The following is a 72,089-nucleotide window of genomic DNA, read 5'->3' on the forward strand; positions in this document are numbered from 1 at the left end:
GTAATTTTATCTGTGAATGTGCTATGTGTACACATACACAGTAGTGATGGCAAGCTTGATTTCTGGGCTGCTCTGCAAAAACATTTTTGGTCAAGTCACACACTCCAAGGCTGAGTGTAAAATAGATTGTCTGAAATATTAAAAGTGCATTGATATCAAGTCAGATCCTGGCCTCTTTCCCCACACTGATCCTTAGGTAATCAGATTATGCTCTGTAAACAAAGGCTTGGCTTGACAACTTCACTTTCTCATTCAGTGTGGTCTGGTAGTAATCAAAGATGCCTCAGTATTAACTTTAGAAAGTGTACATTCTCAGTGAAAGAAGTTTTGTGTTTCAAGAATGTCACCTTTATGTTTTCAGATGTTTACATTTTTGCTTACAGATGTCGTCACGAGCAAATACATCAGTCAATGTGTGATTTAATGGTGTGGTTATTTCAACCTCTGCAAAGTGTCTTGTCAGCCATCTAAAACCATATGTTTAGCAGTCATGCCCCCATAGCATTTTAATTAAATTAATCTTTTCCTTAGGACATCTTTGTTAAAGTGAATTATGATGTATACAAATGAGAGATCTTGTGTTACATTACATAAGAACTACAGAGAAAGCCAGTGTGAAAAATTAATGCTTTAAAAAAATCCTTTTGAGTGACTTTGATCTTATCACATTCTTATTTTTATCAAGCCCAAGAATAAAGAAATGAGTAATCTTAAACACATCCAGAAAAGATACAACTCTCTTTTTCCCTCCCAACTAGAGGCTGGATATTACAGTATCCATGATGTATTTGCAAATACACCTTCTCTTAGAGACTCCACAATAGGCAGTCAGCCAGTGTCCCTGATACAAATACCAGTTCAGTAATCAAATGTTATCTTTTACAAAGGAACCTAATAAAAGATATTTCAATAATTAGTAAGAATTCTACAGGAAGAAGATGACTGATGTCTCTGGCTCTTTCATGCAGTGGGCAGGAAAGAAAGACCATGGCGTTGAGTTCTGAACAGTTACAGAGGAGAAATCACTTTTTTCTAGTTTAATGTGAAGATTTTTATTGTCATTTTTTATAACTTCCAATGTTCACTAACTTAAGATTTATAACATTTCTGATTATTTTCAGTTTATCCTTTGTGCATAAGTAAATGTAGGACTCTTCTGTGAGTATTGTTTATTTGATTAGGGAAAGAAACTATTATTTAAGGAAGTTATCTAACAGAGATGGATTTATACTTTTTTAGACTCATCACTAATTTATTGGTTCAATAACTTATGCATAAAATTCTATCTACTAAATATAAGTTCTGGTATATTATTACTTTCTTTTCCAAAGTTCAAAACAATTTTTTAAAGATTTACTTAGGGGCGCCTGGGTGGCTCTGTTGCTAAGCGTCTGCCTTCAGCTCAGGTTGTGATCCCGGGGTCCTGGGATCAAGCCCCGCATCGCATTGGGCTCCCTGCTCCGCGGGAGGCCGGCTTCTCCCTCTCGCACTCCCCCTTCTTGTGTTAGCTCTCTCGCTGTGTCTCTCTCTGTCAAATAAATAAATTAAATCTTCAAAAAAATATTTATTTATCTCATAGAGAGAGTGCATGCATGCGAGCGGGGTAGGGGCAGAGGGGTAGGGGCAGAGGGAGAGGGAGAGAAGCAGACTGCTGCGCAGGGGGCCTGACGTGGGGCTCAATCTCGTGACCCTGAGATCATGACCTGAGCTGAAATCAAGAGTTGGATGCTTAACCGAGCCACCCAGGCACTCCAAAAGTTCAATACAATTTTGATTTGAAGCAAAACCATTTTGATTTGAAGAAAGTAATGATTACAGTAATAGCAATGCTATATTAGTACTTTTTTTTCTAGGCTGTGTATTGGGAACTCAGCAAACTCATATCAATTCATCTTCAAAACAACCTTATAAGGCTTATGTATTTGCCTCTCCTTAACATAGAGGCCCCGGGAACCAGAATGTTCAGCAACCTTGGCTCAGTATGGTCAAACCCTAGTTTAACTGACCCCGGAGGTGATAGGTTTTTTCCCACTGTATCCTTTTCTGCTTTACCCCAAAACACACCATGTCTCTTCTTTGGAATGTTTATCACAGCCTCTGTCCCCCTACATACAGCAGTAGTTATAGGCAGAGACTATCACTCCCTTGGAAAGCATTTTTTCACTATATCTGATTACATTTTGTTACACTGGTTTAAAAAAAGTGCAGTAAAATAATGTAACATTTACCATCTTAACCATTTTTAGGGCTCAATAGTGTTAAGTATATACACATTGTTGTGCAACCCATCTCCAGAACTTTTTCACTTTGCAGTGAACCTATACATCCACTAAACACCACCCCATCACCCTCTCTCCCACCCCCGAGGAAGACTACAATTCTGTTTTGTTTTGCGAGTTTGATTATCCCAGATGCCTCACTGAAGAGGAATCATACAGTATTTGTTGTTTTATGACTGACTTATTTTACTTAGTATAATGTCCTCAAGGTTATCCAGGTTGTAGCATATGTTAGAATTTTCTTCCTTTTAATATTCCATTTTACATATATCCCACATTTTGTTTATCTATCCATCCATCAAGAGATATTTGAGTTGCCTCATCTTTTGGCTACTGTAAATAATGCCACTACAAACGTGAATGTACAAACATCTGAGACCCTGCTCTCCAATTCTTTTGGATATATATTCAGAAGGAGAATTGCTGGATCATAAAGTACTTCTATTTTTAATTTTCTGGGGAACTGTCATACTGTTTTCCACAGCAGCTGCACCATTTTACATTTGCACCAACAATGCACAAAGGGTCCAATTTCTTCACATCCTTTCCAACACTTGTTTCGTTTTCGATAGTAGTCATTTTACTGGGTACGCAGTGATTACTCACTTTTGATTTGCATTTCCCGAATGACTAGTGATGCTAAGTATCTTTTCGTGTGTTTGTTGACCATTTGTAGATCTTCTCTGAGAAATGTCTACTTTAAGCCCTTTGTCCAATTTTATTCTTTGTTATTGTTGTTGAGTTGCTGCTCTTTATATATTGTAATATTAACTGCTTCTGAGATATATACTTAGCACATATTTTCTCCTATTCCATAGGTTGCCTTTTCACATTGTTGACTATGTCCTTTGATGTACAGAAGATTTTAATTTTTATATAGTCCAATTTATCTATATTTGACTTTATTGCCTATGTTTTTGATGTTATGTGCAAGAATCCATTGCCAAATGAAATGTCATGAAGCTTTCCCCTATGTTTTCTTTCTTTTTTTTTTTTTTGTAGAATTTTGTGGTTTAGCTATTATGTTTAGGCCTTTGATCTATTTTGAGTTAATTTTGTCTATGATGTAACATAAGCGTCCAACTTCATGCTACACTAATTTTTTAAAAAAGTATGTGCTTAAATGAACTGTAGTGAGGCTATTTGACCTTGGGCATTACTGTTGAGTTATAAAATCGTTAAGTCATCTGACATAAAGGATACCACCTCATTCCGAATCTATGTAGTAAATGCCTCCCTAAAACCTCACAGACCTAAGATGATATAGGTAATATTTGTTTATTTAAAAGGAAAGGTGCTTTTTTTCTGAAACAAATACATGATTACAGCTAAGAAGTTAAAATTTAAAATTTCAAGGGAAAACTTATCTTTTGAAAACTTATGTCCAGTTTTATGGAAATAACTGTGGTTAGAAACACACATAATTTCAATTACACACACACACATATGTATATGTATAATGTCATGAAACAGTGTCATGAAAATTCTGTACTGTTTTCTATGTGTGTATCATGGGGAACATAAGAAAAACCTTCATTTCTGAAAGAACTTCATATTTAGGGAAAATAAGGTAGCTGCTATATGCTGCATAGAAATAATTATACATACAAATTTGTAGATGTTTGACATAGCCTTTACCCTTGTGTGAACATGTATGTAGTTGCCCATTGATATTGATGTTGAACATGTAAGGGAAGCAAGCCAAGCTTGTCAAGGAATGCCAGATAGTCTGCAAAAAAATTGGTGCAGACAAAACATCAGTCTGGTTGGATCTCCCTAGAGAGTGTTTTTCCCATCTGTTTAAAAAATGATGATCCTTTTTATTTTTATATTTTGTAGTTTTGGTGGTGGCATTAAAAAATTAGGAAAGTTTAATAATGAACATTATCATTTACTAGTGACATTTGTCTTCTAAAAAACCTGTCTACATATAAATACACACACGAACATATATAAGCACACATATACACAATGTAATATATGTAATTAATATTTTAATAATATAAGTGTATACTATATACTGTATATGTAATATATATTACATACATATGTATGTTTTTAATATGCATGTTTTTATGAATATATTTATATATTCAAGCCAGTCTCTTCTTGACAGAAAACACTAATATTTTCAGTCCAGAGAACCTAAATGAAGATACCATGAGTTTTTCACATCTTCATATTTTTGCATTGTTTTAGAGTTTAGGACAGTTATTTCCATTGCTTACAATCACAGTGTTTGATGTTTCAGTGCTCTCCTCTAACATGTTTCAAAAAGCCCTTTCTACATTCTCACCATCTGGATCTCATCCCCATGCATGCAAGATATTCACCCACATGGCCTTCCAGCTGTACAAAATTGTTAACGGATCCTAAGGATGATTTACTTAAAATTCCAAGCATTTCGATATATTGGCAAGAGGGACTAATTTAAAAGTAGAATTATATTTCTTTAGAAATGCCCTATACAAGTTAGCTGTCATTGTTAGTGGTTTTATTAGCTATTTTCAAGGATTTATATAACTAAATTTTGACAAGTCATTTCTTAAAAGGGCCTCTAAGATGACTTCTGGATCAAAACTGTGTCCACTTGGGTGGGTGGCCAAGTGGGACTGTGTGGGTATGGCATAAATATTGGATTGAAATTTGCGCTGGCATGATTCTCCCGCAGAATTCATCTCTTCATCTAGAACTGCCCTTAATGAAAACAACTTCCCACCAGCACCCTATAAAGTTTCTTTGCACCAATCCATGGAAACTGACACTGAACCAGTGTGGATCCCTGCTGAGCATTTAGATAACGTTTCAGACATCAAAAGCCAACTGAGGTAATTGAATGAAGTTAAAGGAGACTCAGAACCAGATGATTGCAGTTGAGGATTGGAGGTCATCTGCTAAATTGTAATTACAATTATACTTAAGATTTTAATGACATGAAATTCACTTCATACATATTTTACCTAAGTTTTTCTTTTAGACACTATTGAAAATATATCGTTAAGACAATAGAATTCTAACTAACTTAGTTTTCTTTTGACCAATGGATTGACGTTGCAAATCAGTTAAATAGCAGCAAGAACCTACTTGACAGTTATTAAGTGACTGAGTGGTGAAAGTAATTCAGGTCTTCTATTTTTGCTTTCAAAACGGCCTCTATACGCAATGGTTCATGGATAGTTCGTAAGAACAAACTTGGAAGATTTAGCTGTGACACACACTCAGATATTAGCCGAACGGAAAAGCAACAGAGGATTCTCTTGGATGGTGAAACATGACTTCTCCATAACATTCTGATGTCTTAAAATCCTGATATGATTCAAATGTCTTAGCAGCTATAAAATACGGTCGGATATTGTTTGCTTGAAGTTCATTTTTATTTTTATTAACATTTCAAATTTAGTTCATAAGGCTTGTTACACAAATAGTGGCCCCTGCTTAGTTCTTTTGCTTATTTTGGTATTTACCTACACATCTCTAAATAGCATGTTTTTAACTATTTCTTTTTAATTTTTCGGTTTTAGATTTTATCGTCTTCTCAGTAGGGAAGAGTGGATTTATCCTTTTCTTTTACACGTGCTTTATCTTGTAACTGACGCCACCACACACAACATACTTCCCATCTTTCCAACCCCCTCTTTTCCATCTGCCTGCTGCCTATTATCCATCTACTGCCCCTTTACCCATCCCCTTCCCTTCCTCCCCTGACCTGTATTTTGGTTCTCTTTGTTTCCATGTCTCCCCTCTCTGTGTCTCTGTCTCTCTCTTTCTCTCTCTATGTATGTGTGTACTTTTGAGTAACATTTGTATTTTCTCAATGATTACTGCTTCTATTATTATAATTATGTAAACTCTATTCAGAGCCAAGATATATAATATTCCATGATTACATTTCTTTCCTTATATAACTTGTGTCTCTGGAATTAATAATTACCTTATTTAATTTATTTGTTTCATGTTAGATATACTCACCACTAATTCAAACCCCTGTCTCTCCCGTCTGAACAAGAAACTAGCACCTTTCTTTAGAAAGTGTGATTTCTCAGGCTTGGAACTTCTGGCAAAATACCTAGATAGTAGGAAAGTCTCATCTAACATATTGTTAACAGTTACTGAGTAGTTTATTTTCTGTCTCTCGCACTAGGCTGTAAGCTCCATGAGGGCAAGAACCATATCTTGGTTGTCCAGCTCTGTATGTCTAGCATGTGGTTTGGCCCCTGGCCCAGAGGACTCACTCAACGGCATGGATATTTACGGCATGGAATGTAATGGTTATATAATACTGTAACCCCTTGAAGCTAAATTACCTTAAAAGCCTCTATTTCAGAGAAAAATCTTTCATGTTTTATTTACATAGCTAAAAAGCCATTGGGGTGGCAGTCTTCATAATAACATCAATTTGTCCTAAAAATACATTTTAATTTCACCTTTTAAAAATACTTCCAACCTTCAAAGGGGAATTTTGCACTCTTCAAAAATCTCAGTTTGTGTAGATAGAAGACTTTGATCATATTGGTTTCAGGGCAAAAGATCTGACCAGTACCTAGATACCTCTGCTTTCTGTTATTCTAAATAGTTAAAAATGCATTTACTAGCTGGGTGGACTTGGACAAATTACTTATTCATTTTGTGCCTTAGTTTACTCACATATAAAATGGGGATAATAATGGTACTTATCCCAAAAGATTGTTGTGAAGATTAAAAGAGCTAAAAGTGCTTAGAAATGTACTTGAAAAAAAAATACTGCTAGATAACTACTTACCACAGAGACACATTGAGGTATGTGAAGTTTGGAGAACAATCATGTAACTATAGTAAACAAAATAACAAATTAAATTACATCTTGTGGGGAAAGCAATCCTATGTATCTCAGATAATGAAATGTAGTGATACTCCTTAAGAAGAAAGTTGTGGGTATGCCAGGACTTTTTGTTGCCTACTGGGCATCCATTTTCTTTTCAACTTCCTCCTTCCTGGCAGAACCCAGTTTCATTCAGGTATCTGTTCTCCACTGCACCATGTGCATCACGAGAAGGTGATCCTATCCCCAGCTCTAGGGAATGGACCCCGATTTGACAAAGCCAATCATGATAACCCCACTTCTTTTCTCTTGCCAGCTATTGGTTTAGAAATGGGCATGTGAACCAAGTCTGACCAATAGCACCTGAGAGGGAGGTCTTCTGGGGACCTTTAGGGAAAGTTTCTCACTCATAGGAAAGAGCCAGAAAAACAAGATGGTTTTTCCTTTTCCTCTTGATCTTGTATCTGAATGTAATGCCTAGAAGTGCCAAAGCCATCAGAGGCCATGAGGACTGACAGACACCACAGCCAGCCTTTAGGACGGCAGTGTCAAAGGATGGAAGGAACTTGGGTCCCCAACAGCCTGCCTGCACAGTGGAGAACATTTTGCTTAGAGCCTGCCCAACCTGTGGACTTCTTGTTATGTGAAATAATACATTTATTTCTTAACTCAGTTTGAGTCTGCTATAGGCTAAATGTGCGCCCCCCCTTTCAAATGCACATGTGGAAATTCTAATGCCCAATATGATGATATCAGGAGACGGGACCTATGGGAGGTGATTAGGTCATGAAGAAGGAACCTTTATAAATGGGATTTGTGTTCTTCCAAAAGAAGCTCTAGAGAGATTCCTTCACCCCTCCCACCATGTGAGGACACAGCCAGAAGTCATCAGTCTGCAACCCGGAAGAGGATCTTCACCAGAACCCGACCTTGCTGGCATATTGATCTTGAACTTCAGTCTCCAGAACTGTGAGAAATAAATTCCTGTTGTTTATAAGCCACCCAGTCTGTGGTATTTTGTTATTACAGTCCTAATGGACTAAGACACAGTCTGTGTTTTCTATTACATGCTGTTCCAAAGTATCCAAACTGATAAAATGTCCTTTTAAAATAGACATTAAGGAGTTAGTTATTATTTAGTTAAACATATACTGTTCTCCTTTAAGAAAACCATATCATGGTGAAAGAGTGATACAATAACATTTTCCCTTTTCTTCTATAAGGTGACAAAATCCAAAGATTATTTTTTAATGTCATTCTTCAACCAATTATTTTTATTGCCAAGTCCTATACAATCTAAAAACATTCCTGTGGCACTTTTCCAAAGCCATGTTGTACAGCAAAAGTTTCCATTTAGAGTATAAGTTTCTTCTCAAATGGGACACACTAAATTTAAGGAAGAATGGCTGTTCAAAGTGCAAGGCTACAAAAGTCTCAACACTATAATCGACCAAAATGAACGAAAAAATGCAAAAATAGCATTGCAAATGTTAGTACTTAAAAGTAGGAAAAAGCCCAAGTTCATTTCACAAGCTAAGAAATATTAGCCAGGAAAAACATAATTTAGGTCAGAATCAAAACACACCAGAATCAACACCCAGCTCCTGTTTTTGAAAGAGTAAAGCAGAGTGGCAGGAAGTAAGTTAAGGTAATTTTGGAAAGTCTTCTAACATCTTCTGATTCAGATTTAGATTTCCTCTAAGGGAGAACAGATGTGCTACTAGAATGTAAGCTTCTTCAGGGCAGGAATTTCTGTCTGTGTGGTCAATCACCCTATCTTAACACTTAAAATAATATTCAGTGAATGCACATTGAATTAATAAATATATATTTTGTAGTCTTGGTAGAATTGGGCCCTTGTGAAAGACTATGTTGCTTGAAAAAAGACAAGTGGGGATATTTTCTTATGCCATGACTTCTCTGTGGTGTGAGGATGCACTGTTTGGTGCTCTGGCAGCCATTTTGTGACCACAGAATGACAAGTGTCAGGAAAAAAGGCCAATATGCTGGGGATGGCAGAGTGAACAGACAAAAAAGTCTGGGTCCTTAATGATAGCTTTGGAAGCTATACCAAACCTGAGAACACTTTTCCTCCAACTCTCTTCTGTGAGATTAGAAACTGTTTTTACCATTTAAGTCATAGTTTCTCAGGTTTTCTACAACCATATCACCCTGTCCTGACAACTTTCACTTTGAATACGTTTCCGACAAGTGAGAAGCTATTTCATTATCATACCTCTCTCTCCTTCAAGGTAAGAAATTTATGAAAGATAAACATTCAGTTGAGCAGGGAAGAAAAAAGCAAAAGCCTAAAATAAGGCTGTGCCAATGAATAATGGGGATTATAAAATAAGGGGTCATAAACAGGTCAGAGGTGCACTCAACAGAACCTGGGGGCTAGATTTAGGAGGATTCAGGTGAAGGGGAAATAAAAAATGATTCTATTATTCCTTGTTTGTGGGAGGAGAGCTGCCCTCTTAGTTATAGTAAGATGAACATTAGGAATAGGAGAAGAATTAGGGGAAATGATGATCAAGTTATCTACCCTGAAGTTGGTGCTCATGGGATATCAACAATATCAGTGAGAAGATATCTAGCAAGTCATTGGAAAATTTGGTCCATATTCAAAAATAAGATTGGGTGTCTCAGTTGTAAATATGTGAATCAGACACATAGATGGGAGTGTTTGACAATTTCCATGGTGTAAATATTCCCACCATGGCCATTTTCAAGCTACCAGTGGTTTAACAACCAATTTGCAAAACTTCTGAAAATGTTACAATTGACAGTCAGTAAAACTGGCTCTAAAACAACTCAGGAGGGGCGCCTGGGTGGCTCAGGTGGTTAAGCGACTGCCTTCAGCTCAGGTCATGATCCTGGAGTCCCAGGATCGAGTCCCGCATCAGGCTCCTTGCTTGGCGGGGAGTCTGCTTCTCCCTCTGCCCCTCCCCGCTCTCATGTGCTCTCTCTCTCATATAAATAAATAAAATCTTTAAAAAAAATAAAAAAAAATAAAACAACTCAGGAGTAGAACAATCACTATTATTAGAATTGGAGGTGCACGTATAAACTCATTACATATATATATATATATATATATATACACACACACACATATATATGTATGTGTATATTCTCTCTTTGTATATATATTCCATATATATTCTAAATTTTGTGTATATATGATTCATACAATATAAATATATGGACATAATATAGGCTATATAGGGATAACATATAACAATATAGATACATAATATAGAGTATACATAAATATACATATACATAAATATAGTTGTAAATGTGTGTGTATGAATATTCATACATTTATCCCCAGTTTTTTCCACTGAGGGCCTGGGAACTGCAATACCCCAAAAGAATAAGTCTACCTAGTGCTTTATTATGGAGCCAGAAGTCCTTGGAGAAATGATTGATTCAGGGATTGGGCAACAAAAGTACAAGATAAGCCTGATACATTTTTTGGAGATGTAAAATAATGCAATTTTCAAAGAATGAAAGGGACATGTAAAAATGACACCAAAGCCAACTCAAAGAGGCTCCAAATTGCCAATTCTAGGATAATGTCAGTATCAAAAAATTTTTATAACATATTATTGTGACATATTACAACCCACTGAATAAAAAATGAGGCCATGAGTTGATTTTGATATAAGTAAATAAACAAATTAAAACTTTCATGAAGAATTAGAACCATAAGAGACTCTTAATCAGGAAACAAACTGAGGGTTGCTAGAGGGAGTGGGGTGGAGGATGGGGTAACTGTGTAATGGACATTAAGGAGGGCGTATGATATAATGAGCACTGGGTGTTATATAAGACTGATGAATCACTGACCTCTACCTCTGAAACCAATAATACATTATATGTTAATTAATCGAATTTAAATTTAAAAAGTTGATGTATTTTAACTTTATAAACAATGCTAACATTGTTCTTCCAAAAAATTAATTGATTAAAAAAAAGAATTAGATACTGCCACAGTCTCCAAGAACCTCATCACAAAATACTATTAATTAATTGCAAAAAAGAAAAGGACAACTTTATAGTGAATAATCCTTTATAGTGAAGTCATGATATTGATAAAATTATCAAAGTGAATATTTTTAGTAATGAGATAAATTGAAACCATGACTCACTTGATAGGATACAATAAAAACTATATACCATCACTTCTATATTTCTGCTTGAGAGAAATTAAATATAATCATAAGGAAATGCCAGAAAAATCCAGCTTACAAAATTAACTGGCCTAAAAGCTTTGAGTGTTAAGGTAATACAAGTTAAAGAAAGACTGAAGAATTGTTCCAGAGCAAAGGCAACTAAAGAAACATAACAACTTATTACAGTGTATGATCTGGCATGGACTCTTTTGCTATAAAGGATATAATCAAACATTTGGTGAAAGTTGAATGGGGATCTAATCTAATGAGGATTAGATAGCAGTAATGCATTATTTTGAATTTCTTGATTATTATGGTTGTACCATGGAACTTTAGAATGTTCCTGTTTGTAGGAAATACACACCAAAGCATTATAGGATGACGAGGCATTTTGTTGGCAATTTTTTTGCAAATAGTTCAGAAAAAAAAGTTCTTTGTACTATACTTAGAACTGTTTTTTATATACATTTGAAACTTTAAAAAATATACACCAGTATATCCTACCTTTCTAGTTATTATAACTCAACTGTAAGATACTAAATTAGTCTTACAAGTTAACTACTTCATTGTACATAATATTTTAACTCAATGAAACTATTTTTATACATGATTTAAAACTTTCTCCTAGTTAATTCACATTCCTCATTCCATTTATTCTTACACCAACCAGCAAAAGTAGCTTGGAAATTACTTGCGCTATTGTTTGGGTAGAGAAAATGAGGCAAAAATAGCTCAGTAACCATCATTCACTAATAGACAATGAATTGCTGAATATTTATGTCATGGAAGACACCACATAAAGTGCCAGCACATGTATCTCACAGCTGTCAGCAACAAAGCTGGACCAGAATTTCAGGTCATCTGATATCCACCCTGTGTTTTCTAATGACTTGTTATCCCAATGAAGTTCCATATCAGCCATCAACTTCATTCAGTTAATAGTGGCTCTTGGAGTACTGTGTTCACAAGGAAGAATCTACCTGGCTTCTCAGGGAAGAATGCCATTGCTTGATGACCCATATCCACTGGAGGTTGGGTGGCGAGCAGAATGCATACTAGTGGGTTTTGTTGTTTGCTGCTTTTTCACCACATTTTGGCTGCAAGATGTTGTCTTCTTAAACATTAAATCTAACCTCATGGGAAGCTAACATGGAACACAGGACCACATTCCTGGAGTCTTATAAAATAAATTCCAAAGAATATCCAAAGAAATCTTAGTTAAGAAGTCAGCAGGAAATGATAATTATGTTATCTATTTATTACATGTCTATTTTGTACTAACCATAGTACTAGGTATTGAGGAGGAAAACAAATATATAGCCCTTGCCTTTGAGATCAAAAGTTGGAATGGGTAGAGGACCAACATATAAAGAATCCATATAGAAACATGGAAACAGAGCAACTTCTTTTGCCAAAGATAACTGGATGAGGCATTGAGTTGCTCAAAACCTGGGTCTTAAACATGTTTTAAATTTAGGAGTTTGTCAGTTGAGGGAGGAGAGAGCCTTCCAAATGGAGGGAATGATATACTGAAGGCAAAGTCTTGTCTTCCCTTGGCATGTCAAGGGAATCTGGGTGTGGCAGAAGCCTTAGGAGTTTGTGTGTGTGTGTGTGTGTGTGTGTGTGTGTGTGTGTGTGTGTGTCTATTCATGTGCACTGTGACATGAGAGAAAAGAGGGGCAAAAGATAAAGCTGAAATAGGAGGCAGAGACCAGACTGTGAAGGGATTTTCTGCTTAGTTAGACAATTATAATTATAATTTTATTCTGAAGACACTGGGAAGCCAGCTGGATGTCGTTAGGTAGTGGGACAGGCCAAAACTCTGATGCCATGTTGGAGAATGAATAGATGGAAGAAATCAGAGGCAAGGAGATCCATCCAAAGGCATGATAAGACCAGAACTAAGACAGAGACTTTGAGGATGGTTTAAGGCCCAAATGGAAAGATGCTTCTTTGATCGAACATCAGAGTATTTGTTAATTGACATGATGCAAAGGTGAGAGGTGGGGAAGAGTGAAGTATAACCCAAAGACATTATTATGTAGAGGAAAGTCCTTTAAAAGAGATCACAACAGGAGAAGAAGTTCAGGAATGGACAACAAAGCAATACTTCTCAACTGCTGTGTTGGGTTCTTCACATTTAATTTTATAACAATCCCGTTTTACAGCTGGGAGAAGAGAAACTTGGAGAGATTAGGTTTCTTTTTTAACCCAAATCACACATTTGATCAATGTGAACATTTTGCATTGTTTTGAACATATTCAAGGTATAGTGGCTGTCTGACAACCGGGGGGAGCTGGAGAGCTCCAGCAGGATGTACAAAACATTGGTGTGGAGTTAGCAGGAGACTAAAGGTATAGAGGCGTAGGTATGGAGCTAGCAGTCTGAGGCTGTAGAAGTGGAAGATCACCCAGAGAGAGAAAAAAAGGAAAAACAGACCAAAAGAAGCCTCCACATTAAGGGACTCACAATAAAGGAGCCATTGAAAGAGACAGAGAAATAGTCCTCAGACACTAGAAAAACCAAACTGGAAGGTTTGTATTTCCAGAATCAGGGTTAATCAGAGTGTCAAGTCCTATGAAGATATCAAGTAAGATAAACACTGAATCAGGCTATAGGATTCAGAAATTAGAACTCTGATAAAAATGGATAATAATCTGAAAAAAACTCTTAAATCTATACCATGACTTAAAAATTAGGTTGGACTTGCTATTACATTGAGGCAGAGGGAGAGAACCCTGCATTCTTTTAGCAAAACAGGAGAAATGAAGCCAAAAGCAGCATGTGTATAAAATATCTACAAAGGAAAGGAAATGGCTCTGAATCTAAAACATTTGAAATTTATGTGAATTTGTAGCTAACACCACTATAGCATCACAGCACTGGGGAAAGAGCATCAGAAAGACAAGTCACGTTGGAGCCCTGCTTATTCAGGACTAGAAGTACCTCGCTTAACTTCTCCGGATCTCAGTTTCCATATGTGTAAAAGGATAATCTCTGAAATCCCTCCAGCAGTAAAAACTCTTTGATTCTATGGAAGAACTAAGACAATGTTCAGCAGCTGCCCTGAGGCCCACTTCACATTTCACAGGATGATTAAGAAACCCCCCACTAAAAAAATGCATTTCAGCTACTATTTGAAATCGATATATTTTTCATTTGCCATTTTAAAATCAGGTTTTTTAGACTTAACTAGAGATTTATTGCTGTTGAAGTGAAAATTTTAAAGGGAACCATTTACTTGCTTCTGCCAGTCGCATGCCATGAACTTTGGTTTTAACACTTCTCTCTTGTTATGTGATAGAGAAACTGGCTTAATACTTAATGCCCGGGGGAAAGACTTCCATCTCTCATAGACACCCCCACCCAATTTTTCAATTTCAATAATTTCATTGGCAAAAGAAAACATACCAGAAGTGGCCAAAATTAATATGTCAAGTAACTAATATGTCAAGTGTATCTCTAGTTACAATTGGACAAGCCAACAACTGACTAGAAAAAATTAGGGTGGGAAGAAAGAGGGAAATAGAAAATGAAAACAGAATGATTTTTAACTAATACTATGCCTGTAAGAGCAGGTAGTGAAACACCAAACCAAACCAAACAAAACCCCAATTATTAATTCGTTACAATATGAAGTGACAAGCTATGTTGAAATCACCCCTAAAATGAATTTAAAATGAATTTAAAATAAAATGCAAAGGCATCAAATTTGCTCATCACTTTTTAAGACAGACAGAAAGAAAGAAAGAAAGAAAGAAAGAAAGAAAGAAAGAAAGAAAGAAAGAAAGAAAGAAAGAAAGAAAGAAAGAAAAAGAAAGGAAGGAAGGAAGGAAGGAAGGAAGGAAGGAAGGAAGGAAGGAAGGAAGGAAGGAACGATCCCAGATGCTGTGAACCAAATTATTGGCAAAAACATAAGTCTCTTAGGGACATTTTGCACAAAATATTTCTTCAAAACAGGATGTGCACCATTTATCATAGAACCATTAATTCTATTCTCAATCTAAAAATCTTACATGGCTTTCACAACCAATCCAAAACAAAGGCCTATATAAGATCACAAAGGTAATGCACGTAATAACGTAAGGGCAGCACAAAGAAAATATACTTTAAAATAAGATTTTACATTTTTTTAAAAGTCCACTCAATATTTCAAACTGAATTTTCACTCATTTTCTGAAATACCGAGTACTAAAAAGGAGTGAAGGCTTTGCAGGGTGGTTAAACAGAACATGAAGTCAGTCCATGGGAAACAGTTGCAAACGTATGGACCAAATCCGTATGGTCAATTGGGCAATAAATGGTCTTCCATCTTATTTCCTCTTAAAGAGGAGAATTTAGGGAAGCGATTATAGGCTGAGGACCCAAATGGTGCCCTGTTTGTTGCTAATTCTCCTCCAAGTGGGAGGACTGCCTTGGCCCACCCCTTCAGAATAACGAGTGCCAACAAGTGTGCTGAAGGGGCAGAAGGTTTTGTTCTCTTTCAGAAACAGTTGCAGTGTTGAGTGTGATGGCAGTAAAAGGCCTCGGAGCTTTGTTTTGTTTTTCTGCAGTGGGCTCTACCTGCTGTAAGGAAGCTTTGGGCCTCTCAGAACATTTCCCTAAAATAATTTCCCATGGGAAACCACAGAGAGGGCACTGACTGGTATTAAAGCTCTTATTGTCCTGGATTTGGCTTGCAATGCTGATGAGGTTGAATCCACGAAGGGTGAGAAACTGAAATCGAAATAAATTTTTGCAAACAACTGCCGTGACTCTCAAAACTGAGACGTGATTTGCTTACTGTGTGGTGTCCTCTCCCTTTCCGCACCCCTGCGACCCAGCCCTTCTCCTTTCACTGACCTCAGCTGTTTTAAGGAGAAAGGAGGTTGGGGTCAGGGTGACATCTCCCTGTCCCCAAAAGGGATGAAAGGCCACAATCTATCGTGTGTGTTGGGGAATATTGGGCAGGAAAGGGATTCACACTGTTGCGGCTCTGGTGGATACCAACACCTGAATTACCATTTTACTGGGTCCCATGTGCTGATGGGATGCCCAAATTCAACTGATGGGATCGGGGCAGAGCTCATGGTTGGGGAAGGCAAGTTAGCATGAACTTGGGCGTGGAGGCTCTGTGTTAATGCATTGCTGTTCTGGGTTCCAGGGCTGAATGCAGAATTAGTATTGGTGTTTTACATGCTTATATGCAAATACTCCTAAGTACCAAAAGGGCTTCTCCTGATTGGGAAGAGCTGGGTATAGAGAATACTACTATGTCTGGGGCCCTCCATCTTCAGTGATCCCTTTGAGCTACAAGTCTCCATGACTGACTGTTGCCAACTGGAACCTCTGGCAAAGGGAGGTGACCTCCACTCAGTGATGCCCCTTGGGGTTTGGACTCATTTCCTCCTCAACATAGCTACCAGTTTTGCCTCTTTCGAGAAGCAGCTCTTAGTTTCCTGGGGCTCTTGTTGAAGCTGAGTGTCTGACTCCCGGGGCGGGGCGGGGGGGGCTGTGACTATAACCTGCTATTTCTATTTTGGGCTGGATCAACTTAGACTCAATGACTAACAGAGTGAAAAGGATCCAGTAATGGAAATGGTACGTTCAAGAACACAGCCGGCCTGGCGTCCACGGCATCTTGGCTCCACGTGAAAAAATTACAGCTGTCCCTATCCACCACCTGCAGCAAAGTCGCTGGCTCAGTGGGGCCCTCGGTTCCCAGAGTCTCCCTCAGTGCTGGGGCTTGCTTCCCTGATGGTCTGGCTAAGCTGAAATCGGATGGTGTCCACTGGGCAGCTGCAACTGTTCAGCCTCAGGGCCAACTGCTCAGACCTGAAAATGGCCATGGTCATTCCATTCAGTGGGCAGAACTCAAGCCTGTTCTTACAGCTTTAACGTGAAAAATACTACCCTTGGTAAACCTCATTATATTTTTACTGACTCTGGGTTTGTTTCCATGGCCTATTTGGACTGTCACTTGGAAAAGTATAGGCTGGAAGATTAATGACACCCCTCTTTGGCACTGCTCACTACGGAAACAAAGAGTGACTGCTGATCGAACCCTCTGGGTCACTCATGCAGATGGACCTATTTCCTGTTGAAACTGACTGGTCTCAAGCTCCTGGTTGAGTCTGCACAACCCAGACTGCCCTACCGTTGCTTACCTGAACCATCATCATACCAGACATGGTAACACATCAACCATTCCACTGGGTACAGAGTAAAAGATCCTGTTTGAAAATCAGAGGCTACCATTGCATGCCCATACTGGCTCCTAACGCAGTAATTACAACTGATCTTTGACCTCTTCTTGGGGCTGTGGTGCCTCATTGCTAGTAACACTTTTTCAGGTAATGTGTTGCTCTTCCAGTCTGATAAGCTTATACTGACCACACTATTGTGGCTTGTGAAAGTCATCCATGTGATATTTTTGGTTTATATCTCTGGACCACTTCCAACCTGACAATGGTGTGCCTTTTATCACAGAACAATTCAAAAATGGGCTGATAGTTAAGTATTTAATGGGCTTTTCACATTCCCTGCAATTCGCTGGGATCTGGTATTATGGAGCTTTGAGGCATTCTCCTCCAGAACTGACTCAAAAATGTCTGGCTCTACTTCTGTCACTTCTTTCGGTCTGTACACCCTAGTAAGGCGGTTTGATCGATGAATGCAATCGTCTTCAGAAAGGGATCATTTCTTCTCAGCTGTTTTCTGAATTAGAGTCAGAGTGAACGTGTTGGGAGATTGTATAGAACTGTTTTGAAAGTTCAGGATTCCTCCTGATCATTTTTTTTTTTTAAGATTTTATTTATTTGCTAGAGAGAGAGTGTAGGCGAGAGTGAGAGAGAGCACAAGCAGGGGGAGCTGCAGGCAGAGGGAGAAGCAGGCTCCCTGCTGAGCAAGGAGCCCTATGTGGAACTTGATCCCAGGACCCTGGGATCATGACCTGAGCTGAAGGCAGCTGCTTAACCGACTGAGCCACCCAGGCATCCCCTGCCTGATCATTCTTTTTTTTTTTTTTTTAATGTTTTATTTATTTTATTCATGAGAGTCAGAGAGAGAGAGAGGCAGAGGGAGAAGCAGGCTCCCCACAGAGCAGGGAGCCCGATGCGGGACTCGATCCCAGGACCCTGGGATCATGACCTGAGCCGAAGGCAGACGCTTAACCATCTGAACCACCCAGGCGCCCACTGCCTGATCATTCTTGAGTATGATTCTTCTTTATCCTAATGACAACGACAGGCTGGCTTGGTTGGTACACCTTCTGGGAGGCTGCTTAGCCAAAAGGAGGCGAGGGATTCAAATTTATTTTGGCTCACAGATAGGAATTTATTTGTTGCATTGACTCAATTATTGAACGGAACTTGAAACTGTAAGGCTTATCAGCTAGACAGGAATTCACATTGGAGACACTGTCACCTGTGCCCTTGACTGATATAGGTCCCATTTTAGGAGGGCTAACAATTGTAAAGTAGGTGCTGACTTATCTCGCTGGAAAACATGGTGACTTGCATCTATCGTAAGACAATTTCAAGTGTTTTTGGAAATAACACAAGTAGCTCATATAGATCTCATATGACTGTAGAGATCGCTCCAAAATGAAGTTACCCTTGTTATTCTTGAAAGCTTTCTAGAGAGGATAACTAATTTGTTATTTATGTATAGCCTAAGGGTTCTGATCTCTACAGTGGGAATCATCCAATAAAAAAAGGTTGGTAAGAAATTTGTGCCTGTCTTTAGCTAAAATGATCAAAGATCACTCCTCTTGTTTCTGGAAATGTTCAGCGCCCATTCAAATCATGGCTATGACACATGGCTGTGTCCTAGATGATATCCTTATAGACCAAGATGGAGTCTGTGTAATTCCTCATATATCCTGCGATACCTGGATTAATGCTAATGACCAAGTGGGAAGGGCAAGACAGAAACTTGAGAAGGACAGCTGACCTCCTAAGGTGAATCTTTAATGGTGCATGGGATTTGTTCAGTTGGATGGGACCAGAACCTTGTGGACACAGCTGAGGTCAGTGCTACAGGGTGGCCTCATTCAGGTTTGTAGAGTCCTGTTCATAGCAGTCTTAATTCAGTGTTGTATGGGACACATTTGGTCGCAGCTAAATGGCAGAATTTAACAAATATGATAGAGATATCGCACACATCTTGCCCTCACTGTAGGAATATGCTAAGGCTACTTCAGAAGAGTTTACATGTGTACACCCACAGAAACATATTTTTAAAGGGCAAACTGGGAAGTAAAATTAAAATATATACAACAGCATATTTCTCTGTAAATACAATGTTAAAATTACTCCAAGTCAAAGTCTTATGAACCAACTGACATTATGTATCATATAATCTGAATTTTCTTGAAATATCTGCATGCTTTTGGTATTGAAAGGTTTGCATGGCTTTGGTAATTCTGCCTTCTTATAAATCAAGAAATCCCTTTTATATGATAAAGACTTTTTGCTTAAATACATTCTGGCTAAATGATATATGGACATTCTCTTTTACATATCAAAGTACCACACATTATCTTTAAATTTTTTATTGTTGTTAATCACCATACATTGCATCATTAGTTTTTGAAGTAGTGTTCCACGACTCATTGTTTGTGCATAACACCCAGTGCTCCACGCAGAACGTGCCCTCTTTAATCCCCATCACCAGGCTAACCCATGCCCCCTCCCCTCTAGAACCCTGTTTGTTTTTCAGAGTCCATCGTCTCTCTTGGTTCGTCTCCCCCTCCGATTTCCCCCCCTTCATTCTTCCCCTCCTGCTATCTTCTTCTTCTTCTTTTTTTTTTTAACATATATTGTATTATTTGTTTCAGAGGTACAGATCTGTGATTCAACAGTCTTGCACAATTGACAGCGCTCACCGTAGCACATACCCTCCCCAATGTCTATCACCCAGCCACCCCATCCCTCCCCAGCCCCCACCACTCCAGCAACCCTCGGTTTGTTTCCTGAGATTAAGAATTCCTCATATCAGTGAGGTCATATGATACATGTCTTTCTCTGATTGACTAAAGTACCACACATTATCAATAGCCAAACTGTCATTCAGCTTTATATTTTGTTCTCAGCTCATTTTGTTATACATCAATTAAAATACTCAACTTCCTATAAAGAATACATTTAAGCTCCTTACTACTGATGATGATCTTTCTTATTCAGATTTCAGTTGAGGAAAAATACTAGCAATAAACATTTTGCTTCACTTATGGATCATAAAAGTAATAAAGCACACCATAAAAATTCAAACAAAAGCAAGAGTAAAAAGTGCAAATCTCCTTTCACTCGTAACCTAGCTTTACCTCTCCTCCCTTGCAAAATTCCGGTCTCCCTAACATAAACATATATAATTTATTGTGATATTGATTTACATTTTCTTCTTCTTGCCACTTTTTTTCTCCCATGTAAGAAAGTACCACAGCTATTTCAATTCCCTTGCCTTCAGAAATGTTTCTGTGGGTAAAGCGACAGAAAGGTTTGGGATGGGACATGAAAGGAATGACTGAGAGGTTTCTTTAGGAGGATACCTTAAGCCCTGGTGTTTCCAGCCTTGGCATATATTTTCCAAAAACCTGGCTTTAAGAGACCACATGCATATGGACAATAGGTACCTCAAGATTAGTGAGAACTGGAGCCTGGAGGATCTCCCCTGAACATGCTGCTCACGATAACACAATGGATATCCTACTAGCCCAATGGGGAGGCATGAGAATTGGATTGAAGGCTATAGCCACATAAAATTTTAGATATATCCTCCATGCACGGATGTATTTGTGGAGATGGATTTAGAACCATACTAACCAATACTAGTAACACCTTAAATTTGTTTAACATATTTTATTAAAGTCTTTTACATATGTTATATAGCTTGATCTTCAGAAAACAATTTCACAGAAGAGTACACCGTGGCAGGGGCTGGGTTTATGCCAGAATACATGATTACTCTGTGAAAGGACAAATATTTAAAAAAAAAATCTGGATTCCTTTCCTTACACTATATTTGGGATGTATACACTTGACATGTATAGACCTGATACTTTCTTTATGCCATATATATGTGGTACTCTTAGGGTAAATTGCAGCCGTAAGGGTGTTATACATGAGTGATACTGTGTATATTCAAGCCAAGGCATTTAAAAGTTCAAGGAGTTGAAGGTCAATAAAAGCTTGGGATAATTAAAACCCTGCCCAGTCTTCTGCAAAGGGATTTTGGATTTTATTAAATTTTATCAGTCCTTCTCTCTCCCACCCTCCCTCTTCACATTTAGATTTGATAACTTTAAATACAAGACTAATAAAGGGACTTCTGCTTATGACCAAGATGACCAAGATGGAGATACAAGGACCAGATTTATTCTTCAACCTGAAACAGCTCAACAGCTGAACCATGTGTACGCTTTCAGATACTGGACACTGGCAGCACAGGGCAGTTCCTGAAGGACAAATGAGGTGAGGTCTACAAATGCTCACCTTCTGTGTGAAGAAGTTTCTGGGCTGCAGTGTGAGAAGGGAGACCCAGAGGGAGCCAGGAGAGCCAGGAGCTTAGAGTCCACGGAGCAGAGTATGAGAGAGCCACAGATTTGCAGAGATCCTCCCCCAACCCCAACTCCAGCACTAACCATCAGAGAGAGGTGTCTGAGGGGAGGGTGACCCACGAGGAACAGCGGAAACAATCACTGGGGCTCATGGAGGGCTGGGACGTTTGTGTTACACTAGCCAGACTGTGAACCTCACAGTCCAGCGAGTGTCTGCTGGAGTACCCACAATGCGCTGCTTGAGGAGTGGGGCAAAATCAGTCCTGGAGAAAGAGGGCTCTGGAACCTCCTAAGAAAGCTTAAAAGGAAGACTGAAAGGCTCAAACTCTTTCTAAGTACCTTCCAGGTAATTTAATTGCATTCAGTGACAAAGCTCCTATTTATAGAAATGCAAATAGCCCAGTGCTTAATGAGGTAGAACTCACAGTGCTTGAGATCTAACAAAAAATCATGAGGCCTAGGAAGGAGGCAAGAAAATATCATCCTTAGTAGAAAGAGAAATTAATCAATAGAAACAAACTAACAAATGACAGATCGAATAAAGAAGAATATTATAGTTGCTATTTAACTAAATCCCATATATTCAAGGAGGAGAATAAGCATATTAAATATAAAATGCAACAAATAAAAACAGAACTTCTAGAGATGTGCAGTATCTGAGATAAAAAATAAAGTGGGTAGGATTAATGACAAACATTGCAGAAGATCAATGAACTTGATAAGCAATAGAAACTATCCAAAATGAAATGCAGGGCAGAAGAATGAAAAAAAAAAAAAAAAAAAGAAAAGGGGGGAAAAAAAAAGGAATAAGCACCAGTAAGCCTGGAGTCCCCCAAAAAAGAGAAGAGGAAGAGGCAAACAAATACTTGAAAATGCAGTGGCCAAAATGAATCTAAATTTGATGAAAACTATAAACCCACAATCTAAAAAGCAGAAACTCAACAAACACCTGGCATAAGAAAAATGGAGAAAACAACACCAAAGCACATCATAATATCAAACTGCTTAAAACTAAAGATAGAGAAAATTGTAAGCACAGTCAGAGGAAGAAAAAAAAAAAGATTAGAAAAGCAGCAGAAAAAAATGCAAACTAGAAGACAGTAGTGTAAGATCTTAAAAGTAATGAAAGGAAAAAAAATACCCTGTCAACCTAGAATTCTATGTATCTTTTAAAAATGAAGGCAAAATAAGACTTTTTCAGACATACGAAAGTTGAAAGAATTTAAGAGCGGCAGACCCGCACTATCATAAATGTGAAAGTATTTCAGGCAGAAGGAAAATGATATCATGTGGAAATCTGAAACTACATTAAGGAATGAAGAGCACTGGAAAAACTAGATATAAAAGAATTAAAAAAATTAAACTTCAAAGGATAACTTAGTGTAGCTTCCAGCCATTGAGGTAATAAGGAAATGAATTTATTCTTCCATCTGAAACAACAACAAAGAAGGCAAAATCCTGGAAACAGAGTTTTTCAAAGTACTGGACATCAGGCAATAAAGGTCAGTGGTCTCTGACAGAAGGGGAAGGAAACAAGGTGAGCCTTATGACCGCCCCAGCTTATTGCCATTTCGAGAACTCCCCGGCCACAGAGCTGAGAGGAGCACTTCATGCAGAGCTTGGAGAACTCCTGTGTCGGGAGGCAGAGCTAAGAATCCGAGTAGATGGGGTGGCTACAGTTTGTAGGATGGCGTACCAGAGAAGAACGGGCTGCACAGAAGGAGAGCTCCAGACACCAGACATGGTCGACCTGGATTATTCAGCAGAGTCCCTATGCCACACGTGTGCGAGTAGACTACCCGAAACCCGAGGAAGAACCACCCAAGATGAGTGGAAACCACAAGGATAAGAAACATGAATCCCCAGACCAATAAGTATCATAATCAAATTGCTCAAAATCAGTGATAAACTCTTAAAAACATCAAGAGTAAAAACAAAACAAAACAAAATACAACATTAGATACAGAAAAACAAAGATAATAACAACAGATATACTGTATGAAATAAAGTTAGCAAGAAGAGAGTGGAACGCCATGTTTAAAATACTCAAGAGGGGGCGCCTGGGTGGCTCAGTCGTTAAGCGTCTGCCTTCGGCTCAGGTCATGGTCCCAGGGTCCTGGGATCGAGCCCCGCATCGGGCTCCCTGCTCCGCGGGAAGCCTGCTTCTCCCTCTCCCTCTCCCCCTGCTTGTGTTCCCTCTCTCGCTGTGTCTCTCTCTGTCAAAAAATAAAATGTTTAAAAAAAAAATACTGAAGAAAAAAATGTTAATCCAGAATTTTATACTCAGTGAAAAGTACCTTTTCAAAACAAATGTAAAACACAGGCTTCCTCAGACATATAAGCTGAATGAAGTCATTAACAGCACATTTACAGTGGAATTATTTAAATGATGTCCCTCAGGCAGAATGAAAAGGATACCAGAAACATATCAGCACAAAAATAACTGAAGAGCACAGCAGGTGGTAACCACACGGGTAGATGTATAAGATGTTTTCCTCATTATTTAAGTTGATTTAAAGGAAAACGGACTTGAAATAAAATAGTGGTAATATGTTGTGAGATTTATGGTACATGCTATTTATAGCATATTTACAAGTGGGAAAAAAAGCATTAAGACCAGGAAGGGAGAAATGGAAGGTCCTTATACTAAGTGTGAGGTGGTATAATGAACTTGAAGGTCGAATGTGATGAGCTAAAAGGGTACAGTATACAGAAATCTCCAGGCCCACATGGTTTCACTAGAGAATTCCAATAAACATTTAAAGAAAAAATTAATACCAATTTTATACAATTTCTTCCAGGAAACAGAAGAGAAGAAAACACCTCCCAATTCATTTTATGGGGTCAAAAAAACTACAGACCAACATCCTTCATGAACACAGACAAAACAGTAACACAGAGTATGCTCTCTGACCACAATGGATTTAAATTAGAAATTGGTAACAAACATACCTAAAATATTCCCAAATATTTGGGAACAAAATAGGACACTTAAATAAAATGCCATATTAAGCCTCTTCATGTCTTCTCACTGCCCTTACTTAAACTCACTTTACATTATTTTTTAAATTTAAATATTTAATTACTCAAAAGATCTCCAATTATTTACAAATGTATCTGAAAAACAATCCACAGATGGTTGTCTAAATTAATATTTACCATTAATAAGAACGATGCTACTTCTGTGGTATTAAGCATTTCAATAACTACTAAATAAATCAGTATACTTCACATTTATTAATATTTCAATTATCATTTATCAAATTGTAATTTGGCAGTAAAAACCACTTTTCGCAGAGGCATGACATGCAGATTAACAAATCAATCTTGATTCATTCACTTTGCCTTTCCATTTCTCCTGGAAGCTTTGTAAGAATCCATGACTTCAGTTTTTCTAGCTCAGGTTTGCTTAGCTCATGGTAAATATCCGGGAAACTATGAAACTTTGTGCTCACTCCTAGGGATTTTAACATTGAGTTTGTCTCTTCACCCCAAGAATGAAGAACTAACTCATCTGCAGCACCATGGCACTGAAATAATTCAGGGAGCACACCATCACTTTCCCGAACAGCCTAGAGAACAGGATATAGAAATGGGAATGTTTAAGAAATTAGTTTAAGAACATCATTCTGGGAAATCACACAGGGCAGAAAAATTGCAATTTTACCCAAGCTTCAATATTCCAAGGGAGAAAATAGGCAGTCGTGGTGCAGTCTAAGGTATAACCTGGTGGTCCTGGCTGGGGGCTCAGCTGGTTGCAGCACCACGTGAGCTACAGTTAGTTGTATGTGACCAGCAGTGACTCCATAGAGGACTGTCTCAAACATGGTCAGGGGGCTTCCTGAAGAGACTGTGAGACTCGGTCAGACAGACCTCTTCACGCAGGGTGGAAGGACGGAGGAAGGCAGGGACAATCAAGGGAAAAATTACATTCTAGTTTTCATTTCTGTACCTGCTGCTTCTACTTCAGGTATGAAGTTACAAAGCTATAAGGTACCGTATTCATATATTAGCATGTTGCTATGAAACAGGTAGCGGGAATGTGAGTCTTTGTTTTGATCACATTTGTGACATAATAAACAAACCTTACTATAATCACCCATATTTTTATTATGTGTAAGGGATACATATGTATCTTAGATTCTTTTTATCCTTTCCCCTTTGACACTGTGCTTAACAATACTCTTTGTATGGCATTTCCTGAACATTAATGACCAGCTGGAATTAATATTTAACATTAACTCATTGGGGATGGATCTCCAGCAGTGCTCTGTGCACCAATTGTTATTGCTTAATTACCAATTTTTAGTTTCAATGTGTGAATATATCATGCCTGCTTCTTCTGTTTTGTTTTTAAAAACTTACCTGGTAAACAGCAGATGTTTTATTCAGAAAACTAGAAAGAGCAAATACTCCTGCCACATCTTGATGATTTCGATATGCTAAATGCATTGCCATGCACCCTCCCATAGAAAATCCTCCTAAAAGAAGCAAAAATTCACTTATCAGAAAAAGCAGAATATATGGGACAATAATTTAGAACAAGATACATCTGTGTCAGGCTTCCACGCATGTTTTAAAATATTTGGAGACCTTTAGAGAGATACAGTGCTAAAAAGCAACTTAGTCTACTTTCCAGCTCATTAAAAAAATACTTGCAATGAGTAAGTAACACCTGTTCATCTATGTCATCACTGGTAAAGAGACTTGTTATAAAAACAGCTGGGAATTAAACAAAGAAATCATACTTACTGACTAAAATATTTATCATAATTCCAAAATATGAGTCATAGCACGTTAAACTTCTAATGTCTACTTATGTCTTGCTTATACTTGTATTATAGGAATCCTCACACTGCCACCAGAATTAATAACATGCATCTTTTTTGTCTTACTTGCCAAGCTCCAAGACCCATGAGGAGTTACATTTCTAGGGCCTGCCATAAAATAGATGTTTAGTGATCTTTTAGGGAAGATGATCAAAAATTTGATGAGCTAGTTAAAATATCTCTGAATTACAATATTGTTTTGGAAACCGACTTACGATGGTGTAATTAAAACATAATTAAAACATACCTTTACAAACTTTTTCAGAGGAGCCAAAAAATAATTTACTCATTTAACAAATTTTTATTGTCTTTTATGTGCCTGAACACTGTACTAGCCACTGGAGATATGCAGACTAAAATGCATGGTCCCCATGCTCCCTTCAGCAGCACATATACATGGGCCTTTGTCCTCGAGGGGAGCACCAGAGACATCACAGAATATGGAGATAGGTATATGATGCGGTGGCCCAGCTGCAGGCTAGAGACCTGGAATGCTATTCCTCCGCTGGAGTGAGAGTTAAAAGGTGTCCTATTTACATTTTGTGAGAAATCAGTATAGAAAGTAAATCACACAGCCACACACTTGTGGAAATATAAAAATATACATTGGTGTAGAATCCAGATCTCATTTCCAGATTCCTGTTTTATTTCACTTAACAAAGTGTAAAGCTGAGTCCTTAGAGATGATAAATTTGAATTTACTACAATCTCCTTTTACGGATGAAGTGAACCAAGGCCCAAGATTAGGTGATCTCCTTAAGGATGCGCCCCTAATTGTAGCTGTAAAGCTAGGACTTTTGGAATCCAGATTGCTTGCAACAGACCTTAATGTACTCTCTACTATCCTCCAGTATTTATTAAAATAGAACTGCTTTTAAATTTTTTTATTTTTTTTATTTTTAGGGGAGAGGAACCATGAGAGACGATGGACTCTGAAAAACAAACTGAGGGTTCTAGAGGGGAGGAGGGTAGGGGGATGGGTTAGCCTGGTGATGGGTATTAAAGAGGGCACGTTCTGCATGGAGCACTGGGTGTTATGCACAAACAATGAATCATGGAACACTACATCGAAAACTAATGATGTAATATATGGTGATTAACACAATAAAAAAATTAAAAAATTTTTTATTTTTATATTTTATTTATTTATTTAATAATGTCTAATAATATTACTGGGCAGGCCGATATTATTTTGGACCCAGGATACAATGTATGAATGAAGATTACTAGGCTTGTGAAGTTTAGATTTTTAAGAAGTACATAAGATGTAAATAATGACAGTACATGATAAATATTACATCTGTGGTTTTCAACACACTAGAAAGAAATAATAGGGTCTCATCAGTAGCAGAAGTTCACCATGGATGAGAACCACTTGAAAGTCTCTTTCAAAATAACCCCCCACACGAGCCACAGACACAGATATGTCTGATGAGAGATCATGAATGTGCTTGGCAGGGGAGGAGGCAGCATACACATCTTAAAATTGAGTGTGTGAAAGTTGCATATGTGCATCAGATTCCCAAAAAGTTTAAAACCACTGGACTACATTACCTGTTAATGTGTACACTGATCAACAGGACATGCCCCATTAGGATACGCAGAGCTTGCTGCAGATGATGAGTGTTTCTGGTAAACTCTCATTGTAAGTAAACAGAATGAGAAACTTACTGGGTTTTGCTACAGTTCTAGTTATAGACTCCTCTTTTTCTTCTCAAGTTTTTCTATGTGATACGGTACGTGGGTTATAAAGCAAACACTCTGAAAGAGAATTCCTATCAAGTTTTAATTTAGCAACTGTAAGTTAGTTCTCTAGATTTTGAAATCCTTGAGGGTAAGAAACAGTTCTTTCTTCCATCAGCACACTGTGGTTGCAGGCTTATGAGGAGCTCAGCAAAGTGTTCCCACTCTCTGGTGCGCATGTGCTGAGGAGTTGGCTTCCTCATCTTCTGTGCCCAGTGGTGAGTACACTTGCTAGTACACGGTGGCAATTCAATAAAAGTCTGTTTAGCTGAATTCTTAGAAACCATGTATTATAGGATGAAAGTAATACAAAGTTTTACATCATCTCCTAAATTTATCATATTTAAAGGCACACAAAACATTTTCTAATTTAAAGTCTGGTGGAAAGAGGACCACAGTGAAATAAAGGGAAACTGAGTTTTAATCCTACCAGTGATACTCTAGCGGTTGCCTTGAGGTAAATTATTTAAAACCCAGGATCTCATTTCCTGTAAGATTAGATAGTTGGACTAGACGATCTTTAGGGTTTCCACCAAGTTGTTGTTGTTAAGATTTTGAGAGAGAAAGAGAGAAAGAGGGAGAGGGAGCATAAGCAGGGGGAGCGGCAGAGGGAGAGGGAGAAACAGACTCCCCATTGAGCAGGGAGGTGGTGTGGGGCTTGATCCAGGACCCGGGGATCATGACCTGAGCGGAAGGCAGACACTTAACCAAATGAGCCACCCAGATGCCCCAGGGTTTCCACCAAGTTTTTAAATCTATTATATACAAATGCTTTAATAATCACTTGTAAAAGTCAAAGAGCAAGGACTTTCAAAGTTTACGGAGTTACTGTAAATACAGAAGCCTACTTTCAGTTTAAGAATAAGAATCCCTATCTCTCAGAATACAATTGCAGCCTTCCTTCAAGTTCACAGAACCAATCTTAGCAAATGCTTACTTCCTTCATCGCTTTAGATCTCCCCTCTTTTTCCAATTTACTCACAAAATGAATTCTAGGTTGCTTATATCCAAACACACTGTTCACAATAAAACTACATCTCTAAAATGAGGGGAAAATGTGAGGGAGGGAGAGATGGGGTTGCTGGAAGAACGAGAGATCAGGAACGAAAGAGAGACACAGACCATAATATGAGGCGGCAGCAGCAATTAGGGGTGCGGCTGGTCTTCTAACTGCTTCCCTGTAGCAAGACAACATTCTTTAACAGAAGGAATCAGGCCAAATCCTACTAGAAGCTTCTACCAGCATTGAATTCCTGGGTGGAATTTATCAAGGAGATCTTTATTAAACATAAAACTCAAAACCAGACATTTTTACATACAGCATCTTCTGTTCTTGACTCTTTTATGTAAGTCTGGGACAGAAAGACAACGTTCAGTAGTCTATAAGGTTCATGCAAACAGGAATTTTTGTCTGTTTTATTCACTGAGGTACCGTCCCCATGCTTAGAACAGTGCCTGGCATATAGCAGGCACTTAGTAAGTATTTTATCGAATAAATGAATAAACATTGGTTGTGGTTCTGTAAGAATATTTCTGCAAGGGGACAAATTTATATCATCAGGGAACGTGGCTCTTTGGTGATCTGACTGGATATAACAGTAAAGTTTAGAAAAAGCAGGAGTGAATGGTTAGTGTGCCCCAGGCTAATGATTCCTAAATCGGGCTCCTTAAAAAAAAAAAAAGAAAAAGAAAAAGAAAAAAGAAAACAAAAAATAAGGTCAGCTCCAGACCCTTTAACACAATCTCAAAGTATATGTCTAATTTTTAAAAGCTCTTCTACCTATAAATCAAATGTATGAGAATCATAGTCTTAGAAAAGTATCAATAGCTGCAAGGCAGACAATTCAGGATTAGGTAAAATGGGTAAGAACAGAAAGTGAAAATATGGTCATGATTTAAAAGAAATCCATGTGTTATAGATACCAAGGCTGTAGGAACAATGTTTTTATTTTTTGGAGAAATTCAAGAGCTTGAATTATATTTTTGCCAAATGTACCTAAGGAATATATTAAATATGACCAGTGTGACTAAGGAACTAAATGTTTAATTTTATTTAATTTTAGCTAGTTTAAATTTAAGTTTAAATAGTCACATGTGCTAAGGACTATCATATTGGACAATGAAGTTCTAGGTAATCTAAGCTGCACCAATAATTGAAAAAAGCTTCACAATTCATAAATGGAGCAAAATGAAAACATTTCATAAAGAGATGTTGAGGCGAGGATCATTAAATGTGATCTTTTAATATGATAGAGATTTAAAGATCACAAGATAAAAGGTGAATGAAACAGATTAGCAAGCACAAATAACTTAAAAAATTATTTTAAAACCATCCATATTGAGAAAATTTTACAGATTAAATCTTCCCCTTCAACATTTCATTTTTATTGACCAGGGTAACCTAATAACTTGGTGTGGTTTCAGAGCCCCCTGAATGAAACCAGCCTAACAAGAACAAAACCAAAAGTAAGAAAGAAAACATTTTCCCACATCTGAGATGTCATTACGAACAAACATAAATGCATCCTGCAGACATTGACCCTCATGTTCAATACTCACAATTTACAGTGAAAATAAATGTACTCATTGAAATCTTATTATTTGAAGATTAAATATAAGTCCCTTACCCAATTATAATCTTGTGAGGTAATGCAACTTCTCACCAGTCAACTTTGATAATACAATCACCTTTAGCATCACAACTTACTATGAAAAGGGACTTTGTATATTTTTTTCTAATAGAAGGAAATTTAACACAAAAGACTAGTTATTTGAATTCAATTTCCATCTAAATGTCTAAAATGCAATATAAAATATACTGTTCAGTAAGTAAATACCAAAGAGTAAACTCATTGTAGGTAATGGTTATAATGTATATTTATAGTTGCTGGCAAAGTATTAAAACGTCAAGAGTTAACATTTCAACATATATTTAAGATTAACAAGCTGAATAAAACATGTTAAAAAAATAATAAACCTAGCTTTTATGAACTCTTTAAATAAAATAAAACAGAAACAATGTATAAAAAAACTATGTACTGGGAAAACTAATCTATCTGAAAGCAAAATCCAGAGGAAAAAAATACTTACAAATTCAAGTCTACATCAGGATTTTTAGAATGTAATAAAATCTACCCTCCCTTCAAATTTCAACAGTTCTTCCATTTAACTTATGTTTTATAGTTATTCAGACTGAACTGTGATAAAGTCTCAAAAGGTTTGGGAATATATCTTTATTTGTCTATTTTCTCTGATATTTACAGGGTAAACAAAATACTTATCATATTCCAGAAAAAGCTGTTGGAACAGGAGTTCCAAGCCTTTAAAGTTCTAATTGCTGTTGAAGAAACACAAGTTGTTTAATGAAGGCGTACATATGTGAAAAGAAAGTAGGAATCTGCTATCATTCTCAAGTTTTAGGCCAAGAAAGAGCTTCAGAAGAAACTTGTATAAGGTCAGGACAAAGGGAGCCTGGAAATTTTGGTGCTAATCTTCATCTTGGTCATTCCAATTATCCCTTCATTTTTATTTTAAATATAAAATTAATACACTGATATATATCCAGTGTATAAAGTGTTTTCACCATAGACAGAAATAAAACGAGTCATCCAAAATTTCACTACTCATACATAATTCTGACATGTTTTTAAATGTTCATTTTAATAGTTAAACACTCAACATGTATAATTTTTGTACCTTACTTTTTCTTCAATATCATACTGAATAAAGTCTTTCAACAGAATTACAAAATCCATAATTTTATTCATCGAACACACACTCACAAAGTTCCTTATATGTGTACATACAGTATTTGATCGTTACATAACATTCAATTGTATTAATAGACCATAATAATTCCCTTAACTATCTCTCTCATGATGGGTATTTAGAACATCAGGTGTAATTCCAGGAGTACTTGATTCTTCCTGCTTCAAAATTCTGACAAAATGCTCATATTATCAAAATTCTTGTAATCTGGTTATATCATTTGTCAGGTTCTATACGTCCTAGATCAAAGTTAAACCCTAAATTTTATCAGTTTTGTCTTAACAAATTGTCACCATCTAGTGGCCGAAAAAGGAATCCCATCCTGGTAGAAAGGTGACTAAGTCAAAGGATCTGGGTTCTAGTCCCAACTCGATTTTATGGTAGCTAGAATCTCTTTGAATTTTAATTTTGTTTTTTTTTAATATCTGAAATGAGAATAATAATTTCTTCTTTTACCTATTACAAGGCTCAAAAGAGATATTGTGCATGAAAACAACCTTATAATTTAAACACTATCTGAAAATAAAACATTATGATGTATTAATAATGGCAATTTTTAAAAACTGTCAAGTGTAATATAAATGCCAACTATTTTAGTAGTATTACTACTCTATGTACTTTTGAAGCACAACAGTACAAATGGGAAAAATTATATCTTTCTCCATTATGATTTCTCACATTATACGGAAATATACCAGAAGGAAATGAGTTTCAAGACTGACATTAACAGAGACAGAATGTAGTACTATGAATTTGCTTACATTCTGCATGATAGACACTCCCCACGTGTTAATAAAACAAGAAGACAGGATAATCTAGCATTATTAATAATGTTTTCAGGATACAAGATTTGAACCAACGGTTTATTACAGTAACTATATTGTCAACAATCAGAAACTGATTTAAAGTTACTATTTTACTGCCCACATTTCCCCTAACTTTTCTCATACACTCTGTAGAATCATGTGTGGTATAAATACATAAAATTAAATAAGGAAACTTTCTTATGCCTGAGAGTCTTACTGTACAGAGTGAGGATTCACAGATGTCCCCAAGGCCACCCCACTGTATCTGACCCCAACAGTAGGATGGGTAGTGAACTTTTTGTCTAGTCCTTCCTATCCAACCAAAGTTAATTTATTTTTTCCATGAAGAAGGCAATCTATTTCCACTGATGCCTAGAAAACCAACAATTTGTTTTCACAGCTAACGCTTGCAGTTGATTATCATGTCCTTCAGTATAAACTTTATTCATCTTTGTGTTCCCTAAATCTGGAAACAGTGTGTGTGTCAATCGCCATCATTCTCTTGGATCTATTTAGCCACCTTGTGTTCTTCTGGCCTTCAGACTGGCCTGCCCTCCACCGCGTTATCAGCATAAGCTTTCTGAAATGCACGTTCGATCATGTTATTCTCTGTATCTAATTCAATAATCCTCGGGAATTGTAGTGCATACTAAACTAGTATATCCTGAGAGATTCTGATGTGCCCTTCCTTTCTTCCATGAATGTGTTTATCAGTCATATTTTTACTCATTCTTTAAAACTCGGTTGGAGAGGGGCGCCTGGGTGCCTCAGCCATTAAGCGCCTGCCTTCGGCTCAGGTCATGATCTCAGGGTCCTGGGATCGAGCCCCACATCGGGCTCCTTGCTCCATGAGAAACCTGCTTCTCCCTCTCCCTCTGTCCCTGCTTGTGTTCCTCTCTTGCTGTCTCTCTATCAAATAAATACAAAATCTTAAAAAAAAAACCTCAGTTGGAGAGTTCTCTCTTCTAAGAAGCAGTCCCTAACTCCCCCAAAGATTTACTTGTCTTTCCTCACTGCTCACATTGTACCTTGTATACACTTCCACAATACATTGTATTAGAGCACCTTATTTCTGTATCTCCCTCATTAGGCTGTAAAATTTTTGATAGTTTTCTTGATACTCCAAGATTTAACATTTTTATTAATAATTTGGAGATCAGATTTGGTATGAGAAGTACCATCTTTGACTTGATCAAGCTAGGTACACTATCCAAAAACAGTCTGGAAAACATATATTATTAAAACAATTGTTTTTTAAAACTAAGTTTAATAAAATAAAATACCACTCATCAAAATAAAACCACAATGAATAGCTTCCCACCTACCCAAATATAGAGAATAGTGTTGTTTTACAAAGCTATGCTGGTTGCATATAACCTCAGAGATAAGGGTTCCATCAACATATATTGTATGATATTAAATCAGAAATTTTATCACATATTAAACAAAATCAATAAGGATTAACAATTTTTGTACCTATTATCTCCATGTTTTTCCTTTCTGATCCTAAAATTATCTAGTTTTTCCTTTTACAATTATTTTTTTAAAAATAACCCAACCTCACTGTGGTGCATATGTGTGTATGTAATAAAAATTGTTCAGAATCTTAAATGCATTTTTCTTTGACTTCCCACTGAATCCCTCCTTCTTTAAAATGTTAGGAATAGCACTTAAATCTTACTTCACCTCAAATGTACTATATATATATATAGAGAGAGAGAGAGAGAGACACACAAAAGTACAAAAACCAGTAGAAAAACATTAAGCAGTATGTTTAATGTTAAGTTTAAATAATCTATGAAAAAGAAAGAGGAAAACACAGCATGTCCACCACTGAGCAAAAAATGAAGACAGCTGGTAGGGAAGAAGCAGTGAGCTACCTGAGTCTCCCAGGGGCAGGCCTGGCCCAGTAGGGCCTTTCTGCTGTTTGGAGTGACCATGGCGTAAGGAGTATAAAGACTATTTAATAACAGCAAGAAACCTGTCTTATGCCAGACACACTTCTAAGTACTTCATATGAATTGACTAATTCAATCATCACAACTCTGTAAGACAGGTACTATTGTTATCATCAAGCACAGAGGCTAAGGGGATTCTATACCTACAAAGTAGTGAGTCTAAGGTTGGAAATCTGCAGGCCGAGTCCAGAGCCCTGGTTCTTGCCTGTGTTCTACTGCCATCAGCTGCATCAGCGCATTTGCAATTATGATATGCATAATGCAGGGAATTCATGTACACGTATTTGAACACAGTGACACTGCTTCTTGTGCCACAATTTTCAAATAAATGGGTGGTTCAGTTAGGTCAGTAAGATGAGCAAATAACAACCACAACAAAAAAATCCCCACAGGACAGGAATGCTACTTCCTCTCTGCATTAAGAGTTAACCTATGTAAAGAATCCCATACACAAAAAAGGAGGTAATATTGGGCGCCTGGGTGGCTCAGTTGGTTAAGCGACTGCCTTTGGCTCAGGTCATGATCCTGGAGTCCCAGGACTGAGTCCTGCATTGGGCTCCCTGCTCAGCAGGGAGTCTGCTTCTCCCTCTGACCCTCTTCCCTCTTGTGCTATCTCTATCTCATTCTCTCTCTCTCTCAAATAAATAAATAAAATCTTAAAAAAAAAAAAAAAGGAGGTAATATAACTAATGTTTTGTCATAGTATAAGAGGTCAAGGATCATGTGTAGTTTGGGGTACATGTTTAATGCTACAGAACTGTTCCTGAAGATTTATGTTCATTGACTAGTTAAATAACTAACAATACAGGTAACAAGAACAAACTACCTTGCATCTGCACTTTCTTTCACATCTCAAATGAGGAAAGAGGCTTTCTTATAGAAGTTAGCTCAACTCACAAATTCTAAAAAAATACCTTCTTTCCTAGCTTTTTATATTCATAAAATAATATAATATGTAAATATTTTAATATTTTAACATGGCTTTGTCATAAATTTCAAGTTTTATCATTTTATAATGTAATCATCTACAAAGCTACTAAAAAGAAATTTTGTTGTTATAAATTCAATGGAGTTTTGATAAAATACTGAGTATATTACTGAATGCTTTATAAATAAGACGATGTTTTAACAAGGTTCTCTTGGTACTTCAGAAAATAATACTTCCATGACATGGTAAAAAGAAAGCAAAATAAATTCCAGATGAACCAAAAATTACATGTAAAAAAAAAATAAATCACATTATAGAAAACCAGTAGAAAATCTATTTGAATATTTACCCAAGTTTTAGAGACTTTCTTAAACTGAGACCTTATTTGGAAAAGAAAAATTGTAAGAAGAAAGACCAATAGACAACTAAGAAAAGCTTTCCTGTGTTAAAATATAACAAAATTAGAAGGAAAATAACAAATTAAGTACAAATTATTTACTTTAATTTTAGCAAATTTTTTTTCAAGACAATATTATTCAGTGAGGATTTCATAAGATGGACAGTGTAATAGGGGTGGTAGAAGTATCAATAGGTACAATTTTTTCGTGAAAGGAATCTGACAATATGTATTAGAAGTCTTAAAATTGTTTGGTTAACTGAATGGGACAATCATGGGCTTTGAAATCCAGAATGAGCCATGTATTTCACAAACATCGCCTCCCAGTAAAACAGACTTTGTACTGTTATTCCTACTTTTTTTTGTTGTTGTTGTTCTCCATTTAATGTTGAAACAGAGGACCGGAAAGGGGATGTTGCTGGGCTTGAGTGCACACTGCTTTTAACTAACAAAAGTAGAAGTTGAAGGCAAGGCAGAAGAGAATGGATTTTATTCAATGTATTATTATACTGCCTCTCAACTGAATGACTAGTTCAGTACTTCAATAAACACAAAGGAAGCTTATTAATTTACCCAAATCTTGTCTATACGAGATCTCAATGTGCATTTTAATGTTATTTAGAGTATGATAGAGATAGCTAATTTGCTTTATAATTTCATCATTAAATACAACTCATTATAAATTGAATAGTTGTATTTGAAAATAAAACTCCTTCACCAAAATATGTCCTGTACCATCCATATCCTACCCAGCCAATCTCATTTTCCTATGTATTATAGAAATAGAGATTTTAATAGTTTATGTATTTAATGATTACAGAGAAAGAAAAGGGCATTAAGTAGAATAAACAGCTTATCTAAGGTACTTTATATTTTCTTGGAAACAGGAATTGCTGAAGGTATGTTTAAAAGGAGTTTATAAATGCCCTACTCCTGTGATACTAAGTCTGAAGAGTTTACTTTTCATGGATTTTATATTACATTTTGACTGCGTATACTACCTTAATCATGGCAATAGTTTAAACATATTTATAAAACTTAAGCTAACTAAAATAAACTATTTTAAAAACTGAAGTGAAAAATCTCTTAATTGAAATTTGAGCATGGAATTCTCAAATTATGTTACTATCAGAAAGAAAATAAATTAAGGTTTCATGAGCTGTTGTTTAACATTTTTGAAACCCTTATTATGTAAACTCTTATTTGAAACTATGAACACGTCAAGTGATATACAAGTGTTTCTAAATAATATTCCAAGTAAAGTTCAATGTATTGAAATAGACGAAATTGAAAGAAACTTAAATTACCAACATTTAAAGGTCTTACCTACTAATATTCTATTCTTCTTGATCCCACTTTTTACTTCATCATCAATCAAATCGGTAAGCACCTGACACATTACATTGATTGATTCAAGGTGTTCTGGGCAGTCATTAGATATTTTAAGTCGGTCAAACCATACACTGGAGATTCCTCCTTTCATAGGAGTATATGGCCTGTTTAAAACCAAAACAAACAAACAAAACCAAAAAGAAAACAAAGGAAAAGGGAATGTTATTAAAATGGATGTTTCAATTTCTAAAACACTACTGTGTTGAATAATCTCAATTTCCTCCAAGTTTTATAAATTAAAGAGTTCATATTGAAAGCAGCCTCATGCATATTGCATTAACTTACTTGCCTATACTTACACTGATCCCATTAACATTTCCTAATGCCAACTCATCATCTTTCCCTATTCTCTCCATCTTTTCAGATTCATAAATTCTCCAGAGAATTCCCATGAAAAAGGAATTATATATGTATAACATATAATTATATAATTAATATACATAGTGTACACGTGTTTATTTTTTTCTGCTCAATTTAAATGATTGATCAGGTCTACCATTTTTTTTTCAATTTCTGTTTTGATTTACGTTAGTCCCTTCCCCCTCTTAACGTAGGATCGATATTTTAGTATTCATAACCAACTGAATAATGTTTGTTCCCGCAAAAAGTTTAATATCTCAAGAGTGGAAAAAAATGATTCACCAAAATGCTTTTAAAAGGTGGTTAATTTGTAGCACTTAAGTATGAAAAGATGAGTTAATATTTTAAGAGCTTTCTTAATCACATCCAGATGATCCTTAGAATGAGGGCTCAATTTTTTTTTTTAATCAAGAGTTAGAACTTCTATTTTTTTTTTTTTTTTTTGGTCTTCTCAGGGACCTTGAAATGAGAATTTAATGGGGTACAAATAATCTTTGGAAGCACTCATCAAACAGCTATCCATACTGTTTGCATCATTTGGGTCTCAAACTGGGTGCCTCGTTGGACTTACGTTTTATGTGATAAGATGCTCTGAACTGGGTGCTCTGTTGAACAAAACTGATCTTACAAGATGCTTTATATTTACATATGAGGTGAGATGGTTATAGTATTAGTGAATCTTCACCCATTCACTGTATAGTCCTACTCTGGAATGCTCTGTTAAAGTGAGTGAGTGTGTGTATATGGCAAGGTATTCCAAATGTTCTGTTTTAACCAATTACAATGGGGTTAAGGGTTCCTGTGTTCATGTCCGATGTTGGTAAAGGTTAATGAAGGGGAATGAAAACAACCTTAGACATTCCTGTAAACAAACATAGAGGTATAGCAGGATACAGAAGATAAACATGGAGAAGGTTTCCCAAAGATGAGGGATAAGAGGGTTCAATCAAAAAAACTGTTTTCCACGTGGCAAAGTATGCTTTCCCTTTACCTGACAGTGAAAACAGGATTTATGTCCTGTGCAAGAAAGCCCTGGAAAACACAACCAGTGCTAAAAGTACCCATCATAATTTCAAAGAAATCTAAACCAGGGATGATCACAGATGCAGAATTCCTCCTATATTTACCACTTGGACCATCTCAGAGTTAGTTGTATACTCTCACCCTCCAGAGTCAGTGAAATAAAAGTATAAAATGTACAGGTAGAAGGGAAAAAAAAGAGGGCTGAACGACACCAACTGAGACCTGACAGTGCCTTCCTATATGTGCTCTAGGGAAAACCAAATGTTCTCCACCTGGAACAACCAACTGGAACTTCAGCACACCCCAAGAGCTAGAAATATTCAATTCTTATTCTCTCATGCACTGTTATCAAAAGACTCCACAATCTGTGCAGATCTGCCCTTGAGTAGCATCCACTCTACGGGACCAAAGGAGTGATACTGGAGAGAGCAGAACTAATCTTTCTTCATTGATCATACCACTCCAACATAAATGGACATCCACTTTTGGTGCCTGGAAATCAAGAGGATTGTATTTGGAAAGTTTCTTAGAGAAACTGAAAGCAATCTGAAAATAAGAGCTCATCTACAGAGGATCTTGTTTATTTACTAAAATAGAAGAATGTTATAAACATTACTTTGCAACATCTTTCTAAAATTTGAATGTATATTTTGAATATCCCCTGTAAGACAGGACATAAAAACCTAACTTTTCTTCTGGTTTATGAAGATATATGATATTCTGCAAAGATGGGAAATTATATGTGTGTTGTTTTGATGTTTTTCAGGTAAGTCGTATTCTGTGCACCACTCCTCCTCTCCATTGCTCCTCTCTTCTCCCACTCCCCCATCCTGCCTTTCACACTAGGTAAGCTGTGTTTAGGATCTGGAATATATCCTTGAATTTTTTTTTTGTTTTTTTTTTGCATACATTAAAACATGCATCTTTATAGGATTTTTTTTAGAGCACTATTTCCTTTTAAAAAACGAAATAGCCTATTTGCTTTCCTTATATGCCTCATGTTTTTCTCCCTTAACAGTAACTTATGGATATTCTTCCTGATACAGATTGAACCCATCCTTTTAAATGGTTATATAATACCATATGATAAATATGTCCCACAGTTTCATCAGCCATTCCCCTACTAATGGACATTTATTTGGTACACAGGTTTTAGCCACTAAGAATGGTGCTGCATTAAACATATTTGCATACATGTTTTTATGTACTGGGACTTTTATTCCTATGGAACAGTCTAAGAAACAGGACTACTGGACAGAAAGATATTAATTTTTATCTTATTAGATGTTTCAAAGTTGCTACCATTAAGGCTATAAAAATTCACTTTTGTGCAAGAAAAGAGAACATCCTTTTGTCCACAGCCCTAACAGCAATAGGTGCTAACATCCTTTTAAAATATTAGCATTTAAGGGTATCAACTATAGTTTTAAATCAACTTTCTTGAAGCATACATACATAAAAGTACACATTTAAATATATAGGTCCAAGACCTGCCAATATAATCATCTCCACAATGACACAGAACATTCCCTTTACTTCAGAAAATTCCACCCTGCCCCTTTGCAGGCAATTCCCATTCACTATCCTAGGCAACCATGGAGTGATTTTTATCACTATAGAAAGTGTTTCCTGTTCTAGAGCTCTACATGAACAGAATTACCTACTTGTATCATTTTCTATTTTTTTCTATTGTGGTTTTGTTTTCCCATTAGTTTAGAAGAGCACGTGGTCTATAATTGACACTTAAATAGTTGTCATTTGTATTTCAAGTATTCTTTAACATCTATTTTTACATATTGACATTATGTATTTATGGTGTCTTTTCAAAAAATTAGAGAAAAGACATTGCATTTGATATAATTTGTCCTTAAAAGAAAAAGCAACTAAAATTTCTAGGTCTACTGATTTAAGATGCTCTTCCTAATCCATACATTTTTACATGTGGAACTCAAAAATTTCTAAGATTTTTGCTTTCATTTTTAGATTTAAGTCATGAAATTTCCTGGAATTTTTTCCATACATGAAGTGCCATAAGGGTTCAAGTTCATCTTCTCCCATATGGATAGTCAATTGTGTTCATACTATTATTACTAAAAGAAAAAAAAATCTTTCACAAAGGTGAAATTCCATCTTGACCCTATATTTAATTTTATAGTTCTGAGTTAATCTAGTCTCTCTCAACCTAGATTCTGTGAAAGAATGAAGCCCTAATGCCTAACACATACACTATATACAATAAATGGACTTCTCTCCAATGCATCTAGAATGGTACTAATTCTATATTATCCTTGGGGAAATCAAGAAAACAACGAAATCATTTCCTGAGCTCCCTGAGCTCTGTGATTCAGGTGAAGAACTCTGGCTGACAAAGGTTCTATTTTGTTCTACTTAGGTATCTATCTATCCTTATGTTAGGATGATACTGATGATACTGAAGTGGCTTTAAAGTGTGTTCTAAAGTTGAGTAATGTTAGTTACTCTCTAACATCATCAAAACCAATCTATTTTTCAGACTCGTCCTCCCTATTCTCAGGCATCCATTAGTTTTTATCTAAGAAATTAATTGCATATTTAGTAATTTAAAAATAATTTCAAAGAATTCTCCTTAAAAGTCCTTGTGGAATTTTAACTAATATTGCATTATTGTTTGGGAATTAACATTTTATGACATAAAACTGAGAGGAAGGAAGATTTTTGCAGACTGAGCTCTTCCTAGGATCTGCCACATTCATATGGGGCCTCTCTTGCATTGTTTTCCAGGCTTTCAAAGGGTACAGAGGAGATAAAATTCTGCATCAGATTTCTACTAGGACTCCACAGAACCTACTTTCTCCCTCATTCCTGAGGGCCTTCCGACCTCAGAAGCTGCTTGGCTCAAGAGAGGTAAATAAATTGGAATCAGAAGGGGAGAGAACACAGAAAGCATTCAAGCCTCCCATCTCCCAGAATCCCTTTCTCAGGATTAACTTTCTTAAAGTACTCTGAAAATGAAAGCAGGTGCTTTCTACTGGTATTAATGTCAGTGTCAGACAAAATGAAATCCCAAACTGCATTTGTCAACGAAATCTCAATGTTCTGAATGAAAACTGAATATACAGCATTCACTTTAAAGCCTGAATTAGACTGTTACTCTTTTGAGTTATTTCTACTTCCCTCTTGATTTTATTCTGCTATTTCTGTAAGTATTTATTTGCCTGTCTAAACACTTAAATAAGGATGATATCATAGGCTAAAATCTGAATCATTCTGGGAACTCAGCCATTAATAGAAAAAAATGACACTCACTTAACTTTTTGTCTTTGACAGTGCCTTACTTAATCAGACATAGATGCTCCATGGAGGTGGATTCCCGAAGTAAATTTCACAAATATAGATAGATAGAGGAGTTTTTTGTTCTCTCAATTCTCTAAGAGAATTACAATTTGTTCAAAAGAGATAACTGGGAAAATTTAATGAGACAAAGAATAATTTAGAACTTGCTAAGAAAACATAATCAAGAATGCATAATTCTCTTAGTATGTTAGAATAACCTTTAAAGAAAGCATAAAAATAAGACTTTTCTAAAACAGCTAAACAAACTGGCACACATGTTATACTCATTCACCTTTTCCCTCAAATAAATCACTTTATTAGCTAGTATAAAACAGCTCAGACATTACCACAATAAATAAATATGCTTGGTAAAGAACATCTGTGTGGCTCCTAAGTCAATCAATCAATCAAACACACTGGTAAAATATTAAGCTGGAATAAAATGTCCAAGGCTAAAAAACAAAAGAGTTGACATTCAGCTTGATACCAAGTTCTGTTTTGATCTGTGTTCTCTGAAAGTCATAAAATCAAAAGGTCATTCATAACCTTTAAGATAACATCACGTGGCTCCAGTCTACCTCTGTGTCATTTCATAGAACCTCCCCAGCAATCACCAGGTCCAGGCACATTTCCCTCTTGTTTTTCTTCAAACAGGACAGCCTCATTATTGATGTAGGGGCTTTGCATCTGATATTCTCTCTACCTGGAATGCTCTGTGTCACACTTCTGCATGGTGGGGCTTCCATCGATCATTTAGGTCTCAGCTCAAATGTTCCCTCCTTAGGGAGGTCTTCTTTGACCCTACAATTTAAAGTGTATCTCCCCTCCACCCTAAAACACACACACACACACACACACACACACTCTCTCTCTCTCTTTCTATTCCATTATTCTACTTACCTGTCTTAACAGAATGTATCACTATTTGAAATGAATATATTTAGTTGCTCTTATATTTTCCATTGATTCTTTTCCACAGCAATACCCTCAGTGCCAAGAACAAGTATTTGTTGAATGATGAATGTCAATAATCATTTGTCTCACTGGGAATAGTTTGGGTCAGCTGGAAATAAGAGAATTATCTAATATTGGTCTATTTTGCTCTGAATATCTTTTGACTTTAATTTGTGTAAAATCCATATCGCAATTTCTAGGAAAAGGTCAAATTTTTTTGTTGCTTAAAAAAAATGTTTCTAAGAAAAGTTTTTACATACAAATAGGTATTTAACTGTGCTATTTAAAATAATTACCAAATAAGTAAAACTATTTCTTCAAAATAGCTGTTTTTAGTACGTTCCTTACCAGTGAAGCGTACTTGAAGTACAGATCTATTGGTATCAGGAGAGTGATCTCCTAATATTGTGCTTCAGATAGGAATCGAATTTCAAGTGACAGAGTAAAAATGAATTTATTATTATTTACACCTAAATCTAAAATACCTAACCCTGTTCTGGAATACATTTAATAAAAAATATAAACATACACTTCCCTGGAAAAACAGTAATCAAAAAGTAGAGGCACTATGCAAATCTTATGACTGCTAGAATTTTTCAAAACAATGAGAGCAATTTATATCATCATATAAGTTATTAATTGGCTTGTTAAAAAATTGCTATTATTTTTAAAATGGAAATTCTAATAGTAAGCCCAAACCAAGAAAACCTCTAATTACAAATACAACTAAAGTATGCTTTAGAAACAAAAATCTTTATTGAGCACTTCAATTAAATAGAGTTCAAATTAATAATGAAAAAAATGAAGCAATATTTTCCATTTAAATCAACACAGCAAGTTAACTGCCGACTTTTACTTAATATACCCCTAACTTAGCTGATTAAAAACATCTATTAAATAGGGTTGAGGAAAAGGAATACCTTATAGTCAAAATGGCAATTTACAATTTAATCAAAACATACTGACATGCCGTAATAGACCACAACTTGGTAAATATAACAGACTATTGTTCTCTTCTTAAGCTCTTCAAAATATGTATGACTATTGAAAACAAAAATTGTAACTGTGTTTTGACAGGGTTTTCAATATATGTAAATGAAATACATATGACAAGCATAACGGGGGGGGAGATAAAGGTAACTATATGGTTGTGTGCTTCCTACATTTCATGTCAAGTAAAAATCTAACTAGGTGGAAGGTTTGATATATATCTTGTAATTCCTAGAACAATTGGGAAAAAATAAAAATACACAGTTGAAATGGAATATTAACAAAATTCAAATTATCCATAAAGAAGACAGCACAGGGAGAAAGAGGAAGAAAAAGCTGTAGACTTAAAGTCAAACATTATCACTGACTACATTAAATGTAAATGGTCTAAACAAATCATTTAAAAGAAACCACCACATTGGTTAAAGAGAAAAAACAAAGCTCAAATACATGATGTCTTTAAGAAACCCACTTTAAATATAATGATATAGATTGGCTAAAAGCAAAAAGATGAAAAAAAGACATACTATACTATTATTTGTTGTAAGTACATAAAAATGCATTTTGGCATCTTGTTCTTGCATCCTGTTGTCTTCCTAAATTCACTATTTCTAGTAGTTATTTAGTAGATTCCTTATGATCTTTGTGTAAACAGTCATGTCATCTGGGAATAAAGGCACTGTTACATTCTCCTCTTCAACCTTTATTCTTTTTATTTCATCATCTTGCCTTATTGCGCTTGTTTGAACTTCCATACATTGTTGAACAGAATCAAGGACCTCCTCTGGCCCAGCGTCAGGGCTCCCAGCTCAGCAGGGAATCTGCTTCTCCCTCTGCCCCTCACCCCACTCGCGCTTTCTCTCTCTCAAATAAAAAAAAACTTTAAAAAAAAGGACCTCCTTCTCTGTAATCTTTGAGGGGAAGTATTCAGTATTTCACCATTTAAATATGATGTTATACAAGTTTTTATCTATGCACCTTTTATTATGTTGAGAAAATTTCATTCTTTACCTAATTAGTGGAGAGTTTTCTTTATGAACTGGTTAAATACTTTTTCTGTATCCTTTGAAATAAACATGTTTTTTAATCTTTCGTTTTGTTAACACAGTGATTACATTGATGGATTTTCAAATGTTAAGCTAACTTTTCATTCCTGGGATAAACTCCATCTGGTCATAATGTATTATCCATTTTATATGTAGCTGAATTTGATTTGCTAGTGTTCTGTGAAGGAATTTTACATGTATGTTTATGAGGGTATTGATTTGTAGTTTTCTTGAATGTCTTTGTAAAGTTTTGTTATCAGGGTTATACTGGTCTCTTAATATGTGTTAGGAAATGCTCCTATTTCCTGAGTTTGTGTTGTTTCTTACTTCAATGTTCAATAAAATTTACTAGTGGAATTAACTGGACCTGAAGGTTGCTTGTGTGAAGGTTCTGATAATGAATTCAATTTCTTTTATAATGAGGGTATTCTGATTTTTATTGTATTTTTATGTCAGTTTTGGTCATTTGTGTTTCTCACGGAATTTGTATCTTTTCTCTAATTGTTCAACTTTATTAGCATAAAGTTGTTCATGATAGTTCCCTTTACTGCCTTTAGGATTTGTGCTGATATTCTTTAATTTCATATTTAGAAATATGTTGTTAATTTCCAAATTATTTGGGAGTATTCTAGATATCTTATTGCTATTGATTTCTAATTTCATTCCATTCTTGTCACAGAAAATATTCTGTACAATCTCAGTCTTTTGATACTCACTGGTACTTATAGTATGGTCTTCCTTCTATATAATCTCTTGGTGACTGTCCTACAAGCTTTTTTTGTATAGAGTTCTATAAATATCAATGTTCAAGACACTAATCAAATTTTATATCTGCTTAGCCATTCTTTTTCTAAATTGTCCTATGAGATCCTGAAGAATGAGTATTAAAATCTTCAACTATGATTGTAGATCAGTCTACTTCTCCCTTTAGTTCTGTCAGTTTTCTCTGCATGTGCTTATAAGCAGTATTATAAAGTCTTCTTCTTTAATATCTACTTTTAGCTTATAACTGTTCATTTTTATCTCTGGTAATACCCTGAAGTATACTTTATTTAATAATAATATAGTATGTCAGCTTTCCTATGTTTACTGTTTATATAGGATATCTTTTCCCCTCCTTTTGCTTTTTGATTAGTATCTTTTTCCAAACTTAAAATTACTATCTCTAATAATCTCAAGCATGTAAATAATAAAGACATTTAAAAAGTTATCTCCAATAATACATTATGTTAACTGAATTTAAATAAAAATTAAAAAAAATTAAAATAGAAAGTTACCTCCTGCAAAAATGTTTTTATATATAAAACCCCATTTCAAATTAACCTATATTTTCCAAAGTAAGAGCTCTCAAATTTTGATGCAGAAAATGCAAGGAGCCAGATCACATCCAAAATCTGCTTCCATTTTCAGAGGTGGGAAGGAAGATTCTGTAATTTTTTTAATATAAATATGCTGGTATACTTGAGTACAAATGGTTGACAGATACTTTAATCTACCTACATGAGAAGTGGTGCTCCTTAAATTGCAAATTATGAGCTCTATCTCATACTTACTCAATCAGAATCTAAGAGATTGTAACCTAAAAATCCACATTTTAATTATATCCCAGATGATTCTTATTGGGAACAGTGTATTTTAAAAACAATTATCTTCCAGTTTAAAATTCCAATTTTCCAATTAACTGTAAAGCTAAAAAAAAAAAAAAAAAAATCCTTCCAATTTGGTGCTGACTCATGAACATTGGGCCAGTATATTAAATTTAAAATGCCCCAAACAAAACACATTGCATGTTCAATCACTGCATGTACAATATTGTCATAGATTCCCTACCTTAACATCACCACCTTTTCCTTTCCTCTAATTTTCAATTCTTCCCAGTCTCTGCTGTGTGAATCTCTCTTGAATTGAATGCTTGTATTACATTTCCACCACAGTGACCTAGTTCAGACTTTTATGATTGCTAGACCAGTGGATCTCACCTCTGGCTGCCTATGAGAATCAGAAATGAAGCTTTTAAAAATCTTTCTGCCTTGGCCACATCCCAAGCCAATTAAATCAAACTCTCTGGGGGTAACAACCAGATGCAGTTGCAGATAAAATACAGGACACCGGTTAAATTTTAATTTCAGATAAACAATAAATACTTTTTTTTAGTATAAATATGTTCCAGATATTGTTTCTTTACTTGCTAAATAAAGCTGGCAACCCTATACTCTAGCATCGGTAATACTTTAATCACTGACATGTATGTACAGGATCAGCAAGTAAAATATATAGCCCATTGTGAGCTGGAGTTTAAAAATTCTGAAAGCTACTGCGTTAGACCAGGGGTCAGCAAACGTTTTCTGTAAAAGCCACAGAGTAAATATTTTAGGCTCTGTGGACCATATAGTCTCTTTGGCAACTACTGAACTCCGTTTTGTAGCACAAAAGCAACCACAGATAATATGTAAATGATAGAGTGTGGCTGTATTCCAATAAAACTTTATTTGTAAGAATAGGTGGTTGGCCATATTTAACCCACAGGCTGTAGTTTGCTGACCCTACTCTAGATGATCAGATCATTTCAGACTTCCATTTTGTTATTCAATATATTCATTATTTTTCCCAGCTTTACATCGTCTGGAAATTTGAACAGTGTGAAAATAAAACTCATGTATATGAAAATAAAACTGCTAGCCCAAATATTCCTTGGAAATACAACCCACACACATAGGTCTGGGAAATTTCTTCAAGGATTATCAGCAATTAATTCTCTGGATAATATTCCTACATCTGCCCACAAGGATATCACAGATTACTATTAATAACTAACAGTTATTCAGTGCTTATTTTATGTCAGTCATCATGCTGAGGAATTTACATATATATTCAATAACATCATATATTCTCATGACAACTCTTTGAAGTAGATACAATTATTACTTCCAGTTTGCACTTCAGGAAATTGGGACACCAATAGAGAGGGGAAATACCTTGCTCAAGATCTTACAGCACTTAAGCAGAGAAATCTAGATTCAAACCCAGGCCTGCCTAATCCAAAGATATTCTTAACCACTGTACCACAATAATTCTATCTATCTTCAATAGCCTACTGAACAATATGATATCTTGGATATTTCCCTGACCTATTGGTCCAACAGTGTGGCAAAAAAAGAAGAGTATTACATTACTGGTTCTTATTTATACTCCATAAAATCTGAAGGGACCTAAAATTCAAAAAGTTAATGACTAAAGGATTTTGGAAATCTAGTCCCATCTGTTCATTTTAGACATGTGAAAATTAAGACCCAGAACTGATAAAGTCTTCATTAACAGCCTTCACAATTTTATTTTAAATAAGAATTAGATGACATACTTCTAAAAGTCTTCACTTTTCCTCCTTAACTGAAGTACTGGTTTCTCAAAGATTGCACATTGTATAGCACATATCAGGATTGCTGATTCAAAGTAATCAGAAGGAATAACAAGTGAATTTATTGCTTATATATTACTATATTTGTCACTCTGGATATGTATCACATAACTTTTACTTTTATTAACATATAATACACTTAAATATAAATGGCATGAAAATGAATAAAACATAAATGTAACTATACATATTTCCAAAGCTTATATCCATTAACTAAACTTAGAAATAATCCAACAAATTAGTACTCTGTTCCTGTTTTGATACTTTGTATTTTTCTTCTCAGTCTGTTGTCTTTTAGAGGCTGTTAAATTATAAAGTAGATCTCATTGTAAAGGCAACGATTTTGTGATGAAGAAAAAATATTTAAAGAATTCTGAGTGTACAAGGAAAAAAATCATCTATCTATGTTTACCTAAACACATTAGATTAGTAAACTGCTAGGGTGAATTAGTTATACTGAAAACATTGTTTGTTTGATAACTGATAGATAACCCTTAGAGAGCCTCAGGAATAAAATGAGAAACTTTTAAAAATAAATTAATGCTAGTAAGTGTTCAGTGAAATGGGTATCCTGATACACTGCTAGTAATAATGCAAACCGTCCATTCTTAGAAAACAATTTAGAAGAGCTAATCCCCTAAACAAAAAGGAACTGACTACAAGGCCTCTGAGTACTTTCTAGGAATTTTTCCTGAAGGAAAATCAGAAATAGGGTAAATAGATAGATATATAGGGATAAACTGAGGATAAAAACTAAAACAGTCTACAAGAGAATAAATTTTAGAAGAATATTCTATAGCTATTAAAAGTTTTCTATATTTCAATGAGAAATTGTTATAGAAAGAAATCATCAAATACAGTATTAAGTGAAAAAAAGGCAGAATTTATAATTGTATGTTTAGTATGAACTCACATTTGCAAAACTAAATAAACAAATAAGATATTAAAGATAGGATGATAGTTTTAACAGTGGCCATCTACTTTTTATGATACTTGTGGTTTACTCAAGTTTTTACTTTTAGTTAGAAAAATGCAAAAGATTTCCAAAATGTTGTTCCTCTAGGACAAATTTTTATTAACTATATTTATATAAAATCACCACTAATAGTTCTAAAATCTGAGGGCATTAGGGCTGGACTGATTGAATAGTCTGGAAAAGGCATACTGAAGAGGCCAGAGGGTGAACAAGAGTCATAATACATAACTACCAAACATAATTTAATGGGAAAAAACTAAGAAATGATCATTTGTGGGACAGAAAATTAGGTCTAAAAATATGAAAACCCTTAAAATGTATCACATTTAATTTGCCACGAAATTAAGGAAGTATCATCACCAATTTCAATAGGACAAGAGAATAAAATTTTTTTTTTCAAAGATTTTATTTATTTATTTGACAGAGATAGAGATAGGGAGAGCAGGAACATAAGCAGCGGGAGTGGGAGAGGGAGAAGCAGGCCTACCCCTGAGAAGGGAGCCCGATGTGGGACTCGATCCCAGGATCCTGGGATCATGACCCGAGCCGAAGGCAGACGCTCAACGACTGAGCCACCCAGGCACCGGAGAATAAAATATTATTGAATTGTAAACACTATCTAGTGTCTTCAATTCAATGCCTTGAATGCCCATGTGCTTAAGTAAAAATAATCTGGAAATACATTAAAACAGAAAGGAAAGAGCATATACCAAAACTACAATGAGATGTAAGATGAACTAAGACGGAAAAAATCCTCAGTCAATAGAGATATGGTTCATATTTGAATGAAAATAGTTCAGATCTTGTAATTTTAAATTACATATTAAATACAGTTTCTAATTGTTCTGAAGAGTCAAAGACATCTGGAAGTAAGACTTGCTGATTTCTGCACTATTCATGGAACAAAAGAAAAATGATTTCACAGTAATGTTGAAATAGATTTTCTAATATAATAAAACGCTGAACCAGTTCTTGCTTGTTATACTTGCCTGTTATAAGATCCCTTCTGACATTTAGAAGATCATAAAATCCAAAGGTCTGGAGCCATTGGTAATCCTTGGTCAGTGACATTTGATTTCCAATGTGCAAAAGGACCAATGAAATACAGCAGAGCTACAGAATGTACAACTTGCTGCATAAGTGACACAAAATAACTTTGCTAGGTCAGTTGAGGGCTCTGGTACTTATGTTTGAAAACAATAAACATTTTACAAACTTACTTGAATTGTTATGTTGACAGAAAATTAACTGGCATTATTATCCTTAATTACATGCATTTCATTTCACTCTCTTATTTGATGCCTCTAATCAAAGATAGAGGTCTGAGATGTAATATCCCATGACGCAGATCTGTAGATCTTACTTACAGTAAAAACACATGTATACACCGTTTCTGAAAATTTTTGAAAAGCCCTTGAGTTCTTGAATGGGAAACTGCAAAGTTTATTCAATTGTGAGGTTTTTATTTCTTCATTTTAGGAATCTTAGAACCAGTGAAAACTGGGAAGCAAAGCTTCACAATCCCATGCTCTCAAGAGTAAATTCTGAAGGAAAGTGGACTTTTGTATTTAATGTTTCTGACCTAGAGTAATTAAATCTAAAAATAAAGAAAGCCTAGTACATAAAGACCTGTTCTTAGGTGCAATCTCAACTTCTTTTTGTATCGATTCAAAGACAATGATGCTATTCATACTTTAATTACCTCAGATATTTGTTTTTCTAAAATATAAACAGCTGACCACACTGTAACATTTTTTTTTCCTAACAGAGAACCAAGATACTAATCATCTGGTATGTGTGGGAATAGAGGTGTAATTTTAAAGCAGGGTTTCCCAGCCTAGGCACCACTGTGCTTTGGGGCTGGATAACGGTCTGTTGTGGGGGCTGTCCTGAGCAGTGTAGGATGCTGAGCAGCATCCCAGGCTTCTACCCACTAGCTGCTGGGAGCCTCTTATGCTGCTTCCCCAGCCCGCTGTGACAAACAAAAATGTCTCCCAACATTGCAAATGTTCTCAGAGGAAGAATCATCCTTGCTTGAGAACTAACCATTTAAATCGTCTCATCATTTAAAAAAAAATCTTACAAGTTCAAGCACTAAAACCCATGTGAAATCTAAGTAAAAATGATTTGATCTAGGATAATCATCCCTGACATACTATAAATGTATGGGACCTCCTTTTAAAAGTCTAAAATTACACAGCCCAAAATGGTAACTCCTAGCCACGTGGAGCTATAGAGCATTTTAAAAATGTACCTAGTTTAACCAGGTACTTAACTTTTACTTTTATTTAATGTCATTTTTTTATTGAAGTATAAGTAACATACAGTGTTATATTAGATTCGGGTATACAACATGCTTCAACAATTCTATACATTACCCAGTGCTCACCACTGATAAATGTAGTCACCATCTGTCAAATGTTGTTAACATTATTGACTATATTCCTTATACTCTACTCTTCATCTCTGTGGCTTATTTTATTACTGTAAATTTGTACCTCTTAATCCCATTTATCTGCTTCACCCATCCCCCACCCACCTCCCCTCTGGCAACCATCAGTTTGTTCTTTGTATTTTAGAATCTGTTTTTTGGTTTCTTTGTTTGTTCGTTGTTTTACATTCCACATATAAGTGAGATCACGTGGTATTTGTCTTTCTCTGACTTACTTCACTTAGCATAATACCTCTAGGTCCATCCACCTTGTTGCACATGGCAAGATCTCATTCTTTTTTATGGCTGAGTAATACTCCTGTGTGTGTGTGTGTGTGTGTGTGTGTGTGTACACACACACACACACACACACGCGCACCACATCTTTATCTGTTCATTTATTGATGGCACTTCGGTTGCTTCCATATCTTGGTTATTGTGAATAACACTGCAATAATAAACAGAGGAGTGCATCTATCTTTTCAAATTAGTGTTTTTGTTTTCTTTGAGGAAGTAATTATTTATTTAATATAAATTTAATCGATCAATCAGCATCCAAATGGAGATATGCTGCACATGTGAAATATATACCAGATTTCAAAGATTCAGAATGAATAAAAGAATGTAATTATCACTTTAATAATTTTATATTGATTTATATTGATTTTATACTGATTCAACATTACATGTTGAAATGATAATATTTTGGATATAATGGGTTAAATAAAATACATTATTAAAATTAATTTACTTGTTTGTTTTTCCTTTTTTTTAATGTGGTGTCAAGAACACTTAACTTTACATATGTGGCTCATATTATATTCATTGGTTAGCATGGTCTAAAATGTTTGATGGTGTGTTCAAATAGGTATTGATGATGAAAATATATAATACCAAAAAGTTACCATGAATTCAGTGAAATATTTCAGTGATTTTATATTTTACTTAAACACAACAGCACCCACAAATAATACTGAGTGCACATGGAGATTTTTGGATTCTCAGGGCCTAAAGTTTGAGATTCACTGGTCTGGAACACATATCAAAACTGGCAATGTACTGAATGGAGCACTGGGTGTTATATGCAAACAATCATGGAGCACTACATCAAAAACTAATGATGTAATGTATGGTGATTAACATAATTAAAAAAACCGGCGATGATATAAAATTCATAAGCTGAAAGCATTAATTCTAGAATCTATTTCCAATGATCTTCCATTCAATTTAGTCAGACAATTATGATTATATTTAGGCTGAAATGAACTTATCTTTCCCATCTCCATAGGAATACCACTGTCTTTCTCCTTCCAAACTTCACTTACCCTAAAAACCAACAGCGATGACAAGCTCTTTTGACATTTCAAAGACATTCAACTTACAACACAAAATTAACCCCTTGGTCAGTAGGTCTTTTATTTGCACTACCAAACTACTAAACTCCTCTAAAATTATGTAAAAATAATAACTTTTTTGAATCTTAAATTTTACAACAAAATTATCATTTTATTGTTCTACCTCTTTCAATTCTATCAATTGCAGTAAGTAAAATCTTAATTATACATAAAAAGGTCCTTGAAGTTCTGGTTCTGATTCTCCTTAACACTAAGTTAATAGAAAAATAAAAACAAAATGCCTTTGCATAAGCACACAGTATAATTAATAAGAATAAATCAAGAACAGATCATGGGAAATCAGAGTGGGATGCATAGCTCAGAACATAATTTTGGTTACCCAAAAAAGTATTTGCAAACCCCAGTTTAAGCATGTGCTCAGGATAAAAGCCTATGCAGATGCTAACTAAATAATTACAAAAAGCAGTATGACTTCAAAACTATACCAATCTCATGATTGTGCATTTTGTTAAATACATCTACCGGTTGTATAATCTAAATATTTATTAAGTAGTCAATTCCATATTCCTATTATGGTTTACTGATTCAAAAAGCTTAACATTGTTTCTAAATCTTTTTAAGTGTAGAAAGCATGCCACAAAACCCTTTGCCAGAGATTTTGAACTCTGGCATAACTAAATTAGAAAGCTTATACTTGTTGAGAGCTATTAGTTTCTTTTTGGGGTAAACAAAGGGAAAAGAGAATTTGAAAGATGAGCAGTCTGCAGGGCCACAGGAAGCAGAGTTCTGTAGGTGTGCTTAGGACAAAGTTTAAGTTAAGAGCTTCAGGGAATGCTTTACAAAGAGGGAAGAAATTATCTGCCTCGCAAAACTTGGCCCAATTGCGGAATTGGGGGAAAAAAAAGTTCTAGAAGAAAAGGTACCCCAATTCAAAATACTTTAAATACAGAATTAAGTTTAAAGAACATTTAGCTAGTACATCTATTTATATAATTTTATGCCACAGTTATACTGAGCAGTGAGATAAATTATTACCGCATACCTGGGAGGAGCTGTTGGATAAATAATTTTTATGTGTTGGAATGTTAACTCTTGATTTAAAACCTGCTTGATCCATGTTCTCAATCCTTGTCCAGAATCACCTGATGGATCACAAAATGTAGATTAAGATAAAACATTTTGACAACACAGTGTATTTAAAAGCAAGTCTGTAACTTTCATTATCATACAGAGGCTGGAACAAGGAATACAAAAAAAAATCTCCATATATAAAAATAACTGCATAGAAACCAATTTATCAACATGAATTAATTGATCAGGCATCAATAACTAAAAACAATTTAGATAGTTTTACTCCTAACTTCACCACTGATCACTTTAAAGACCTTGTTTGAGTTTTAAGTTTCCTTGTTTGTTTAAAGGGTATAACAGGCACAAATACATGAAGTAAATTATTTTTTCCGAAAAAAATTCTTTCTGTATCTGATTTTAAACTGTCATTTCTTATCTTACTCTTAAAAATAGTAAATTTCTGAAGTGAATATAAACTTTTGTAGTTGGAACAACCTAAAACAATTTTTTTGGTTAAAATAACAAGATCTTTCAAAAGGGGTATTTAGCAAACCTTATTTTTAACTTGAAGAAATCTAAATTTAATTTTGATAACAGGTTTACATGATGTAAAATAATGATTATACATTCCAAGGCTGAAAAATAATCAAAATCCATGCAAGAATTAATGTATGGATATTTCCATTAAAAAAATGGAAGGAAATATAGGTCCATGTTATGTAGTCATGAAGAGGAAATTTTAAAGGTAACAACTTTTAATTGTTTAAATCAGCTCATTAAGACATCAACTCAAAGTCTATCTACTGAATACCTATTACTGTGTCACGCGCTGTGCTCACTGCTAGAGGCAGTGATGGCAAGATGAGGAAGAGTCCTACGCTCACTGAGGATACAGTTTATTGTGAGGAACACACATAAGTCAAACAGTCATACATAAACATGAAAGACAAATGTAACCACTGCAGAGATGAGACACTTGGTGCTGCCAGGGTTTATTATATTCAGAACGAACCCAGCTAAGGAGGTCAGGGGTAACATTACTAGAATATAAGCTCTACAAAGCGAAGTTCATTTTGTATTTTATCCAGTGTCATTTTTTTATTTAATGCCTAGATCACAAATGACACAAACTGACAGCTTTCAGATCTACAGGATGGTGAAAAGTGAAGCGCACAAGGAAAGAGCAACTCGGACAGAATATGGCAAATGCTGAGATCCTGTGAAGGAGGAGGAGGACATCTAGGAATGAGAGAGCAGTGAGTGCAAGATGAGGCCAGAGAAACTATAGGGATGTGGCAAATCCTAAGAGCACGGAGCTACTTTTTGGCAGAAAGGTGGCCATCTTCTAAGGGTCACTCTGGCAGCTGTGTGAAGGAAGACAGGGGCGGGGAACAAAAGTAGGTGTGGGGAGATCAATTAGGAGGCTACTGTCCAGGTGACAGATGCTTAAATTAGGGGTCTAGCAATGGCATGTACGGGAATAGGTACAAGGATACTTAGGAGATAAAATAAATAGGGATTGGTAAAGGGTTAGTTATGGGGGGTCAATGGTGGAAGGTTTCAAAGATGACGGTGAGGTTTCTGGCCAGGATAACGGAGTGAACGATGGAACTACCCACTGAGACAGGAAACACCTGAAATCAGCGGGGCTACACTCGCTACACTGCCTACAAGGTCCTCTACCTCTATAACCAGCCGCAAGACAAACGCTGTAAGCTATGAATGGTGCTTACATTTTTTTAAGAGTTGCTAAAAAAAAAAAAAAGAAAGAAAAAGAAAAGGGAAGGGAGGCAGAAAAGAAAAATGTCCAAGAAACCATATCTGGCTCACAAAACCTGAAATGGTTGCTGAATGCTGTTCCCATGAATGTCGGGGAACCTACCTCAGGGCCTCTGTCCCAGGTTCTCCCTTGTCCGCAACATTCTAACCCAACCTCCACATAATTCACTCACTCGAGGCCAGCTGCCTAAGGACCACATTCATAGTGAGGCCTACTCTGAACACCTTATCTAAAACTATCACCCCGACACCTTCCATCCTCCTTGCCTTGCTTTCCCTTTTTTCCACAGAACTTACTACTACCCACTATATAATATCTCCTCCACTGGAATGTAAGTTCCACAAGAAGAGGGATTTTTGGGGCACCTGGGTGGCTTAGTCGTTAAGCGTCTGCCTTCCGCTCAGGTCCTGACTCCAGGGTCCTGGGATCGAGCCCCGCGTCGGGCTCCCTGCTCCGCGGGAAGCCTGCTGCTCCCTCTCCCACTCCCCCTGCTTGTGTTCCCTCTCTCACTGTGTCTCTCTCTGTCAAATAAATAAATAAATACAAGAACAGGGATTTTTGTTTGTTTCGTTCATCAATATATGCCTGGAGCCTAGAACAGTGCCTTGCACAGTGGCCATATAATAGATATTTCTTGAATGGATTAATAAATGAACACTTATTAGGCAGTGGGAAAAACTTGTCCAGAACTTGAAGGAAAATTAAAATAGAGACACAAATTTATGTCACCACATAGAGGAAAAGACAGAATACTCAGGCATATATGCACATTAGCCTGGAGAGAAAAATGCAAAATGAAAAAAGAGGTCATAGGACCAAATTCTGAGGAGCCCCAACATTAATGGACAGATAGAACAGGATTAGTGTGCAAAAATCAATGAAAAGGAGTAAACAGGTAGAAAGAACCAAGAAAGTGTTTCGAGAACACTGAATGTTGTGGACAGTTCAAGTAAGAGGATGACTGAAAAATGTTCCCCACATTTAGCAACACAGAAGTTACTAGTAACTTTATTAAGAGCCAACTCAGTTTGCTGAGACTTACTGCATGAAGAGAAAGCAAGATATGCATGATTTGGATCTGTGTGAACCTTACAGCACAGTGTGGAATACAGACATTAAATCTGGTAATTACAAATATGAGTACCATTAAAAGAAGTACCACAGTGTTCTAAAGGAGCATACAACAGAGTGAATTAATCTAAGCTGGGAAGCTGAAGAAAGCTAATTAAACTATTGTTTGTTTTTAGCATCCTGAAAAAAGGTACTTCTTTGGTATTTTAGCAGTAGGAAAGGCTCAAGTTAAGTTGGCTATATCTTACATTCCCATATGTCCTTCTACGGCTCCATATTCTAGAAGAGAACTTCAGCCCTTTAAGATTAAAAACAAAACAAAACAAAAAAATTGCCTCTAAATACACTTTTCCAACCTTGAAGAGCAAAACTTAATGCTACAAAGTAACATCCGTTCAGCCATTCACAAGGCCCACTTTTTAAAAAGCCAGCACTTTATTCTAAGAGCGTGGTAAAACTATTAAAATTGGTTTGGCCGTATTTGGATTAACCAGAACCCAAACACCTATAACATAACCACATATAATAAAGTCTAATGTAAAATCATACTTCCAGTAAGGGTTTTAATTTACTACAACAGAGCTCTAATTATATGGGAATTGCATTTCATTTGCATAATTAGCAGAATTCTTTGGATGAATTCTTTGTTCCAAAGTTCAAAGGGAAAAATATATATTTTGGGTTTACAATTTATAAAAATATCAGTAATTTGGAATTGAAAAAAGTAAGGATGGTACTTTAAGCAAAGTGGCCCAAGGAAAAAAGAAAAGTCTAGGAGTATTTCCTAAAGATATTATGAAAAAATTAAATTATTTATTACAAAGACTATGGTATCCAGGAATTTCTGGATGCTGATAAATGAGCATCCTTGGAGCCCCAAATAGTGCCAGGAAGTCTCTTAATTGTAAAGCTTTGGTGTCCTCTTCGACACCTCACTTCACCATTCTAAATATATTAGCCAAGTCTTTCCCTTTAAACATCTTTGGCCCATTTCTTCCCTATTTCCAAAATGATACAGCCTAGTTCAGAGTTTTTCCACCTTACCCCTTCTGGAGTCGGAGAGATCTGGGTGCGAATCCTAATTCTACTACCACTCATGGCAACAGCCACGTGACCTTGGGCAAGCTGTTCAGCTTATCAGGGCTCATTTTTTAAAATGAGAATACTTCCCACAACTGCCCATTTCCAGGTCTCCACCTTGTACCTTTCCAATTCCCTCCATTATCCAACCACCATCCTCTTTAAGCCTACAAAAGTCTCAGCTCAAAGCCCACGTTCTTGGTCAAATTGGTAAAATCTGACAAACTCTTCGTCTTACAAATGCCTTAATATGCCTAACCACAGTTTTTTCCTTACAATTCTCTTGGCAGTAAATCATATACCATCTTGTGATCTCCCATCCACTGCTGACTCAAACTAATTGAACTGTTTTTGTTTTTAACTTTAGGTAGGCGCCCTGAGGACACCGGCTGCATCTCATTTCTTTAAAAAATATTTCCCAAGAACTTACCCTAGGCCAAGCACTAGGGATGCAAAGAATAAAACAAGGGTCCTTACTCTTGAGGAAGGGAAAGTGAAGTGGGAAAGACAGGTCTACGTAATTACAGATGAGTGTAAGGAATGCTATACAAAATTAAGCACACACACCACTAAGGGCGAGCAGTGGAAGGAGAGTAATCTGCCCTTGGGATTGACAGTGGACCCTGTGCTGTAACTCGGGGGCTTAAGGATAAGAAGGGGAAAGAGAAAAAAGAAGGAAGTAGCAGGAAAGGGAGGAAAGGGAGAAAGTACTCCAGCCCTGGCACAGTGCCTCCTTTTATAAATATTAACTGTCTCAATAGTCTACAGCAGTACGAGAGACTGGAAAAAGAAAATGGCAAATAATCCAAGGCGGTTGAAAGCCCCAATCACTAACAGCTGACCCGGGAAAGTACTAAATGATTTGTCTCTAGCAGAAAACTTACCTTACTAACTTGCTCTGTTTAAACTTGAGGGAGAACAATGAGGGGGTCGGGGTGGTAGCAAGGGTTGCAATGGATGGAGAGAATGGTGTGGATGGAGGGATGGCCCAGTGGTGGGACACAAGGGCCATCACCGAGGACGATGGGTCAATGATCGAAAAAGAGAAGACACGGTGGGGAAGGCCGTGTGTCCACAGCCGCGGGGTTAGAAAGGGGAGGGTCGTCCTCTCCGAGACCACTGAGCCCCACCGAGGCCCAGCGACTCCTCCACTAGGGCAACACTAGGGGACCGAAGGGGAGGACGATTCCCAAGCAGAAAACTAGGACGTAAAACTGTAATCCACCTGAGCCGTGCAGGAAGATCAGAGAGGCGCTGTGCCTCCCAGCCGGCGACACTACGCAACGCTGCAACCGAACTGAACCCGACGTAGCCGCCATCGCTGCCGCCCGAGGAGTTCCGTGGGTCCCGCCCCTCCGCCGCCCCGCGGGCCCGCGCACGTAGGCACGCAGGGGCGGGGGCGCGCGCCTGGAGACGCGCATGCGCGGTGGGGCCGGTGCGGTCCTGACTCGGGGTCAAGTCTGAGGCAGTTCTTGTTGCCTTGAGAGTTTGGTTTTGCAGAGGGTGGTTTTGTGCAGGTGACAGCTTCGGTAAGCCTAATGGGTATATTTATTTGCTGTATGATTTTTAACTGCAACCCTGAAATTAAGGATTGCCTTTTTATTTCGAGTAATATTGGTGTTATTATGTTCAAAATTTAGCAGGTATAATCATATTTTACCTTCCACTTTGGGCCTTGAACCGGATGTTTGTAGCTTTTTATATACAAAATAAGACAACTATATAATAACTCTGTAGTTTTAAAAAATAGTTTACACAGCAGATCTAAGGAGGTGCCATTTCCCACCCATTAAGATGGTTATTATTTGAAAAACAAAATAAATGTTGGTGATAATGTGGAGAAATTGGAACCCTTGTGCACTGCCAATGAGAATGTAAAATGGCGCAGCAGCTGTGGAAGCAGTTTAGTTGTTCCTCAAGAAGTTAAATGATTACCATATGATGTAGCGATTCTACTTTTAGTTATATATGAAGAAATGAAAGCAGGAACTCGAACAGATATTTGTACACCAGTGTTCATTATTCACAACAGCCAAAAGGTAGAAGCAGCCCAACCGGCTGTCAGTGGATGGATGGAAAACAAAGTATGTGTGCGTACAATGAAGTATTATTCAGCCTTAAAAAGGAATGAAATTCTGATACATGCTGCAGCATATATGAACACTGAAGACAGTATGCCAAGTGGAATACGCCAGACACGGAAGGATAAATATTGTATGATTTCACTTAGATGAGTTACGTAGGATAGGCAAATTCCTAAGGACATAAGGTAAGGTAGCAATTACCAAAAGCAAAGGGGAAGGGGGAATGAGGAGATGGTGTTTAATGGGCATAGGGTTTCTGTTTGGGATGATGAAATATTTCTGGAAATAGTGATGATGATGGTCGTACAGCATTGCAAATATACGTATTGTTACTGAACTCACACTTAAAACTGGTTAAAATGGTACATTTTATGTTATGTACATTTTATCACAATTTTTAAATTACTAAAAACAAATGGAGTCACCTTCTATATAAAGACCTAGCCATAGACATCTTTTAATGCTGAGGGCTGGAGACCCAAAAAATGGCTCTTTCCTTATGTAAAATTCATCAAACAACCGAGTAGAACTTTAAGTGCCATTAAACACCAGTCTTCCATTCATTGTAGTTTGCATCATGTTTAAGCAATTCCAACTTATCTTTTATTTGTTCATGGTACTCACCCTACTCCCAAGTGACTAAGTTGCTTAACATCATGGGTTAGTTGCCAAGATAAGCTCTATGCTATCACAGTGTTGGACCAATGCTGTCCATGGGAATGGGCCTGCATGCCTTTGGTTCACTAGATCCAAAAGGAACTCTGAGTCATTTCACTAAAGCCTCTAGATCTTCAGCTGAGAGTCCTGAGAATGAAGTCATTTGAGAGGACAGAGTGGGGTGGACTGACCTCTGATAACCAATTCTTAATACTTCTATCTTTAGGCCTGCCTTCCACACATGAATTCTTGATAACTTTCCAGAGCCAGGTGAAAAGAGGCCAATGTTATACTAGGCGAAACCACTTGGAGATATGCCAGGTAAGTCTTCAAGTTCTGCTCTTAGAACTCCATTACTGCCAGACAACCTGGCTGCACATCATCCCATGCTTTGAGATAGCAGAAAATCAGAAACATAATTATTTGCTAATGTATTGTAGCTAATATATATTATTAATAGGGATACTACACAGCTGAAATTCATTGGGACTTAGTAAGTGCCAAGTGTTGTCATAAGTAAATTCCCATAAAACTCTGTACTATTGCTTTCTGTTTTTGCCAGTTTAGCTCAAAGAGGTAAGGAACTTGGCCGAAGAGCATCCTGCCAGTCGTTTGTAGAGCCTGGGCTCACATATTGGGCCTGACTCCAAAGTCCAGGTCCTTAACTCTTACACATTTACACATGAGCTCACAAAAATAAGACAGGGCATGCCCCAACTATTTCATTTCAAAAGCAAAACAAAACAAAAACCCCCAAACTCCGAAATACTTCTGGGATTTGGACTGTAGCCCTTTAGAGTCTCTACTGATTAGGAGTTCTTACTAATCAGTTACTTCAGATTTCCCCAAGTCTCCTGGTATTAGCTCCTGGTTTGTTTCTCTACCTGAATGAAAACCATTTTAAGCAGATAGAAGAGCAGTCCCGGAAGGTTGGGATTCTGAGTTTCACCTAGAACTTGAGTCTTCCCAGATTCAGGATCCTTATTAGAATAAACCCAGATTTTCCCGAACCTAATCAAAGTGCTCTTTTATTTCCAGTGATTTAAGTGCTTAGCTATTATTGCTATTCCTTTCATCTTATTTATAGAACAAACAGGAGGTTTTAGATTACTATATTTAGAAGTGCCATCTGGTAGGCAAACTATTGAACAAAAATGTTTTGTTCCTTTCATGTAACTACATTACTTTGAAATGTAATTAAGTCTCAGAATGGTTGTTTGCTTCTTTTATGGTGGATCTTTTGCCCTATTGAACTGGGGGAAAAATTCTTCCTGGTAGATTTTATTCATGCATTCTTTTACTCTTTGTGTCTCTTAATTTTTTTGTTGTTACTCATTTGCTTTTAGACAGTCTATTTGCCCATTATTGATGTACTCCACTTTTGGTAACTTCAGTGTCTAAACTAAAAAAAAGCTAGTAGACAAAATAAAAGTAAGAAAAACACAAAACTCCATTTTTGTAGGGTTTTGATATCTACTGAAATCTAAAGATACAAAGGCAAGGTCATTATCTAGTTTGCTGTTACACTGTGTGTTTAGAAACTCTTGTTGGCTTAAAAAAATGATTGAAAGACTAGTCATTGACAGTAGTATGTTTGGTACTTTCAAATGATTTCAGTTAAGTGAAGTTTCATTCACCGTACAGACAGTGTGCAGTTATGCATCTTGTTTTCCTGGTTCTTGAGCATCAAATTGTATCCTCTCCATTGGTTTGTTTTCATCTGTTGAGTTACTTAAAAGAACAGAGAAACACATGAATGTAAATAATACATACACTTCAGACACAATGTCTCAGCATTAGGTAATTTTAAAAATATTATAAATTAACAAAGTAAAGTCCTTTATATCTTCCCCTTATACATTTATGAAAGAAAAACTAGAAAACACTTTAACGTCCTGAATTCTTAGGAAACAGTAAAACTGAACTCCAGAAAGGAACAGTCGTTTTGAGTTTATAAACTTTAATACAGCCATTGCTTCAGTTCTAGGGAGCTTAAACTTGTGTTTGTTATTCTAGACACAGTCTTTCTAGGTACAGATGAGAGGAGTCCCCCTACTTCTACTAAATCTGCAAGGCATAGTTGGGGCTTTTTTAGAGCAGATAGGTTGGTTACCTGGGGCATTGTGAGCTGGGCTAAGGCAGTACGGGGGAGGTGGGGACATGAGACTTTCAAATAATGACTAAATACAGTTTTGGAACATGGGTACTTATCACTTCTGCTGCGCTGTTAACAAAGTGATTTCCACCAATAGAGTGTGCAGGCCCTGGATGAAGACTGCAGAAGTTCCTCCTTTGAACGTAGGCTGGGTGGTCAGCATCCATACCTGGACGCCCACCCGTGTTCTCTGTATTGTCATGGGACTCTTTAGGAAAGGGATTGTCTTCCTTTTGAGCACCTCCCATGACCGGTTCTCATATTACCAAGCTACTCTCTTATTCCATTTTCTCTAAGTCCTCGTAGTAGTCTTGCGGTCCCTCCATTGGTCTTCATATTGCTTAGGTACTTTAGAATCCATTCTTTGCTCTCCTACCACAGACCTTGATAGATCTTCAAATTCAGAGCAATAAGTACTGGCAACTCCTCACGAGATCTTGTTTCCTTGAGGGAAGTGAAGGTTAAATCTTCAAACCCTCCCATTTGCTGAGGGGACTCTGTTGCATTCCATACATCTATTACAAAGAAAAGGAAGAAAAGCAAAAAGAATTAATTTCCCTATCAATATAGTCTGAACGTCTGTATCCTGCTACATTCAGTTAAGAGGAGATGAAATATATATGTAATTGTAATAGTATGCAGTAAGAAGAATTTTTAAATGATAATAAGGAGTTCCTTCCTGTTCCAGCTTCAGGAATTACAAGGTGACATTAGACGGGCCATTTGTCTCTTGAACGTGTTTCTCCAACTGTGAAATAAAGGAGTAGGGCTTGATAAGCTTACAAGTTCTATGATTCTAGGATCATGAAAGTCTAAATATGGAACACTTGGTATTTTTATAAATGCATCTCTGATATTTAATTCTCCTCACAAAATTATGGCTCAACGCTCTTAATTATTCTGCACAAACTCCTGTTTGGTAGTATCAGAAAGATCAGCCATTATGATTGTCCTCCCTCATGTGACTGACTTTAGCGCCCTCCCTCTCTCTTACTTACCCTGTTGGTTAGTAAAAGCCAGTGGGCACAAAAGAGTTGAAAAGGGAATTTCAAAAAAATGACTAGATAATACAAATCAATCTTTGCAATTTAAAAAGTAAGTGTAATTTATTCCAAAGTGGATTCTTTCAGAATATATATGTGTAAACACAAGTGTGTATATCTATCTGTCTCTTTCCCTATATCATTGACCAATAGGAAATATTTTATGTAAAGTATGACAGCAGATTTCCTATTGTCATATCTGTATTTTATTAAGAAAATAAAAGAGCTTTGTAAAATTCTCCTTAATTTACATTCTAAAAGCAAATAGCATTCCTTTGTATTATTATACTTTCAGAAAATTTACTTTCTTATAAAATGCTGGCAAAATGTCAGTCTTTAAGAGCAAATTTTCTTTATATAGGTTAAAAATGGATGCAAGTGTATATATACAAAATAACTGAAAGCAGGGTCTTGAAGAGATATTTGCACATCCCTGTTTATAGTAGTGTTACTTATAATAGCCAAGTAATAGAAGCAACCCAAATTCCATCAAGAGTTGAGTGGACAGATAGACAAAGTGTGGTATATACATACAATGGAATATATCCAGCTTTAAAAAGCAAGGAAATTTTGCCACGTGCTAAAACATGAAGGAACCTTGAGAACATTATGCTAAGTAAAATAAGCTAGTCGTAAAAGGACAGATATTGCATGATTCTGCTTGTATGACATATCTAGAGTAGTCAAGTTTATAGAAAGAGAAAGTAGAAGGGTGGTTACCAGGGGAAAGGGAAGGAGTTATTTAATGGGTACAGAGTTTCAGATAGAGTTTCATATTTAAGAGATGAAAATGTTCTGTTTTACAACAATGTGACTATACTTAACACTGCCGAATGGTACACTCACAAATGGTTAAGATGGAAAATTTTGTTGTTAAATGCTTTCTATCCCAATAGGTAAATGGATGCAAGTGACAAAATAGGAGTTTCAAGGAGTGGATTATTCAGAATGTTAATTTAGCATTTTTTATACATTTTCATTTGTATACATTAGTTTCATTTGCCTTTACAGAGGTTAACAGAGTAAAAGAATGTAAGCGAAGATAAAGATCTTTATTAAACCGTGTTGAAAATCTGAAATTCCACCAACAGTACCAATCTAATTATAGACAAAATTGTCAGTCTTCTGGGGTGACAGGTGCAGTGGATAGGAAGTAGGGAACCTAAGTGTGAATACTTATTCTGCTGGCCCTGTGATCTCATAAGCTGCACTTTCTTAAGGGCAAGAACTATTTTACTTATCTTTGTATTCTCTTGAAATACCTACCAGAATTATAAATATTACTTGTTGGAATTAAAGTATGCTTTTAATTGAGTTATATTTTGAAGAAAAGGGGTGAATGAAGAGTGAAACTCTACACTCCTTTAGGCACCTGCTTGTCATTGGCCATATTGGCAGTAGCTAGAGGTGGACAGGCCAAGACTTGAAGTAAACCAGACAGGGCCAGCGTCAGGATCACAATATTAGGACTGGTTTCCACCTTCACTTGCGAGGCAGAATTCTTTGAAAAACACAAAGCCTATTCTCAAGAAATCTTGTGGTGGGAATCAGACAAAACTAGGACATGATACTGAGTGAAAAGAAGGAGTAGGTAATAAAGGACAAGGAAAAGAAACAGCCTTAATCCAGGAAGGCCAGTTGCTTAAAATGTGGCATGTGTGATTGGAGGACTGAAATCAGCCAGCGCATGAAGAGAGGATGTTGTCCTATGGCAAGTCTATTGATTTGATGGTAGTGAGGGTGGTGAGGGCATGTTCATGGTGTCCTTTAAGATTCAGCTTAAAGTTATGGACCATCTTAAAAGAAAGGGACAGACACCAACACACACACAGACACACACACACACACACCATTTTGAACGTACTTTAGAGGTATTGTGAACCCACCAAAGGACGCCCTAGAAATGTGTGGATCGCAGGCATGACCCTGCTTCAGGCTTCTGTATTTTTGAAAGCAACAACACATACAATTGCCACAGGTTCACTCCAGTTCCCAACAAGCAAGACTTTTAGTGGACCCTTTGCCTTAAACCCTCAGCCAAACCAAAGCAATGCTATTTACCTGGTCTATCTACCGTGTCATCCAGTTCAGTTGGTAGGAGAAAAATAATTAACTTCTATAGTGATTGTCTCCAAAATTTTTCCACTATATGCCCCATCAGTAAATTGTTTTTTATCAAATTTCTTATATGTGCATATTTATTTATTTGTTTTATGAATGCACTATTTAGTGATATATTCTGTACATACAAAACAAATTTAAAGTAGAAATTTAAAAGCATGGGATAAAAATAAGATATCAAGAAGTTTCAATATTTTCTTTCCACATTCCAAAAGATTGTCTTATCTTGTACACTCTTGAGGTAAAATTACCCTGTTTAGAAAATACTATTCTTTAGGATAATTCTTGCAAATCCACACATGGAAACAACACGCAAATGGGGTTATTTTTATAGTAATGCCTCATTTTAAGAAAGTATGATATTCGTGTCAAAGTCTAAATTTACAAGATAAATTAAATATGGTATAATTTATATTTCAGTGAGTGTTTATTTCTTTGACCTTCTTGAAGGCAAATTGGATTTTTTTCATCTTTATATTCCCCGTACCTAGACTATATAAAAGGATTCTTCACAGAGTTATTTTTTAAAGATTTTTTTAAATATCTAATAATAAGGTTTGATTTTACAAAACCAGCTTTCAAAAAACTCTTCAGTTCCCTGTTTATTTCCAGAGACAGCTAGTCTCCTATTCTTTTCTTTTTTGGGGGGGGGGCGCTTTTTAAAATTTTTTTTCTTTTTTTATTGAAGTATAATAAACATACAATGTTAGTTTCAGGTATATGATATAATGATTCAACAATTCTATACATTTTTCAGTGCTCAAGGCAAGTGCATTCTCAATCTGTCTATTTTCCCCCATCACCCCTGGCAACCACCACCAGCCTGTTCTCTTTAAGTGTCTGTTTTTTTGTTTGTCTCTGTGTTTGTTTGTTCGTTAGTCCTATTCTATTCTTTCATCATGTTGAACTCGAAGAATTCTTCATATGTGCTGTGCTGCCCCTGTGCCTTTGGCCATTCTGATCTCTTGGCCAGGAGTAGCTCTCCGCTACCCCATCCCTTACTTGCCTACTTGTCCTTCAAAACTGAAGTCTATCTTCTCTTCCTCTGATTGTCTTCATTGAGCCCAAATGCCTTTTATACCTGCTTCTACAGTAAGCTCAGCCACCAGTAACCTAGCATTTGCACACCTGACCCTTTACTTTTCTATCTTTCCCACTTCCCATTCCTAAACTGTGGCCCTAAAAAATAGTATTAACAAAAATAAAGAGCTTCCATTTAATGTTGCCACTAGGCTACGTTGTTTGCAATTATTCTCTCACTTGAAGGCAGGCTGTAGGGCTGTGTGTGTGTGTGTGTGTGTGTGTGTGTGTGTGTGTGTGTGTGTGTGTGTGTGTTTGCAGAAAGAATTTTCACTTAATTTTTTCCCCATATTCTCCACTAGTTTATATTTACATGGTCATTATAGAATGCATAATAGACAAAGGAGGTTCAAAAATCTCATTAACTACAGCTGTGTCAATAGGGAACGTAGGAGATGAATAAGCAATCTACTTGATACTTTACATTTAAAAAAACACATTAAATATCAGCGTTTGAAACTTTTTAACTGAAAATCTCGACTGCTTGCTTCAATTTGCACCAATGATGGTCTTTGAAAAACTGTTTATCAGGGTAGTTTACTTCTCTCTTCTAACAATTTGTGTATTCTTCTTCCTAACATTGAAGTCTAAATGGAAAAATATTAATAATATTTTGTTTATGAAGACAAGTGGGTTGACTCTAATAAAAATATTGATTCATGTCTTGCTTCTCAGTGAGAAATGCCACCCATGAAGCCTGCTGGTACTTAACTTTTAATAATATAATTTCAAGAAAGCCAGAAAAAGTACATATTTCAATTGCAAAAGTGCGAATTATTTATTTTTCTTCACACAAAAGAAATGTGAAGTGCGTCAGTGTTCAACGTTAGCTGAAAACAATTTAACAGCAAATTTTTACTTAGATGATGTAAAACGTTAAAAGGGCTTGCGGTATCTTAACAGACTGTAAGAACGTATCTCCCTCTCTATAAAGCATGAAAAGCTAAAAAAAAAAGTAAAGCATTAAAAAATAAATAATAATCAGCTTTCATTTAGTCGGCTATTTCTTCTTTTAAAAAAATGAGTAGATTCCCGTATGCTATACAAATTTAAATCTTCCTCTCCCCCCCCCCCAAAAAAGTATCCTATTTATGTTTATGTAGGTTTTTTACTTCGTGCAGGTGGAGCTTATAGACAAAAAAGTGTGTTTCATCGTTAGTAAAATCATTGCATAGACTAAGTTTCCCTCTCTTGCCAGTCTCATCAGAGAGGAGCTCTGTTTAGTCACATGGTTAACATCTGGAAGCCCCTCAGGGTAAAACCTACCACCAATTTGTTGCCAATTCAGAGAAGGCATACCAGGAATGGAGGTAGAGAAGGCAAATCCTATGTTTCCTTTGACACACACACATAGACTCCAATCTCATTATTGTCTGAAGTCATTCAGTAGACCAATATGAAAACTGAAGTATCAATAAATACGTTCTTTGTCTTAAAACAAACTTCCAGAAAACATAAGAATGCACAGCAAATGAAATCTCTTGATTATTTCAGTTTACACAGGACACGATTTTGATTTTGACCTGGGACCCAGCCGTAGGCACAAGGTGCATGCATTTTTTTCCAAGTTGTGCTTTTTGGAAAGCACCAAGTTTCTCTCATTAAGGGGATTTGTTCAGGGACACGTGGGTGGCTCGGTCAGTTAGGCATCTGCCTTCAGCTCATTCTCTTCCTTTTGTTCGCTCTCTCTCAAATAAATAAATAAAATCCTTAAAAAGGGGAGACTTGTTCATTTTTGAGTAAGGAGAAAAGAAGGAGAAGGAAAATACAGAGTGTAATAATAAAAGTTCAGCCGTGCTCTTTTGTACTCAACAACAACCATTTCTTAACTATGTTCTGCAGATCTCTGAGATATTTCCAATAGGGTCAACTGAAGAAACTTCTCTAAGGACTTCATTTAAAAGATTCATATGAGCTCCAAACAAACAAACAAACAAACAAAAAACCTAAGAACAGAACCCAAAAAACAGCACAGAAATACTGTAAAGAATCAAATCCTTTTTTTCTTTTAATTATATCAGCATTCTTTACATTCAAAGGTTTTGCTAATCATGGCAATTATTTTGGGATCTGAAGCTTAAAATGAAGCCCTTTGAAGAGCAAACTTTAATTTGTGGCTTTGGCAGTTCTCAGAGGTTGTCATTGTTTATAATTATTGTCTTGTTTGACCTGTGGTTGACTAAATCCTTTCCTCGAAAGATGTCCCCACATTCCACATTACTACATTCCAAGTTGTTCTGCTGAAGTTTCTTTCCCACCTCCCACGTTGTTTGAAGAAGTGTTTCTGTCAGGCCCTGCTGATTGTGGTTGACTCACTTTAAGCTCACGTAAGCCTTTTGGGTATTTTGTGCCTAGCCTGGTGACGTTGTATCGTGATGACCATCATTTGAATTCAAGTGGATGAAAAAAATCTCATTGTAAGTGACACAAAATCGGCGATTTCTCACATATCCAGACGTTTCGTGTTCATGTAACATTGTCCAAAATTCACCACGTTCCAAATTTGAACAGTCGAATCTTAAAAAAACAAAACAAAACTATAATAATCCTCTCTTCCAGAGTGAAGTCAGGAATTAGTGCCCTTCCTAGATACGTGATGTGGAGATATGGTGAACTGCCTTCACGTTTCTAGTAGTCATCCTGAGAGTTCGACCAGATACCAAAACTTTAGTAACTATTACCTGAGGATTGGTAGTAGAAACTTTCCTTAAACTTAACCAAATTAGGTAAAATGTTAATGGCACCGATAGATTGACAAATCTGTATTCTTAAAGACCTTATGTTTTCCTTTTTGTAGCTCAGAGTATATAGCAGCAAGATAATGAGAAAAAAGATACATATTATGGCCATCTGCTTAATTGTTAGAATCTATTACAATTAACCAAAATCCTTCTTGTTCTTTCCATTTTGATGTATGTAGTTGTAAACTGAGTAGTAACTCAGTAGTAATAGTGACAGGGGAATAGATTCATTCTTGAAAACCATCTGCCGTTTGCAGAATTTGCCTTTGTTTGCAAGGAAAATACTTCAGTGATGCCTTTTATTGAATTATGGAACATAAAAATGGTAAAATGACTCGGCTCATGTAATTGTAGGCTTCAATTTATCCTATAAAATGTACTCAAATACTTTCGGGAATTTGAAGGTCACTTTTCAGTGGCTTTTTCATGTAATTACACATTTTAAAAGCTATAATCAGAATTCTCTCATTTCATCCTATTATTTATTAATCAGCATATGATTTAGACTACTCACATGGTACTTTCCCCAAATGTTAGGCATGCTTTTTAGTTTTCTCAGTTAGTACTTTTTGTCTTTACTTACGACTACAATAAGTATCATTTGATGCTATAGTATTTAATTATATAGAATATAATGACATACATAAGACATTACGACAGATACATAAGACGTCCTACCCTTAAGAAGTTTACATTTAGTAGAGAGACAGAAGGTGTACATATTTATAAGGTAAATACTAATGACTGCAATAAAAAGGTTGTAGGTAAAATTTTAGCAAGCTCAGAGGAGAAAGAATGTGTTTCTAGGTGTGGAAAATCAGGAAAGCATAGGTAGAATAGAAAACCATAGTTCTCTAGATATAATCAGAAATTCCCAGCCACTGGACTCTTAACAACACGTAGAAGCCTGAGGATAGGGCCTTGAGGTGCTCTCTCCTCCCTTTTTCACTGAAGTTCAATATATGTTTCTACAAGGAAGGAATGTTCCTGACAAGGTACCCTCTTGCCTCTCTTTTTTTGCTTACCTTGTTGTTCTGGCTCTACCAGGTTGATTTCTAGTCCTTGAATAAACGGATTTCTTCTCAGGATGAGAAGGATGTCTGTTGTAATGGCAGAGTTCCCGTGATTTAGTAGGCCTATATGACTTGGAAATGGTAAATCTACAACAGATGTTTGCTGACTGAGTGCCGAATGAATGGCTAGTGAGGGACGAGTGAGTAAGTGAATGGCCATCAGCTAGGAAACAAACCACCCAAGAAAAACAACTCGATCCTGATTATATTATTTAATGTAAGTTACACAAGCGCCCTTAGCCTCACCCTCTGAACTTTATTATAGTTACTCAGTAAATATTTGTTGAATGCGATGTTCCTCAGAATGCTCATTGTGTGCATTCGTATTATGGTATTTATACTGTTGGGGAAAGCTCCTTGTGGGAGGGATAATCCTGTTTCACTACTGGATAAATAGATCATTACGCAGTGTTTCCAGCAGCTTTCCTAGAAATGACCCCTTTGAGGTTCAAAAAGGAACAAAAAGTGATTAGATTTTATAAATGTTATGCCACTTCTTATTACATATAGTATTCAATAAAAAGAAAATCCCACAAGACAACTCTGTTTGCCCCATGGGTCTAATACCATAAAGTCTCATTCTTAGAGCATCTACATTTTGGCATTTGTTTGTCGAAAATGGGGTGGAGGGAAAAGTAATCTTTTTGCCAGTTT

The 72,089-nt window shown here is 36.2% G+C and overlaps 1 protein-coding gene across 1 annotated transcript; it reads right to left on the minus strand.

Annotated features, from left to right (window-relative positions):
• Positions 1-25,014: 25,014 nt before the first annotated feature.
• LYPLAL1 (lysophospholipase like 1) lies at positions 25,015-59,822 on the minus strand. The gene is made up of 5 exons (XM_028104773.2): positions 59,707-59,822; positions 54,522-54,621; positions 37,552-37,721; positions 26,162-26,277; positions 25,015-25,368 (listed from the first exon to the last, which is right to left on the minus strand). Exons 1-5 carry the CDS (start codon positions 59,798-59,800, stop codon positions 25,129-25,131), a joined length of 720 nt encoding a protein of 239 aa, XP_027960574.1. The 5' UTR covers positions 59,801-59,822; the 3' UTR covers positions 25,015-25,128.
• Positions 59,823-72,089: the final 12,267 nt, after the last annotated feature.

Source organism: Eumetopias jubatus, unplaced genomic scaffold (genome assembly GCF_037043125.1).
Source record: "Eumetopias jubatus isolate StellerSeaLion01/CBP00866 unplaced genomic scaffold, mEumJub1_p1.0 scaffold_12, whole genome shotgun sequence".
Taxonomy (NCBI): Eukaryota; Metazoa; Chordata; class Mammalia; order Carnivora; family Otariidae; genus Eumetopias; species Eumetopias jubatus.

What these genes read in the sequence shown, in the direction of transcription:
- LYPLAL1 (XM_028104773.2), bottom strand. Translation starts at nt 59,800, where the DNA reads ATGGCGGCTACGTCGGGTTCAGTTCGGTTGCAGCGTTGCGTAGTGTCG. An exon ending in GATCTTCCTGCACGGCTCAG is followed by an intron (nt 54,622 to 59,706) that starts GTGGATTACAGT and finishes GTGATCCATCAG; the next exon opens with GTGATTCTGGACAAGGATTG. An exon ending in TATCCAACAGCTCCTCCCAG is followed by an intron (nt 37,722 to 54,521) that starts GTATGCGGTAAT and finishes GGTTTTAAACAG; the next exon opens with GCCATATACTCCTATGAAAG.